This window comes from Acomys russatus, chromosome 3 (genome assembly GCF_903995435.1).
Source record: "Acomys russatus chromosome 3, mAcoRus1.1, whole genome shotgun sequence".
NCBI lineage: Eukaryota > Metazoa > Chordata > Mammalia > Rodentia > Muridae > Acomys > Acomys russatus.
Genome location: NC_067139.1, coordinates 38,998,991 through 39,069,992, shown reverse-complemented (window position 1 = coordinate 39,069,992; position 71,002 = coordinate 38,998,991). Strand labels below are relative to the sequence as shown.

Genomic DNA, 71,002 nt, shown 5'->3' with positions numbered 1-71,002 from the left:
GAAGACTGTCCTGGACTCCTTCCAAAGATGGTGTCACTAGCACCCATGTGCCATAGCACACTTGCGGAGATCAGAGGGAAACCCACAGATATTGGGTCTCTCCTGCTACTGCGTGGGTACCAGGGTTGACCTCAGGTCGTCAGACTCAGTGGCCTGTGCCCTTCTTGCTGAGCCATCTCACTAAGCATTTTTCTTACTCATATCATTAGCCATAACGTAGTCCTTTTTATTATTCCAATTTTACAGGGGGAATTGGGCTCAATAAGATTAGGAACCATGCTCAAAGTCCCACCAGGAAGCTGCGGAGCTCAGACCTCCCTGATACCAAAGCGAGGCTCTTAAAACAGTTGCCCTAGGAGCTTTGTGTGTGAGTATTACTCCAGGGGTAGTGGCTGATGGCAAGGACACCGATGTGTCAGCATCCTACACACACATGTACCTTCCTACTCATCCCTGTACCCAACACCTACAGATGCTCATTCAAGACCATTCCAGCTCCCAGGTTCACATTAGCATGCCTCTTTCCAAACTTGAAGCCTCTCACACCAGCTTTCACTATCTTAGAAACCCTGAGTTGCCTTCTTAGGAACAGATGGAAAGAAACTGTCTTCACTTGAGTTCCCCTGCCTCTGTCTCCCAGTGTTGGACCATAGGCTTGACTGGCTTGGATTAGAATCTGTCTGATGTGCAGTATTATCTATCTGGCTTGCACCAAGTGACATGAAAATGAAAAAGCAGTTCCTTCAGAAAAACAAGAAAGCATTGTCAGGGATTCCATTTTGCTTTGTTTTGTTGTTGTTGTTGTTTGTTTTGTTTTGTTTTTTGGTGGCATGCAGCATTTTGAAATGCATTGGCTTTCTAAAAAAAAAAAAAAAAAGGCAATCAGGTTTTGAAGTTTCTATGCCTTTGCGATGTAGCCAATGTCAGGCATGTACCTCAGAAGAAATGTTAGGCTGTCTGAGACCCAGAAAAGAAACACCCTCTTTCAAGATGGAGGGAGCTTCTGTTTCACTGGGAATAAGAGGGTCAGCCCTGTTAACCCATATGAGCTGTGGCCTCTCTGAGCACCAAAGATCATATTGTAAGCTCATCAGAAAGGTTAAATGCAGTGAAAGCCCTTAAGGAAAGTAAGTCCTGAATATAAACTCTAGTTATCATTATTTATCACTCTCACTAGGGTGTCAAACGGAATAAATCCATAAGTTTTCCTCAGGTGATTGGGGTAAACGGCCCAAGATGAAAACTATAAAGGGGGACATGATGTCTCGATGGCCCAAGATGCCCCCCTCCTGTCCCCTCCCACCCCCGGACACACACACAGAGGAAGAGGAGATCAAACAGACCACAGAGGATTAAGGACTCTGTCCTGTGAGAGGGGCTGAACCTCCCAACTGCTTTGCAGGGTCAGCACAAGCATCATAACTCTAAAAAGCGATTTACCTTAATTTTGTGAAGCTATTTAAGTTTAAAAAATTAATATACCCAAATCCATGTGTGATATGTATACACAGGGGTGTGTGTGTGTGTGTGTGTGTGTGTGTGAGAGAGAGATATCTATCTATCTATCTATCTATCTATCTATCTATCTATATATATATATAGAGAGAGAGAGAGAGAGAGAGAGAGAGTCATCCTGACAAACAGTTTTCTGAACTATTCTTCTAGGTTTTGCTCTTTCATCTTCACTCTTCCTTCCTTTCTCGCAGAGGCCAAGGTGCAATGTGTGAGCATGTGTTCTTAGGGGGGATGTTGACTGTGTGTGCTACCTGATGCAAGGCATTGGGAGGGAGCACCACTCATTTCCGGGTCACTTCCTTGTCCCACTTGTCTCCTGGGCAGATGTGTGGGTCTCCCAGCCCCGCTTCTCATTAAACAAAAGCAGAACAAATGGCTGGACTGGCTGGTCACCCAGTCGTTCACGGCAGCACCGACAGACGCCATGCTGTGTGTGAGCACAGCCCTTCCTTTAGACAAAGTCTGAGCCTCATGGCAAAGCCCTTGAAATCACATGAGTGTGAGTGAAGGGAGGGGAAGGGGCCTCTCATCCTAAAGAGAGTATTCTCCTGCTTCCCAGCCTCTGGCTGTCTGATGGTGGAGTGGGTGGAGGAGGAAATTCACTAGGAGCTACCATGTGAACACATCCTCCTCTCTCACCATCAAAGCGCTGACCACAGGCCTCTGAAGTGAGGCTCACGGTCTCCTATCCTGCCTGCCCTTGAACTCTGCCTGCCTCCTTTCTGGGAACTGCAGTCTACATGAAACATATGCTGGCAATAAGTAGGAAGTGACATCCCTCAGAGTACCTCAAAAACAAGTAAGTGAGCCCCCAAACCATCTCCTTCCTTCCCCAATATCAAAACCAGCCTGCTACGGCTCTGAAACAGCCTCATCTTAAAGCTGCTCTGGAATAGTCCAGAGTGCCGACCACTAAGGTTTGCTAAAAATTCTTTCAAGGGAGCAGGGACCTCCATAGCATGGGTAACAACATGGTGACAACAATTTCCTCTTGTAGTCTCAAATTCTGATTAGTATAGATTCGTTCCAAATTCAGTTGGTAGGCATTTTTCTATGCATTTTCAATCTTGAGCCTTTTCTGCACCTTCAGGAATGTTGGCAAGTCATCGGTCCTGAGAAAGCAGCGTGCAGATCACTCAGATTGCAAACTGCGGGCTCCCAGAAGCCCTCATGATTCAGCCAGAGCTAGTGGGGAGCACAGATGGCTCCTGCTGCGCTGGGAAAGTGTTGTGTTTATCTTTAAATTTCACACTTCACGTTTTAGAATTTGACAGTTCACAAGACTCTTATTTCTATCACTAGACTAAACACTGAGAAAGTATGCTGAGATCTTTTTACCAACAGGAGTCACCATGATCACAGCACCAGGGGGACAAAGCAGAGGCTTCTGTTCTGCAAGATTCTCACACTCAGTGTCTTACCCAGGAGGCATAGTGCCACCCCCTTCTTCCTCCTGACACTCTGGGCCCAGGAACCCCACCTCCCCGTAGGGTGCTCCCAGGGAGCATCCCCCTAGCCTTAGGCAAGCTCAGCCTGGCTCCTTCCTTGGAAGAGCTGAGAGCCAGGTGTGAGCACCCGTTTTTCCTAGGTTGCTGCAGTCATGATCTTGCCTTGGGATATTTTACTCAGTTCAGAGTCCTACAGAATCAGTATTTAGCTGACACATAACATAATTATTGGGGATGTAAAAGACCCCATTGTTCCCCCAATCCTTTATAGAGGGACACAGCTTTCCAAGGTCACATGGCTTGCAGATGGAGTTAGGATTACCAATAGCTTCACAAAGAATGGCTCTCTATTCCAGTCATGCTCAGGGTGGGGCTGAGAAAAATATGACAGGATATAGAATTCTTCAACTTAGGTCTTTCACGAAGAAAAATTTCTTTTAAAAATAATCTATATATTTTTATTTAATGTGCTTTGGTGTTTTGCCTGCATTTATGTCTGTGTGAGGGTGTCAGATCTGGGAGTTACAGACAGTTGTGAGCTGCCATGTGGGTGCTGGGAATTGAACCTGGGTCCTCTGGAAGAGCAGTGCTCTTAAACACTGAGCCATCTCTCCAGCTCCAAGAAAACATTCTGAAAGCCTTCATTAAGGTCTGCGAGCTTGACTTGGGATATTTTGATAATGTTCCTCTATATTCTTCCTCATCTTAGAATGTCCTAGAATAATTGCTAGGACAAGGATCCTTGGGGGAGGGGTGCAGAACAATCATACCAGGACGTCTGAATGCAGAGTCCAGGGGGGACCTAGAAGCATCTGTAAGCAAATAGCAAAAGGATGAAATTTCAAGAGAGGAAAAAGCCACTGAAGGGATTTTGTTCCAGGAAGAAACTCTGTGTGTGTGTGTGTGTGTGTGTGTGTGTATGTATGTGTGTGTGTAGTGTGTGTGTTTGTGTGTGTAGAATGTGTGTATATGTGTGTGGTGTGTGTGTATGTGTGTGTTTGTGTGTGTAGAATGTGTGTATATGTGTGTGGTGTGTGTGTATGTGTGTGGTGTATGTGTGTATATGTGTGTGTGTGTGGTGTATGTGGTGTGTATGTATGTGTGTATGTGTGTGGTGTGTGTGTATGTGTTGTGTGTGTGTATGTGTGTGTGTGTGTGTATATATGTATGTGTGTGTGTCTGTGTGTGTAGAATGTGTGTATATGTGTGTGTATGTGTGTGGTGTGTGTGTATATGTGTGTGTAGAATGTGTGTATATGTGTGTGTATGTGTGTGTATGTGTGTGGTGTATGTGTATGTGTGTGTGTGTGTGTGGTGTATGTTGTGTATATGTATGTGTGTATATGTGTATGTGTGGTGTGTGTGTATGTGTGTGTGTGTGTGTGTATGTGTGTATGTGTGTATGTGTGTATGTGTGGTGTGTGTGTATGTGTGTGTGTATGTGTGTGTGTGTGTGGTGTGTGTGTATGTGTGTATGTGTGTGTGTATGTGTGGTGTGTGTGTATGTGTGTGTGTATGTGTGTATGTGTGTGGGGTGTGTGTCTTGGTGTTGTGTTGTGGTGTGTGTGTCTACTGTGTCTGTGTGTGTGTCTGTGTGGTGTGTGTTGTTTGTGTGTGTGTATGTGTGTATGTGTGTGGTGTGTGTGTGTGTGTATGTGTGTATGTGTGTGGTATGTGTGTATGTGTGTGTGTGTATGTGGGGGTGTGTGGGGTGTTTATGACCTAGTGTAGTTTCTCCCCTCTAAAAGATTTTTGAATTTCATTTTATGTGTGTTAGTCTTCTGCCTGTGTGTGCGCACCAATGTATGCCTGATACCGGCAGAGGTCAAAGGACAGCATCAGATGCCCTAGAACTACAGTTACAGACTGTTGTGAGCCACTGTGTGGGTCCTGGAAATCAAACCGGGGTCCTTTGCAAGAGCAACAAGTGCTCTTAACTGCTGAGCTACCTCTCCAGCCTAACTAGCATGGTTGTACATTATAAAAAGCACACGCCTTTAATCCCAGCATTTGGGAGGCAGAGGCAGGTGGATCCCTGTGAGTTCGAGGCCAGCCTGGTCTACAAAGCATGTCCAGGGCAGCCAAGGCTACACAGAGACACCATACCTCAAAAAAAAAAAAAAAAAAAAAAAAAAAATGTTGATCTGGGCCTGGGATGTGGCTCAGCTGGTGGAGTAGTTGCCTAGCATGCTCAGAATCCTATGTTTGATCCTGGAACTTAGAAATTGACCAGTGATGCAGCCTCTAATTCTAGCACCCAGGAGGTGAGGACAGGAGGATCAGGAGTTCAAGGTCATATTTTATCTGAGATCCTGTCTTTAAAAAAATCACCCACAAGATAAACATTGAAACAATAGAGAAAGAAACAAGGTCAGGTAGAATCGTGACAGAAAACTATATATATACATTTATAAGCTCAAATTAGGTCCTTTAAGTAAAAGGAGGGCAAATACTTCCCAAGACATTAAAGTTTCATAAGATATTAAAAATGATAGAGAGTTTCCAATAGCTCTTCTTGTTTTTAAGGAATCCTCCTTTCTTGTTTTTAAAAACGCTTCCAGAAGAGTGGCTGCTTTTAAGGTAAAACCACACTCAAGGCAAAAGAACAGATGAAACATTTCAAAACAAGCTGAAAGTCAAGCGCATGTGTGAGGCCCTCTACTGGTAGTGGTGCATCTGCTGCTGAGACTACCGTTTTCTAGAAACTAGTGGCATTACTGTGAGCTGCACTGATAGATCTCTAAGTTTTTCCAAATTGGAATTCTAAAATAATTTTTGAGGTATGTGTTATGTATGTATGTATTCTGTTTGTTTGTTTTTAATTTTTTATTGTTGTTCTTTTTGCTTTTATTTTTGGTAATGACCAAAACAGCAATCCCGTCCCTATGTGTTTTCTTGGCTTGTGTGTGAGACCTGTAAGGCAAGCAGCTGAGAGTAAAAAGCTTGAACGGAGGAGGGTGTCAAAATAGCATCTACGTGTTGTCTGGGTTCCAAGAGGCATGTGTGCAAGAAGCCGGAAAGCCTTGGCCTTTATCCTTTTGTTCAAGCGGCCACTGCACCAGCTGCACTGTTGCTAGATACTTTGGTGACCCCGAGAGCTCAGGCGAGCGAGTGGGCAGAGGCAAGAGCAGTAGGCGGCCTCCAAGCCAGGAGTTTGGAGAGGACACAGATCACAAAGGCGGCTGTTGAGGCACTGTCCACTGGGGGCAGCTGGGGCTCAGTGCAGCTGGAGGACTTGGCCACAGTGTGGCTCCCACGAAGAGTCAGGCTGACTGTGGGAGGTGGAAGTGGAGGTCCGCTTGGGCCGTAGGGTCCTGAGCATATGTTTGTTGAGAACTGATTCTTGAGTACTACAGATCTGCTTCTGTCACTTGTCCAGGGCAGCCAACAGAGACTCCTGCAGCTGCCAAAGAGCCACAGTGCTGGGGGATAGACCGCAAGGAGTGAGCAGGGCCAGGGTCGAGGCTGCCTTAGCATCTTTCCTACAGAACTCCACATGACTGACTTAGTGGAGGAAATCAGAAATCTTCTTCTCTTACTTTCTGGCTGCTCAGAGCACGCATGTTTTTGGGAGAGAGTCCTTGGAGGGGAGTCCCTGTGACCAGCTTAGATGACTTATCACCCCAACTGCTGCACGAGACCAAGCCCTGGCTCATGAGCTTAGCAGGAATCATTGGCTCTTCACAGTCACCGGAGAGGAAGCCAGAGCTCAGCAGCAGCAGCGATGTGCACCTCTGCCCAGGAGGACCGTCAACAGCATCTTAAGCAGTCCTTAGATGTTCCTTCGTGAACAGCAAAGAGCAAAAGACAATATATTGCTGAGAGTGGTGCTACACACCCATGTTCCTGGCACTTGGGAGGTGGATGCAGCCAATTGGGGAGTTCAAGATCATCCTGTACTACACAGGCAGTGTGAGGTCAGGCTGAGCTACATGAGACTCTGTCTCTTAAACACACACGCACACACACATTCACACACACGTATACACCCACTCACAGATGCACACATCATACATATACTCTCTCTGTGTCACACACACATACACTGACACACTCACAGATATACCCATTCACAGATATACACACTCTCTGTCACACACATTCACACACTCATAGATGCACACACTCCTGTCACACACACACTCACTCACATATACACCCACTCACAGATACACTCATATACATACTCTGTCACACATACACTCACACACTTACATATACACACCCACTCATATTTACACACTCACACATTCACAGATACACACATTCTCTGTGTCACACACACATACACTCACACACTCACAGATACACCCACTCACAGATACACACATTCATGCATACACTTTCTGTGTCACATACACGCACACACACACATACACACACAGAGAGGAAGAAGCAATTTAATAAAACTGGCAGTGTTTCCAAGGAAAGTAATATCAGGGTGGCAGTCGTTAAGAAAACAAAATCTACTGATGAGGCATCATGGGAAGGGAGCTCTTATGTGCTCCTGCTGGAAATCTAAACTATGGAAATCTACATGGAGGCTCCTCCAAACCCTACAAAGAGGCGAACTGTGTGACCCAGCTCTATAATTGTATTTATCCAAGGACTCCAAGGCGGCATCACAGAGACATTAGCACATCAGTGTTCACTGTAGCAGTGAACTAAATTCGGGTACCTGCCTGGGTACTACCTGCTTGCTCCTCTGGGCTGACACATCGCCCACCCCCACCCCCCACCCCAGGCTGAAACTATTTCTGCCTCTGCTGACTAGAAGCATCCTGAAGCAGAAAGCAGTCTGGACCACAGATGTTTAGGCCCCATGGTGAACCATGGCCTCTCTGTACTTACTCTGATGGAGGATGCCTTCCTTGCCTAGGGCCCCTTTCCCTGGCCTTCTTCAGCACCAAATCCCCTCACCTGTGCTTCCCAGAGCAGTCCCTCTTCAGGGATCTGCCATCCCTCACTCACCGAAGGCTCCTGCTCGCTCTATCTTCTGTGACCTCAAGCACACCAAACATTGACCTTAGCTCAGGGGCCTCACCTAGGTCTTCCCACTGCCTGGACAGCCCTTTATCCCGCGTCCTCTCCTTTCTCCCTGCCGACTATTTCGTGTGTCAGCCTGGGCATTAGTCACACTGATTCCTCTTCCTGTGACCCTGACTCTCCCATCTAAAGCCTGACGTCATTCTGCTCTTTTCTGTAATTACACGTCTGATGCTGCTCTCTCTCTAGTCTGCAAAGGCCCTGGGCAGGGTCCGGTTTGGGTGGCCCCAGCCCTGGGCTCAGACATCAGCCGCTCCTACTGGATTGCTGAGGAGTGAGGTATCTGCAGCTGCCAGCCACTCATCCATGGGAAGGGCTCCTGGACACAGCGGCAGGATGCTATTTTTAGCAACAGAGCATCTTCTAGGATGCCTGCCAAGGAGATGCTGCAGAGAAGGATGGCCTCACTTGACTTCAGCACAACAAAGGAAGCAGAGACAGCAGGTGTCTAGGAAGCCTCTCCATGGGTCTGAAGAACAGGTGGACAGCCCAGACTGGCCACTGTGCCTTGTCGCAGCCTCACAGGCCTCACATACTCTATGGGGTGTTTTGGGCCACAGAAAATTAGCTAGGGCATCCAAGGCACAATCTAACTGACTTTCATGGCATGAGGCCAGTGCCCATGGAATTCAAGGGAGGTATTAAAATATTAGGCAGCAAAGCTGGAGGCATTCCAGAGGAAGGTGCCATGTGCCCAGAGCAGACAAGTGCACAAGCGAATGAATTAACGGTTTCCATCTTGGTTAGGATCTTATTGCTATGAAAACACCATGACCACGGCAACTTTTATAAAGGAAAACATTTGGTTTGGGCTGGCTTGCAGGTAAGAGGTTCAGTTCAGGGCAGGGAGCACGGCAGCACACAGCACGGCAGCACACAGCACGGCAGCACACAGGCAGGCATGGTGTTGGAGAAGGGGCTGGGGTTTCTATATCCAGTTAGACAGGCAGCAGAAAGAGGGAGTTACACAGGGCCTGGCTTGAACATGTGACATCTCAAAGCCCACCTCTAGGGACATACTTCCTCCAATAAGGCCACAGCTCCTCCAAGAAGGCCACATGTCCTAATTCTGTCAAATAAAGCCACTCTCTAGGGGCCTACGGGAGCCACTTTCACTCAAGCTACCACCGTTTCCAAGATAACTCTACAAGCATTTTCAAACCACACCCCACAGTGCAGAGTAACTTAAGAACAAGGGCTTTGGGGTCAGCAGGCCTGGGTCAGGGTCTGTCACTTCCTACTTGTGTTATGGTTCACATATGGATTGTCCGTCAAAAGCTCATGTGTTAAAAGATTGGCCCCTACTTGATACAGATGCCAAGAGATGATTGGGTTCTGAGAGCTCCAATCTGATCAGGAGATCAGTCTCTTGATAGTTTCCTAGTATGGTGGCGTTATGGGGTAAGGGGTACAGGTAGGGCCAACTTGGAGACATACCCTGTCTCTGTCCTTTCCCATCTCCCCACTCTCTGCTCTGCTTCCTGGCTGCTGTGAAATAAGAAGCCTCCTCCACACCCCCTACTCCCACCCCTACCTCCACCCTCACTCCCAGCAGCCAAGCCATCTGCCTCTCCTCAGCCCAAAGCAATGGATCTAGCCAACCATGGACTGGAACTCTGAAACCATGATACATAAAATAACTCTTTCTTCCTTTAAATTCTTTCTCTCAGGTATTGTCATTGAGACAAAAAAAAAAAAACAAAAACAAAAACAAAACCGAGCAAGCTGGGCATGGTGGCCCATGCCTGTAATCCCAGCAGTCAGAGGCAGAAGCAAGAGGATCGCTGTGAGTTCGAGGCCAGCCTGGTCTACAAAGTGAGTCCATCCAGGACAGCCAAGGCTAACACATAGAGAGACTCTGTCCTGAAAAAGAAAGAAAAAAAAAAAAAAAAAAAAAAAAAAAAAAAAAAAAAAAGACTAGCATATTGAACCCCTAGGGTTTTTTCTTTTGAAAATGAGACATGATCTTAAAAATTGACCACAGAGGGTTAATGCAGAATGAAGGGGCAGGTATTACATTTCATAGTCAGTATAAACACAGTACAACACCAGGTCCCTAATGAGCACCCAGCACTTGTCAGCTACTGCTGTTGGTGCAAAAAGCCATCTAGACTGATGCCTGGTATTTAACCAATATCAGGAGGTGGCTGCCACTCTCTTTGGGTGACAGTCCACTATTTCTAACTCTGACAATCAGCAAGTCAGAGGAAACTAAGAACTAAGTGCCTAGTGGTGGGGGCTTGGGGAGGTACTGGGGGAAGCTTGTGAGACAGGGGCTGTGTTTGGGAGTTGTCTGGCAGAGAAGGGCATTGGTTAGGTATAGTTAGCTACCAGTATCTGGCCCCTACGAAAAGTTGCTGACAGGAACTGAGCTACATCCTGTGCGGGTTCTAAACCATCAACTCTAGTGCTCCCTCCGTGGCAATTGGCTCTGAATGCTCACTGGCATGACCAGGGCCAACACCTGGCCTCTGCCTTCTTTTCTGGATCCTTGTAGGCTAACTTCCCATGAGAATCATCAACTTGCCCCATGCTGATTGTCCCCACGCTATCCCCACCGCCAGCCTCCCATTGCACAGTGCCCCTGCTATGCACCCCCTGGTCCTCTCTGAAATACATCCTTCCAGCCAGAGGGACTAGGCAGCAAGGTTCCTTTGAGGCCTCTCCTTGCCACACACATTCTTACAGGGGCACAGCTTTCGCTTCCTTATGTCATCACGTCATCACATCATCACGTCATCACGTCGCCTGCCATCCCCGCCTAGCCTGAGATGTCCAGTTTCTGCTCTCTGGCTGAGTGACTGTGGTTAGCACCCTTAGGGCTGGGTGCTCTTCCCTCTCAGCTAACGCCCACTCAGGAAATGGCCAGTCTCTATTTTGAGCAGAGCAAAGAGTTAGACCTTCCTGAGCCACGCAACCCCCACTGCCCCACACCACACACCAGCTATGCTTAGACAATGACCGCCAGCCCTCCCGCAAAGCCAGCAGAACCCCTGAACCTTCATCCAAGCTTGCTTATTTTTAGGCAGAATTCTGTCTGTAGCCAAAATGAGGGCATTTTTCCCAGTGGCCTGTTTGCCACATTTGAAACCATCTCCATAAGGAAGTTAGTTCTTTGATGCTCATCATGTTCTTTGAGGCAGGCTGGGTGTTACCTGGAGTTAACCTGTCTTATTGTCAAAGAATCCTTAAAAGAATAAAAGCATCTTTAAATGCCATATTCTGTAGGACTCTGAGGTTTTTGAAGACCTTATCTACTTTTCTTTACCTTATCTTTAGAATCATTATCTGTCTGTTACACCTAGGATTTAACTATATTGGTATAGAATTTTATATATTGATGCAAAATCAGTTTAATTTTGACACATTTATATAGAACTAAAATGTAAGATTATTTTTCATACACATTATAAATATTTCTACTCTAATATGAGGTATTATACCCATACAACTCAAGTAGAATACAAGGTTTACCTCCAATACTTTGAAAGTGCTATTGCGGGCTATTTAGAATAATAAATTATACACATTAATTGTTAGTTAATCAAATCATGGTCGTCAGCTCTGGTCATTTTAAGTCCCACATATCTAGGCTCCATCCTTTCCTTAATGTGTCCTTTGGACAGCGGACTTGACATTGCTGAGCCTCCCTCTGTTAAAATGCTAGGACACTGTTGTAAAAAATACGAGGGACACTGCATCTGTTTGTCAAAACTCTGATGAAAACTGTGGCAGTTCATAGACATTTGCTGTTCGTCACAGTATCTGATGGATTTTTGAAACCTGTAGATGTTTGGGTAACTGAGAAAGGTGCTGGTTCTCAGTCTTCTATGAACACACACACACACACACACACAGACATACACTCATGCACAAATGCTCACATACACATTTACACACATGCATACACAACACACACCCACACTAGAAACCCTTTTTGTTCCTCATCTCATTCAGAGGAATGTTTTATTGTTTTGAATTATATGTACCTGTCTGTGGGTATGTGCATACATGAGTGCAGGTCCCTGTGGAGGCCAGAGGATGCTGGATCCAGTGGAGCTTGTGGGAGTCAAGTGTCATGGGTGCTGGGAACTGAAGTAGGGGTCCTCTGGAAGAGCAGTAAGTGCTTTTAATATCTGAGCCATCTCTCCAGTCCCTCCACTCCTCAACCTAAAGCTCAGCTTTTCTCTGTCAAGTCCCCCAGTAAGTTCATCTCTACTCTCTGTGCAGCCCAAGGCTACTCGGGGAGTCCTGTGGGGGCAACAAGTCTTCTGAAGAATGTTGGCAGACAATGAACCGCACTCCATAGATTTTGATGGTCATAGAACAGTGATTCTCAACTTATGGGTCTGGACCTCTTTGCAGGGGGGGGGGGGGCGGTTCAATCAACCTTTTCACAGGAGTCGCCTAAGACCATCAGAAAACACAGATGTTTACATTACAATGAATAACAGTAGCAAAATGAAATAGCAATAAAAACGATCTTATGGCTGGGGGTCACCACAACATGAGAAACTGTATTGAAAGGTCTCAGCATTAGGAAGGCTGAGAAACACTGAGCTAAGCCCTTGCGAATATCATTATAGGAAACACCCCACAAGACTTCCTCTCTGCCCTTATCCGGTCTCCCACTTCTCACTCTGCCCGCACCAGTCCCAGGCACCTTTGCTCCTTTTACCTTCTAATAGAATGGACCAGTTTTAGAGCATCCTATGTCAATGCAACCAGACAACAGCACCGTTTTCGCTGGGCTTCTTCCTCTTCCTGTAATTACTTTGAGAGTCATTGATGTCAATGCAAGTCTCTGTTGCTAAAATTTACCTAAGGCCCTATGGCTTTGGGCATATAACCTCTTGTCTGTTGCTAAAATTCTTCCCCTAGGAGGGACAATGTTTACTCCACCAGCTAAGTAACCTGGATATGATCCCACCAAAGTTTACCCTGGGGAACTTGTGAATTTATCAAGCTTTCTTACAGAGTGGTGACTGGGCAGTCACCAGCAGGATTTGGGTAGCACCTGAAGGCTTGTACCCAGGGTGGATGACATTGGTCATGCATGTAGCCTTTCTCAGCCCTTCAAAGCTGATGTACTTCTAAGACCCCTTCTAAGACAGGCAGAATAGCATATTAAGCAACAGGAAGTGGGGTGCAGGGCAAAGAGAGGATAGCATTCCAGGCCAGGGCTCATGAGGTTGTAGAGAATGGAACTGGGTGGGGGGGGGGTGGGGATGGGAGGAAGCCTGCACAAGGATGCAGGGAAGCAGTGGGGTTGCATCAGAACAAGGGCAGAGAAGTGTGCCCCTCAGCATCGTGGGACACGCAGGCAGGCACCAGCTCTTGCAGCCAGTGGTATCTGGATTGGCTTGGAAGAGCAAAAGGCGGTCCTTCACAGTTGAGTACAGAGACCATGGGTTTCCAGTTCCCAAATAGGGAGGGATTTTTCTTTCGGTCCAGGGATATTTGCCCACCAGGGGGAGCACCTGGGACGCACAGTTGGTCTCTGCCTTCCTGCCAGCTCGTTCTTATTCCTAAACCCAGGCTTCACTCAGCCTCTTCCAGCGCAGAGGCCAGGACTAGATGAGACAAGTTGAGGAAGGGGATTGAGGATGGGGAACAGGAAAATGACAATACTCTCTGTGGCTGTTAACAAAACCCACAGTATGTCCGGCGACATTGCTAACAGTGCCATCTTCCTGTACCATTGGGGACCAGGTATAAAGGCTTCTGAATGCTGGATTCCCTGGTCAGCTTCCCCTCTGTTCATCCTGTCCTGGGCTTGAGACCTGCTGATATTTTCTGACCATCTGGTGTCCCTGAGCTCTGTATTCTCGTTTTGAAGACTGGCTGTGGGAGGGGTTCTTTCTTTCTTTGCTTAATCTAGTGCCTGCTAATATAATTCGGATGGTTGTGAGACCGGCTAAGGTCTGCACTGGTCTCTCCTCTCCCATGGAATCTATCTCGGTCCTGTACTGAACAGTCTCTGATGGCAGTTCCATATACCTGGGGACATAACAAACACTGTGAAGGCAGAGATGCTGGAGAAATCACAGCTGGGGCTTTCAAACTTGGTGTGTGTTTGTCTTAGGTAGGGTTTCTGTTGCTGTAAAGAGGCAACTCTTAGTAAAGAAAGCCTTGGAATGGCGCTTCCTTACATTCAGGGGGTTAGTCCTTTATCATGGCAGCAAGCATCATGGCACGCAGGCAGACATGGTGCTGGAGAGCAGCCGAGAGTTCTACATCTGGATCTGCAGGCAGCAGGATGAGCGTTTGAAACCTCAAAGCCCACCCCCAGCAACACACTTCCTTCAACAAGGCCACACCTACCCCAACAAGGACACACCTCCTAATTGTGCCACTCCATGGTGACCAAGCATTCAAACATATGGAGGCCATTCCTATACAAATCACCACAGGGTTGCTTAGTGATTTTCCTCCAAGTACTCCAGCAACCTCCACCCAGTGTGTGTGTGTGTGTGTGTGTGTATGTGTGTGTGTGTGTGTGTGTGTCTATCTGTCTGTCATAGCTCTTGTGTGGAGATCAGAAGGCAGCCCCAAGTGCAGGCCTCACTTTTCCCCTTGGTTAAGACAGGTTGTCATTTGCAGCCATGTTGTACACCATGCTAACCAGCCCCGCTTTGGGGGGCTTCCATCTCCCTGTGGGGGCATGATACAGACACTCAATCCTACCGCCGGATATGGATTCTCTGGAGATTCAAACTCAGGTCCCTGTGATTGTAAGACAAGTACTTTACCCATCAACCATACTCCCAACCTGCTGTCTACCATTTAGTTTGTACTAAGGACCTGCTTGGCAATCCCTGGCAGTGAGACCCTTCTTCCAATGCAGCCACCAGGATTTTTCTGTAGGTTAGAACCAAGTTCCTTCCTCCCTGTCTCTCGTCTGTGCTGACCACATGTGGGATGCTAAGAGTGGCCTCCCCACCCTCATTCCTAGCCTTACTCGATTCCTTTCTAGTGTTCTGCACACTCTCCAGGCACTCCATGAGATTTGCCTTCACTTGTGTAACATGGACATGTCATGCATGGGCAGGGACTTTCTACCCTCATGGTAGCTACATCATCTAGGACTCAGCAGGCAAGATTAAGTATTTGCTAAGATAATTGAGTTAATACATATAGATGCATTTGTTTATTATACTAAGTTCTTGTCCTGAACATGTCTAGCAGAACTTGCCTGTCTCCAGGATCTTGGGTCTGTATGACAAAAGCCAGGGTGCTGTTGCCGGGGGGTGGGTGGGGGGAGCAAGTCCCTGAAATCCCAGCGAGGTGGTGCAGAGTGGGGCAAGGGGGTATAGTGCAGGGAGGACCTCTTAGAGCTATCTGAAGTGCCACTTCCTCTCCATCTTAAATCCCTTGGCAAATGCTGGCGCACTATCCAACCTTGCTGCCAAGCCTTGATCAGGCTGGCCACTTGTCTGAGCACACTGCCTAGTCTCCAGGGTCACAGCACAGCCACATATGGTCATCCCAATTGTGAGTCTTTTGGCCTCTGCCCGTGTCCCGCTGTACCACACTTAGAGTCACCTGTGGGTCTACAGGGAAACGAGAGATGGTTCTCTACCCACTATCTGAGCAGACACACTACCATCAAACAGAACTGGGAGGAAAAGATGAACTGAGAGCAACACAAGTGTCTACTGAAGGAGGAAACCAATCTGGTGCAGAGCAAAGAGCACCCATTTCACCCTCACCCCCACCCACCCGACCTTGAACTTTGTAAAGGAGAGGACTAAACTACCAGAGACCCTTGGAGCAGATAGCCGGGCTGCCATTGCTGCCCCAGTGAGCAGGTAGGAGACTTCTGCTTGACATCTTGCTAGAGCCTTCTTTTCCAATTATTCTTGATGAACACTCAGGGCTGAGCAGAACAAAAGAGACCAGGGATCCTAACTGCCATGTGGAGGGGGCCCTGCACCAGGCAGCACTCAAGAACCGCCTACAAGCCAAGTTGACAACCAAGATGGATCATTACCCCTCCACACAAAAATGAAATGTAACACCCCCTCTCCCTCGCCCTCTCCCTGTCCCCCTCATCCGTGTCTCCTCTAGGCAGCAATCCAGCCCTCGGGTTCCCCTCATGACTAGGCACTGTCTTCCATTCTTCTCCGCCCACTCCTCCTTAAAGGGCTCTTCTTTCTCCACACATCACTAGATGACAACAACGTGACCTCAGGCCAAATCCAACTCTTCCTCACCGCTTGACATCTTAACAACCTCAGCCATACTTTGTCCTCCCAACAGCATTCTTTATCACAAATCTCTAGAGCGGGGAGATGGCTCAGGGGTTAAGAGTGTGAGCGCGTATATACTGCTCCTGCAGAGGACCTAAGTTCCATTCCCAGCCTCATCCAGAGGAGGATCAAGCTTCCTGTACCTCCAGCTCCGGGGCATCCAACACCCTTTTCTGCCTTCACAGGCACCTGTACTCAAGTGTATATTCTCTCACACAGACATACACATGTAAGCAAGCAAGCAAGCAAACAAACAAAACCCCCTTATAGCCTAGGTTTTTTTCTGGCCTTCAGAGTTTAGCATCCAATGCTCTACTTGAAGTGTTCCAGTGACATTTCAAATTGGAGAAACTAGAACTCCCACCCACTCCTCTTGGTCTTTCCTTAGCCTCCTGACTCAGGAAGTGGCAACCCTTGGTTGCTTATGTCAGAAGTTAAGACCCTATCTGTGGTGCTCCTCTTCCATTGCTCCTGCCCCCAGCCAATAGATTAACTGCTGCCTCTGTTTCTCTATGTGTCCTGAATGCAGTCACTTCTTGTTGCCAATGAACTCTGGCCTGCATGAGCTCAGATGCCACCCTGGTCACTGGGACCACTGGCAGCCTTGCAGCTGGGTTCCCTGCTTCCCTTTAGCACCCGCTAGCTCAGTGTTCAGCAGAATTATTCCCTTTCCACTTTCTGTTAGAGAAAAGGCGGGAGACCATTCAAAGCTCCCGTGTAACCACACGGCTTCCTATGTCCACTCTTGCTCTGAATAATGACACAGACCTTGTTTTTCCTCTCCTGCCCAACAACTGGCCAGTCAGCTCCTTGCTTAGCCAATTAGAAGGTGACAAGAAACAATATGTACAAAATACCGAGACAGGAGATGCTTTATAATAATCAAAGTCCAGCCTGTACTCAACTCTGTGGGTACAGAAATCAGCATTTGAATATACAAGGATAATCTTTACACAGTGCACAAAAACATCAGTCCAACAGCAAACATCACCCCATCACTCCTGGGATATAGGCACTAGCTGGCTTGGAGGGATATGGAGAGATGAACTGAACTAGTTTGAATGCTTAAATTGGATCCCCTGCCACATATATGACTGGGAACACACTGCATGCACATACTTTGGGCAGGAAACTGCTGGATCATGACAACCACATGTACTTGGTGGGGGATGAACTAGAGGTGGGTCTCCCTCTGCTCAGACACAGCTCCTACTGGCTGCCTTCAGTAGCCATTGGTGCACGGCTCTTCAAATCACCCCCATTTCAGACTTGAAACTGAAGCTTCATGCCTTCAGTGTTTCATGGAGAAGTCATGCTCTTAAGGGACCTGTGGGTGGGACTGTGTCCTGATACACAGTGGCTCCTCCTGTGACCTCTTAGGTCACAGGAGGTAGGAAGCTGGAGGGCAGGCCTTGCAGTCCAGGAAAACACAGGAAACCACTCCTTGTTGCCTCTACCCCTATGGCCCAAGGACCTTGCTGTCCTCTCCAGCTCTTTCCGCATCCCGCTATAACTGAGCACCCACCCCACATTCAGGGCGGAGCTCCAACTCAGAGAGGCATAGACCTTCTAGGCTCTGCATTTTAAGGATCATTAGTGGGACTGGGTTGAGAAATGGCCCAGTAGTTAAGATTATTTGTTACTTTGGCAGCAGAGGACCTGAGCTCAGGTGCCAGCATCACATTGCAGTTCATAACCATCTGTAACTCCAGTTCCAGGGACCCCAATGCCTTCTTCTGACTTCTGTGGGCAGCATGCATACATGTGGTAGGCATACATACACATATACATACATACATACATACATACATACATACATACATACATACATACCACTTATATACATAGGATAAAATAAAATGTTATTTAAAAGGAGATCCTTTGGAAACTATAAGCCTCTCCCTCCAGGTTATACCTAATGGCCTTGGCCAGGTTGGGATACTGACCTATGATCCCTGGGGGAGATGTGGTTGGTGAGAAGGGGTCTCTATGAGTGCCCACCAGTCTTGATATCTAGGCCAGAAAGTCAAAGCCACCTTCTCCATCCTTCTGTTTGTCTTACCTGTACTGTGCGCCCAGTGACAAGAACTGCGCTTGCAGTGGGGGCCAATGCAAAGATACTAGCTACTAAATAAATGAAGTACAGATTCTTTAACAACTAACACTTATCCTGGGTATAAGGCAGGGCAGAAAGATGGAAGTGGAAGGGGCTTGGGGAGGGAAGGACCTCTCACTACAGAGTCTGGTCAGAGCCTCTCTGCTGCTTCAGGTCAAGAATTTCAGCATAATTAGCACTAACTGCTGTGAAGCTTGTCTACACAGAGATACTATCATTTTTACAGAGCTCTTGCAAATAAAAATGTTAAAGTAACAATGAACCCTGCTGAAGGCCTCAGGCTGTGTGACCTTAAAAGTTTAACCTTATTCCTTCCGCCAGCTGACAATTTGCAAACGCCTTCTGAGACTCTCACAAGCAAGATTCTGAACTTTGTTCACAGTCAAGCATGGCTTGACCCCCCCTGCAAGAGGCTACAGTGAGTCTCACTTCAGCACTGTGGCCTGTAGGTTCCACCTTATCAGCGAATATGAAACAGCAGGGATTGGTCTGCAGAGGAAGCTGACACAGACAGTCGCTTCAGGGATGAGGTTTATTGCGTTGCTGGGCCCTCAAGGCCATGATGGGGCCTCATGGAGAAAAAGAGAGAGAAAGCATGAGGAAGAAGCCATACCACATAAGTAGATCTCAAAACATAAGAAAGCCTTGAAGAAAGGAGGGGCTTTCCTTTAAGGCTGAAGAGGAGCTTCATTAAGAATGAGGGAGGCTGGGCTAGAGAGATGGCTCAGAAGTTAAAAGCACTTGCTGTTCTTCCAAAGGTCCTGAGTTCAAGTCCCAGCAACCACATGGTGGCTCACAACCATCTATAGTGAGATCTGATGCCCTCTGCATACAGGTGTACATGCAGGCAGAGCACTGTACATATAATAATAAATAAATTAATTTTAAAAAAAGGAATGAGGGAGGGTGAGAGATAGAGATAGAGGGAGGGGAAAGGGAGAGAGGAGAGGAAGGGAGAGAGGGAGTGTTTTCCTTAGGGTTTCTATTGCTGTGAAGAAATTTAGCATGACCATGGCAATTCTTATAAAGAAAAACATTTAACTGGGGCTGGCTTACAGTTCAGAGGCACCCAGCCATGAGTATAGGGGCAGCACAAATTTGGAATCAGTTTGCCAAAAGTATAAAAGAAGGACATGGAGTTGGGGTCAGGGTGGATCTGGGAGGAAGTAGGGATGGATATGATCAAAATACATTATATGTACTTGTGAATGTATCAAAATTAATAAAAATATTAATTAATTTTTTAAAAATCCTGGTTTCACAGGCTCTTGGGTTCCAGCAGTGTGACACTGTATCTTCTGGGCTTGTTCCTGTGAGCTTCCTGGCAGGAATGAGGACTTGCAAGGACATATCTGTGCCTCTCTAACAGAGAGCTGAAGCAATGCATCCTAAGAAATTGGAATTTCCTCAGGAATATTGTGATGAGATTAGAAAAAAACTTGGAGTCTGGTGCCAGCCAGGCATAGAGATGGCATCTGAGAGAGATGTGTAATTTATCAAACAACCTTGAAAGAGGCTCAGAACCAAGAGAAGAAGGATGGGTCCAACACAACTCTCCCAGAGTGCTCCTCTGTGAACCTCCTGCCCTCCATTTAAACTTAAACTCCGTGCTGAAGAACCTTGAAGATGGGCTTCGGAGGGGGCAGTCGCTTGAGCTTCATAGTTCTTCTTGCCAATGTAGTCACATTGCATAAGTCCCCTTTTCCTGCTTGTCACTATTAGCTCATCGAGCATAGGTGACAACCTAGCCTGTTTGCTCTGCCAGGGCGCAGGCTCTGACATAACAATTTTGGCAATATTTCTGCTGCTGCTGACAGGAGGACACTTAGAGGCCCAAAGTTCTTCCCTTTCTTTAGCCCTCATTCCCCCTCCCCCCAACATACACCCGCCTCCATGGACACATTCAATTGGGGGACACATGGAGTCAGCATGGTAAGATTTCAAAGACACTGGCTAATGCCTCATGTGACCAGGAAGGGCAAAGCAAGGTCAACTGCACACTGTTATCCATAGCAGGCTCAGGAATTCTTTTCAGAGACCCCCATTCAGGTAAAACTGGGTCTTTGACATTGCTTCAGCAAGCACTATCAGGACAAACCAGTGTGACTCCAAGCTGGACTTCATTAAAAGACACTTTGAAGACATTTAAGAAGCAGGTGAATAAAGATACGGCTGCTCGGGGGGTCTGGAGAGATGGCTCAGAGGTTAAGGGCACTGACTACTCCTTCAGAGGTCCTGAGTTCAATTCCCAGCAACCACAATGTGGCTCACAACCATCTATAATGTGATCTAATGCCTTCTTCTGGCACGCAAGTGTACATGCAGGCAGAGCACCGTATACATGATAATAAATAAATAATAAATCTTTAAAAAAAAGATACAGCTGCTCACAGGAAGGGTGTGTGTGTGTGTGTGTGTGTGTGTGTGTGGTGGGGCAGTTACAGTGACATCTGCAGAGCTCTCGGTTACTAGGGTGCAGGACAGTAGTTATCTTGACTGTAAGTGAGGCTAACCATCCTGTTTGTGAGATGCCCACAAAAATCACCAGGAGAGGAGTGAGGCCCTGCCTGAAGTCAGATGCAGGACCCAAGCCTAGCTTATGGTTCCTGAGCGTTCTTATTTTAAGTATTTCTACATAAAAGATATACTATCTCTATGTTGGTAACTTCCATGGTATCCTAGTTATGGTTACCATTACTGTGATGAAACACCGTGACCAAAATCAAGTTGGGGAGGAGAGGGTTCCTTGGCCTTACACCTCCACAGCACTGTTCATCATTGAAGGAAGTCAGGGCAGGAGCTCACAGGGCAGGAGCTAAAGCAGAGGCCATGGAGAGGTGTGGCATACTGCCTTGCTCCTCATGGCTTATACTGCTTTCTTTCTTATGGAGGCCGGAACCACCAGCCCAGGGATGGCACCACCCACAATGGGCTGGGGCTCCCCTATCAACCACTAATTAGGAAAATGCCCTGCTAGTTCGCCTATAGCCTGAGCTTATGGATGCATTTCCTCAATTGAGGCTTTCTCTTCTCAGATGACTCTAGCTTGTGTCAAGTTGACATACAATTAGCCAGCACACACAGTAAATGTAAGTATACTAGAATCCTTGACTCTTAGCTGGGGCGGGACTGCAGCCAGACTCCAGAGTTAGGGCTTCTTTTCCCTCCATGCGTCCCAATACTTTTTCATCCTGCTTCAGCATCATAAGTACTCACTCACTTGAGTAGCTCATTTAAATATTTTAGGAACATAGAATAAAGCATCCCTGTTCTTTACCTTTCTGACTACCCCCAAAGGACTCCCCACCTGGCTGACCATGTCATCTGACCACGCAATCATTTCTTGAGCTTCGGTTTACTAATCTGAAAAACTGAAGGGAGATTGATACTGTGACTTACACCATAGAGGTGATGTTACCAGTATTACTAGGTCAGAGCCTGGGCCATGACAGCCCCAATCAGCCACACTTGGCTGCCAGTGCTTAATACACCAATTAAAACAGTGATAGTAACAGAAAAGCACACAGGGCTGGAGAGATGGTTCAGTGGCTTAGAGGACTGGTGATTCTTCTAGAGGACTCAGGTTCAGTTCCTAGAACCCACATGGTGGCTCACAACCATCCATGGCTCTAGTTGGAGGGATCCAGTGTCCTTTTCTGACCTATGTGGGCACCAGGCACACATGTGGTACGTGTGTATACATACATACTACATACATACACACACACACACACATACATACATACCTGCAGGCAGAACACCCACACATGGATCCAAGATGGCGGCGCTGACCATGCATGCTATCTGATCCGAAGGATGAAGACTAGGGACCCGGCTGGGAGCTACAGACTCCAAGACCTGGAAAGCCCTAGGTGAGAGGGGTCTGCACAGTGAAGAGCACAAGTGGGTCTAGCCTTGGGCCATCCAACTGGCCCATGGAGGACTGGTGTTGAGTCCCCAGAGTCTGGACCCAAACCTACCTGCAAGCTGCAGCCATGCTCTTTATCATGGACTTGGTATCTGGGACTGAACTGTGGGCAGCTAAGCACCAGAGTCTGGATCTGCTGGCCTGGGGAGAACCCAGGAAAACAGGCTGATCTGACCTGAGATCACCCCATAAATCAACCATACAGGCACATGTGGGCTACAGAGAAATTGTGTCAATGTGGGCTGGCCTAGGGGGAGCCCAGAGTGTGGATCTCAGGTAGCTTTGACCTCAGATCATCCTGCCTGTCCACAGAGGGACCCAGGGCCCATTCAGGGGCCCAGGCGGCTGTGGACATGTTCTCCAGCTACAGTGCCATAGCTGCACCCCTGCCTGAGTTATGTAAGGCCCAGAAACCTAGCCAGCTACTTCAACCCAGCAGGCTATTCCCTCATTCTCTCAGGAGGCACTAAACCAGCCTGAGTGGATCTGAGCGGGAGCCTAACCAACTTCCACAGCAGGAGGGTGGTCTCTACTCTCTCCATTGGGACTGAACTTAGGCCCCACAGCCTGGACAGATCAGGAGGAAGCCTAGTCAGCTGCCCCAACCCAGCAGGCTGATCCCTCACTCTCAGGTGGGGCTGAACCTAGGCCCCAAAGCTCCAGTGGCTGAGGGCAGGCTTTCTAAAGCCCAGACAAAGGCACGGTAACTGGCTGTACCTACACTACCTCAAACTGAACCTTGGGCTGCAGAGCACTAGCACCAGCTTCTGCTGGCCCAGTGGGGAGCCTAACGTGTGGAGCAAAGTCCCTGGAACTTGCCTGATCCAGGGAGGTGGGTCTCCACAGGTGATCCCCACAGGTGAGGGTTCTCGACCTATAGACACTCACCAATGAATGGCTCTCAATGACCAGTGAAGGACACCAAAAACTACCTCCCAGTGTCAGAGACAGCAAAATAACTAAAGGCCAGTGTAAAAACATGAACAACAAAACCAAAACAATATGGCATCCCCAGGAACCCAGTTATCCCAAAGAATTCAACCCTGAGAACTCAAACGCAACTGAAGCACAAGAAAATGACCTCAAACCCCTAATAATGAAGATGATAATAGAGGAAATTAATAAAATCCATAAACAAATACAGGAAGATGCAGCCAAACAGATTGAGGACATTAGAAAGGCCATGACAGAAGCCTATAGAGAGGAAATGAAGAAATTCAGGAAAATACAAGCAATTAGATGAAGGAAATCAATAAAATGGTTCAAGATCTGAAGATGAAAATAGAAACAATGATAAAAGCAGAAATAGAAGAAATCTGGGAACGAGAGAACTTAGAGAAGAAAACAGGAAATGCAGAGACAAGGTTCTCTAACAGAATTCAGGTGAAAGAGGAAAGAATCTTGGGGGGTAAAAGATACAATAGAAGAACTTGATGTAAGCATCAAAGAAAATGTTAAATCTAAAAAATTCCTGACACAAAACATCCAATAAATCAAGGACACTATGAAAAGACAAACCTAAGGATAATAGGAATTAAGGAAAGAGAAGGTGCCAGGCTCCAAGGCCCAGAATATATTTTCAACAAAATCATAGAAGAAAATTTCCCCAATTTAAAGAAAGAGATGCATATAAACATACAAGAGGCCTGCAGAACACCAAACAGAATAGACCAGAAAAGAAAATCCTCCCACCACATAATAATCAAAACATAAAATGTACAGAACAAAGAAAAAATATTAAAAGAGGCAAGGGGAAAAGGCCAAGTAATATATAATGGGAAAGCTATCAGAATTACACCCAACTTCTCACCAGAGGCCATAAAAACCAGAAGGCCCGGGCAGAGGTCCTGCAAACCTTAAGAGACCAAGATGCCAGTTCAGACTAGTATACCCAGCAAAACTTTCACTAACCATTAATGGAGAAAACAAAATATTCCATGACCAAAAAAAAAAAAAAAAAAATTTTTTTTCCAAACAGCATCTATCCACAAATCCGGCCCTATAGAAGTTACTAGAAGGAAAACTCCAACCCAAATGACAAACTACAACAAAGATAACACAGGAAATAGATAACTTCACTGTTCCAAAACATAACCACACAAACATTACTGCAACCAACATCAAAATCAAGGGATTTAATGGTTATTGGTCATTAATATCTCTCAACATCAATGGTCTCAATTCTCCAGTAAAAAGACACAGATTAAGTGAATGGATGCATAAACAAGACCTAACATTCTTCTGCATTCAAAAAACACATCTCAGCCACAATGATAGACATTACCTCAGGGTAAAAGCCTGGAAAAACATATTCCAAGCAAATGGACACAAGAAACAAGCTGGTGTAGCCATTTTAACATCTAATAAAATAGACTTTCAACCAAAATTAATCAAAAGAGATGAGGAAGGACATTTTATACTCATCAAAGGAAAACTCAACCAAGATGACATAACAATTCTGAACATCTATGCCTCCAATACAAGGGCACCCACTCATGGCGACCCCAGGCCTGGGGCTGCTCTTGGTGTTTGGCCTGCTGATGGTCCCCGCTGGCTTGAGCCAAGCAATACTGGACCCTTTCACAACAGACCCTTTCACAAATAACTCGACTCTAACCCCAGACTCCAGTTCCAATGGGGGCACCTACCAGCCCAGCAGTGAGAAGCGGGTGGGTGCCTGTGCTCCACCACCTGCCAACCTCAAGCTGCTACCTAGAGGAGCGGCTCATCTGAATGCTGGGGTGTCGGCCACAGGCCATCACCACCACCACCATCCAGGACTGCCTCAGCACACCCTGGCACACAACAGCCACCTGGGAGACTGGTCAGCCTCTCATAGCTCAGGAGGACTTGGGGTGGGGAAACTTGGGCCACTTGGCTAGTGAGCTATGCAGCATTCTGCCTCTGCTTGGCTCTGCATGAAGCTGGGGGTGCTGGGGCTGGGGGCCCTCATCTCCTCATCATTTACCTCATATGATCTTGCCTTTGCTGTGTCTTCTTCCGTGACTGTAGGCCCAACAAACCTCTTGTCCTTTCTTTCAGTTTTCCCACTCAGCAGCTGAGGCCCTGGCCCCCCAGGACTCCAAGGAGCCAGTGCAGGGTTGCCTGCCCATCTAGCTCCTCCTCTTCCTTCTTGTCACCCATATTCCCTTATGTGCTGTGTGAGCTTGGGGGAAGGCAGTGCCCTCTCTGGGCAGTCAGACTTATCCAGTGCTTAAGAATAGAAGGGAAGAAAGTTCTTCAAAGACTTTGACTTTGAGGCCAAGGGAGGATGGGGGCTGCTCACTTTTTATATATTTATATGAAATTGAGAGTAAGATGGGGTTTTTTTCCTAATTCGGGGACAGAGGTAAACAGAGAATTCTCAACAAAGGAATATCCAATGACCGAGAAACATTTAAAGAAATGCTCAAAGTCCTTAGTTATCAGGGAAATGCAAACCAAAACGACCCTGAGATTCCTTCTTACACCTATCAGAATGGCTAAGATCAAAAACTAAAGTGGCAGCACATGCTGGGCAGGACGTGGAGAAAGGGGAACACTCCTCCATTGCTGGTGGTAGTGCAAACTTGTACAATCACTTTGGAAATCAATCTGGTGCTTTCTCAGAAAATTGGGAATCATGCTACCTCAAGAGCCCCCCCTAAAGATGCTTCACCATACAACAAGGACACTTGCTCAGCTATGTTCATAGCAGCTTTATTTGTAATAGCCAGAATCTCGAAACAACCTAGATGTCCCTCAAGCAAAGAATGGACAAAGAAACTATGGTACATTTACACAGAGTAATACTACTCAGCTATTAAAAACAAGGAAATCTTGAAATTTGCAGGCAAATGGATGGAACTAGAAAAGATCATCCCAAGTCAGGTATCCCAGACCCAGAAAGACAGGCATGGTATATACTCATTTATAAGTGGATATTATCCCAACGTAGATGTCCTTTGAGAAACTCTAACCATCAGGGGATTGGGACAAATGCTGGGACTCAAAGCCAGACTCTGGGCAGAGCAATGAGAGTCATATGGAAGAATTGGAAGATGAAAGACCCAGAAGGTCAGGATCTCCACAAGAAGACCATCAAGGCCAGCTGATATGGACCCAGGGGGCCTGCACAAACTGATGCACCAACCAAGGGAAATGCATGCAAAGAACCTAGACCCCTGTTCAGATAAAGCCAAAAGACAGCTCATTCTCCAAGGTTGGCATGTGGGGTGTCAGGACTGCCTCTGACATGAACTCTGGTGCCTGAGATTTGACCACTTTCCCTTGGCGGGGAGGCCCTGTGGCCACACAGAAGAAGAGGATGCAAGCTATCCTGATGAGACCTGAGAGGCTATCATCAGACAGTGGGTATGGAGGGGCACCTCCATCAGAGGTCTAGGGAAGGGGAATAGGGTGGAAGAGCAGGAATGGGAAGATAGAAGCAAGGGGAATAACAATTGGGATGTAATGTGAATAAATTATATGTGAGAAAGACTATAAGCCTTGTCACAGGTGAAAGCAGTTTTGGCAGGCTTTATGCTTGGACACCTCACGGATACCTTGAGATAGACTGGATGGAGCCATCCTAGGCCTGGAATTCAGGAAACAGACCTAGGGACTCCACCTGGACTATTGTTTTTCTAATCAACCCTCAATGGGAGAAGGATACTGCCCTTCTCAACCGTGACACAAACAGGCAGAGAGGAGAGAGCAGCAGCAGGTTCAGACCAGGCTTGAGCGCATGTGGATCAGTGAACAGGCTGGGCCAACACACAGGCCAGAGTAACACCTAGGGACCCATCCCGTGGAATGGATACCGGAAGGTTCACTCTTTTTTCCCTTTAACCTTTTTTCCCTCTTGTGTAAGCCAGTTGGGTTGTATAATAAAGTTTAATTCTTAAGAAACAGAGCCTACAATTATAATAAATTTAAAAAATGAAAAAATACTCTGGTGTTGTAGGAGATTTGATCTCATTGTGAACCCCAAGATTGTAAACTGTAAAAACCTATTTCTTGTTTGATGTGGCTCAGCCCTAACACACACCTTTAAGCCAAGAACTTTCTGTTTATTGTAAGCAGGTGGTTATGGCTTGGCTCAGCCCTAGCCCACACCTTTAATCCAAGAGCTATCTGTACACAGGATTAAATAAAGTTAACCCTAGGTGAAGATTCAAAGCAAGAAACTAGCTGGCAGGGATATAACAGAAAGGAGGGACATCGAGAGAAAGGTATTTAAGACAGCGTGGAGAAGAAGAAAGGGTTTTTGGCTTTTTCCTTCTGGGACATCAGCTGAGCAGGAAGGTCAGCTGGGTGCTTTCTCTGCTTCTCTGAGCTAGCAGGTTTTCACCCCAACATCTGGCTCCTGCGTCTTTATTGCTAAAATTGAACAATTGGGATTTTCTTTCTTTAAAACAACACTCTGGCCAAAAGCAACTTACACCTCTAGGTGACATCTATCACTGGGGGAAGTCAGGACAAGAACTCAAGGCAGGAGCCTGGAGACAGAAACCAGGGAGAGATGCCTCTCACATGCTCGTTCACTGCCTCATGATCAGCTAGCTTTACCTACACAGCCCAGATCCAAGGATGGCTGCACACAGTGGGATGAGCCTTTCTCCATCAACCATCAATCAAGATGATCTCTTATAGACATGACCACTCTGATCAAGGCAGTTCTTCAACTGAGGTTCCCTCTGCCCAGGCGGCTCTAGGTTCTGTCAACTTGACAGTAAAACTAACCAAGACATCCATCTCCAGGATCCTGCTATAAGGTTTAAAGGGTTTAAAGTTATGTATGTATGCATGCATGCATGTGTATGTATGTATTGTGTATGTGGTGTGTAAGTGTGTATGTATGTGTGGCGTTTGTAGTGTGTGTGGTATGTAGTATATTGTGGTGTGTATAGTGTGTGTATGTATGTGTGGTATGTGCAGTGTGTATACGGTGTGTATAATGTGTGTGTGTGTGTGTGTACACGCCCGCGCCTGCGCAACTGGCAGGATTGGTTCTCTCCTATCATCTGGGTTCCATGGATGAAATTCAAGGTTGACGGACATAGTAGTACATGTCCCTACCAGCTGAGCCATCTCTGGTCCAGGCTCAGGTTCAAACAGAGGGCAAGAGGTGTGCATAACTAAGCAGCCATCCTGTTCAAGGCGTGGTTCTGTCCATCACTGCCCCATGCTTACCTCCAGAATCTCCCACAAGGTGGCATGATGTGCTATAGTCTCTTTCTGGAAGACAAGCTTCCCTCTTCTGGCTGGCACCAGATTTTAGGCTTTTTGCTTTTTCTCTGCCAACAAGAAATTCCTGGGGGTAATTCCAATTTCTTGGGGTCCATCCATTCAAACTGACGAATACAACTGTTTCCCCTGAGAATCTTCCTTCTGGCCAGGAAAGCTGGTTACCATGAGACAGTAACCGTAAAGGCATCATGTCCTCTCACGGTACACTGGCCTGGCCCTGGGTTCTTAGCACAGAGGCTGCCACTCTGCAGGCATTCTGCGCCTTGCAGGGGAGAAGAAGGTTGCATGTGGGTTCGGGATGAGAATACTGCCCCTTCGTTTCAGAGACATGCCTTCCTGTTTCCGAAGCCCGGGGAAATCCCATAGTGTTCCAGAAATGAGTGTTTAGACTCTAGAAACGGATACATTAGATTGAGAGAAAACCAAACAAATCAGATGTGTTTTTATCTCCCTGGCAGCTGTTGGTGGAATAAACATCTGGGGCTTGGCCTGAGCGGCAGCTCATTAAAATCACAGCGTGAAGGATTTCCCTCCCAGAATAGAGCTTTTTGCATATTTACATAATGATGCCCACGCAGTTGCCCCTGACCTTGCCAGGAAGCAGAATTCCCCATGGCTTTCCAGATGGCTGCCAGACCTTAGTCTGCTTCCTCCTCCTTGGGACTAGGCTCCTGGGGAACAAGGGCTAGAAAGAGCCAAGCATGGCCTCTCTGCAGGCCTTGCTGCACTCCCAGCAAATGTGGTTTTCCAATCCTGGTAGTGGTTCCTAGGTTTCCTGTATATAGCTCTTTGTGGTTTTCCTGAAACTGTGGGGAATTTCTGATCCAAGATGGCTGAACTTGAGCCTCCAAAGTTTGCTTCTAACAAGTCCTGGGGAATGCTGTCAGTCCCATGACTGCACTCGAGGCTGCCTAACTGTTCTAGGGCAGACCTTCTGAACCCAGTGGGACTTTGACCCTCAACTGTGGCTCCAGGGACCAGTGGCATCAATGTCACCTGTTAAGCTGTGTGAGATACAAGAGTCTGTGGTTCTATCCAAAAGTGGTGGCGTCAGAATCTTGTCACAGCTTTTAAGAGGCATCGGGCTCAGCTAAGTATGCTGAGCTAGGCATTGCAGTGCTGAGAACAGAAGATAGAAACTGGTGAGGTAGCTTCAGGGACAGGACCTCCATTCTTTGGCTATAAGCCAGAAATGTTTGAGGACTCTGGTTTCTTGTCCCATTCCTTCTTCTTTTACACAGCTGCCTGGAAGTGAGAAAGTTTGACTGAAACTTCTATCCATGAGCTTGGGGTGGAGAGACACGAAGACCTCTAGAGTTTGAGTCAACTGGACTGATAGGGTCACCCCCCCCCCCCAGCCCCATCCATGCCTCAAGCTAGAAAGTCCTTATTAACTCCAACAGTGGCTCTGGGTAGCAACCCATCTTTGGAACACATGTATACTCTATAACCAAAGCGCTGACCCCTGAACCTACAAAACACTTGCAACAAAGCTTCCGGTTCCAGTTTGCTTTTCCCTAACTATGTCAAACACCATGCCCAAAACCAACTTGGAGAGGACAGGGTTTTGTTTCAGCTTACACTTCTAGGTTAGCCAGTCACTGAGAGAAGTCAGGGCAGGAGCTCAAGTCAAGAACTAGGAGGCAGGAACTGAAGCAGAGACCATGGAGGAACCCTGCTTTTGCCTTGCTCTCCTATGATCCATGCTCAGCTAGCTTTCATATACAGCCCAGGCACAGGTACCTAGGGATGGCAGCACACATAGTGAGCTGGCCCCTCCCACATCAGTGTCAGACAAGACAAGTCTCATCGATAGGCAGAGGTGGTTGAGGCAATTCTTCAGTTGAGGGTCTGTCTTCCAAGACGACTCTAGGTATGTCAACATGACAGTATAAACTACGTAGCACGCTCACCCTTTGTGAAATGCATTCTTCATATTAGTGAGGAAAAGGACCCTGCAGCCTTCTGTGGCTTCAGCAGCCATCATCGCTTTTCTCGGACTCTAGAGCCTAAGCTATTATACAACAGGAGCCAGAAAGCTTCTGTTTCTCTTTAGGATCCTCTCTTTCCTCCCCTCCTTGGTCAGTGGCACATGCCTATAATTCCAGAATGTAAAATAGAGATGGGGGTGATCAAAGGAAGTTCAAGGCCAGCTTGGCCAGTTTACATGAAACACAAGGCCCTGTTTTTTTTTTTTTTTTTTTTTTTAAAGGTTTTATCTATTTATCATTATGTATACAGAGCTCTGCCTGCTTATACCCCTGCAGGCCAGAGGAGGGCATCAGATCACATTATAGATGGCTGTGAGCCACCATGTGGTTGCTGGGAATTGAACTCATGACCTTTGGAAGAGCAGTCAGTGCTCTTAACAGCTGAGCCATCTCTCCAGCCTCTAAGGCCCTGGTTTTATTGTTTTTGTTTTGGCTTGCTTTTTGTTTGTTTGGGTTTTTTTTTTTTTTCCAAGACAAAGTTTCTCTGTGTAGCTGGCCTGGAACTCGCTCTGTAGACCAGGCTGGCCTCGAACTCATAGAGATCTGCCTGCCTCTGCCTCCCAGAGTGCTGGAATTAAAGGCGTGCACCATCACCACCAGGTTTTTCCTCCCCTAATTCCTAGGTTTCTCCACACCAGGGGAGAGTTGTACTAGTTGCTTTACCGACCGCCCGCTCCTTATCTGGCTCCTCTGTAAAGTGGCAATTCCCACAGAGTGGGTGGGTGGCTTCTCTCCTTAAGGTCCATCTCTCCGATAGACCCCGACATCAACAGGGCTCGGAGATTGAACAGTTCCTGGGAAAGATCACTGGCCTTGGTGGTAGAACTAATTCCTTTAGCTGTAGGTCAGAGAGGTCAGTGTTCTCAATGGCTGTCAGCTATGGGCTGCTTACTGTCACTCTAGGCTGCCTGTGTCTCTTCTCTCTTGGTCCCGCACCTATGTATAGCCAAAGCAGCAGCTTGGCATGGAGCCTTTTTCAGAGTTCTGATGCTCAGCTCTGCCACCAACGGGAGCAGATGTCCATCCGTGGATTTGCTATCTAGCCCAGCTGACGCCATCAGGGGGACATCACTAGCAGCCCAGAGTCACCAAAGCTGCCTTCAAGTTCTTCCTGCTCTGATGACTTTTATTTTTATTTTGAAGCATAGTTGAGCACAATAACAGAGGATGACAGCTGGGGACACAGTTGGTGGTAGTTGGGTTTTTGTTGTTGCTGTTGAGCACAGGGACCTGGGTTTGATTTCTATCATGGGGGCACACGCAGTATGGGGTAAATATATTTTTTCTCAAACTCAAATTTAGAAGGAGATCCTAACATCATTTAACAATGGCTGCCACTGGTAGAATAATAGATAACTTTACTTTTTCTTTCTGCTTCGTATATTTTCTAACACTTTTACAAGAAGAAAGTGTAAATTTGGTGAAAAAGAGAGAAAAAAAAAAAACCCAACTCATCTTCAAAAAGAAAGAGCTCCAGTGAGATCTAACTGTATAAGATGCTTTTAAAAATACAAAATTAACACCAATTTGAGTGGTGTGCTATAGATGTAGCCACAGTTACGCAGATCAAATAGATGAGGAGACAGGCTGCTAGTGAGAGGTGAGACAGCAGAGGGGCCGGCGACCGACTTTATGGTGAAGGAAAACAATTCAGAGGTGGAATTAACTCCCTGAGACTCTAAGCCCCCCATAGCAGAAAAAACTCAAGTCAAAGTCAAATTAACAAGCAAACAGTGCGCACGTTATTTTATATATTTCCATAACTAAAAGTCTCTCTCCCTTTCTCTCTCTCTCTCTCTCTCTCTCTCTCTCTCTCTCTCTCTCTCTCTTTCTCTCTCTCTCTCTCTTATACAGACATGATGTGTATGCATGTTTGAGCACACATTCCTATTTGAATGTGGCACATGGACCACGGTGCATGGGTTAAGGGGTCAGTGTACAGCCTTGGGGGTCGGTTCTCACTCTCCATCTTCTTGGAGACAGGGCTTCTGTGTTGTTGTTGTTTAGTTGTTTTTTTCTGTCTGTGTATGCCAGGTTAACTAGCATGCAAGATTGTTTTCACCCTCTGTCTGCCCGTAGGAGCACTGTGACACTGTAACACTGACACAGACATCTATATCACAACTTTAATGTGGGTTCTGGGGATTTAAACTCAGGTCCTCATAATTGGAGAACAAATATTTTGCTCACTGAGCTATTGTAAAAAACCAACTCGTTACTATTCATTTTCAGTCTGAGGGGCATTTACAGCTCAGCGATGAATTACAGATGAGCAGGAGGCACTGGGCTCCTGTCTTTGTTAGCTGGCAGCTGGTGCTTGCTAGCTGGGACACTCTTTAGTTTATTTTAGGGTTGAAAAGTTATAGACCAGCCGGGTGTGGTGGCACACACCTTTAATCCCAGCACTCTGGAGGCAGAGGCAAGTGGAGTGCTGTGAGTTTGAGGCCAGCCTAGTCCACAAAGAGAGTTCCAGACTCTCTAAAAACCAAAACCAAAACCAAAAAAAAAAAAAAAAAAAAAAAAAAAAAGTTACAGACCATCAGCTACGTGACTCAACTCTGGAACCAGAAAAGGGGAAGGGAGCTTGAGGCAATAGCACCGAGAATTTGGCATGGGGACTAGCTAGATAAGAGGGAAAGATCATACCCCCTTGAAGAAGTTAGCCGATGAAGAATTTGAGGGACAGGAAAAACGCAATTAGGAATATATAAAAACCTCTGTTTTGCACCAAATCATGGTAATGAGCATTTTTGCCTCTTGTCTTCTGCAGAAATGACAATAGGTCTGCCCCGCTTCCACTATGCGAAGCCTCCAACACTCTTATTATTGTTTTTCACGCCATTTTCCCAGCCCCCAAAGTATTTTTCTGAAGTTAAACACCTAGTTTAGAAAGATGACAAATGGGATGTTACTTTAAATCATTCACTGGTATAAATTCTGTGATCTCCACGAACGGCTATTGATAAACGAACTCTCTGGCGGGAAAATAATAGATAAACACCACGTGACCTCACATCATCTATCGCTCAGAAGTTCCTATCGCTGTATGATCTTCAAGGTCGCATTAGTCCTGAGTTTCCAGTCAAGGTCTTCTACGTTGCTGGCATCAGCGCCAAGGGAATTTACCCAGCATCCACCAGGGCAGTAGCCCGGCCAAGCCTCTGCTCAGCTGGAAACAGTAGGCTTTGCCCCCACCCTACACCCCGAAGGTCCTGAAAGCTCAGGGGCGCTGCGCGCACACTTGAACTTCAATTAATTCAGCACAGCTCTCAAGAAGCCTTGAGGGCCCACAGGTGCCCTTGACAGGGAGGAAGACTAGTTTCCCATCTGCTCACGCAAAATCTCATTTTTGCTCAAATGACGGCATTTATTCAGAAGTCTCCCCCCCCCCCCCGCCCACTCGCAAATCTCAGAACTTCCGGAAAATAAAACTCAGAGGGGTGGAGGGGATGCGGGGGTGGGATACAACAGGGAGATTTCTGGGAATGTGTGAAAACCCTTTAAGTAGGTAGCCACTTCCTCCAAAGGGTTAGAAAGTCAGATCACCTCAGGCCAGCAGGGTGGGTGTTCGAATTACTTACAAGAGGTGAAGGGGGCGGGGTAGAATAAAACCACAGTGGTTTCTCTGAGCAGTGCGCGTGGAGTCCCGCTTTTAGTTCGCCTTGCGCCTCTTCTATACACAGGCACCTCTCAAGAGCATCTGCAGCTGCAGCTGAGGCAGGAGGCCAGAACGCCAGGTGAAGGTCCTGGGAACTTCTCTCTTCCTTCTATGGAGTGTTAATAGGTTCATTACCATAGAGCTGCGGTCAGGTCTTTGTTTTGTTCATTTCTTCTTCACAATGGTCGCTGGATGGTCATTTACTCCACCAAAGAGAAATGCAGTTGTTCATGTCTGAAGTTCTGTCTCAGGCCTCTTGGGCCCTAGTGTGGTGTGGGTGTGAGAGGAGAGTGAGTGTGCGTGCATGCACGCGTGCGTGCGTGCATGCATGCTTGCTTGCTTGCGTGCATGCATGCTTGCTTGCTTGCGTGTGTAGGGGATCCCAGGGCCCTATCCTGTCCCCTCCCAATTTGATCTTCCATATTGGCTCTCTGGAGTGAGCAACTTTCTGTCCTTGCCAGGCGCGGATGGTCTGAAGTGGCCCCATTTGACTTCTGCGGGTGGGGCACTGGGCCCACCCTTCATTCCAGGGCCTTCTTTCCTGGCTTTGACACAGTTCTGAGCGCAATGTTCCATGCAGCTCTTCAAAGCCCAGTGCTGAATTATGTTCCAGCACAGAGGTGTCTCCCAGTCTTTCATGGATTTGGTTTGTTTCTGCGCCCCAGCAGCAGCTATGGCTGCTCCTTCCTTGGTGTGGTAGCAAATTGTAGTCAAGAGTGTGCAGCAGAGACCCCCGCCTTCTGGGGAAGGGTGCTCTCAGGAGAATGGGGTCACTTTGGCCTGTGCCCTGCTTGCTCAGGGCTGACTCCCATGCTTCTCTTGGCCCTCGTACAGTAGGCAAAGAGAGCAGAGAGGTCCAGAGCCAGACCGTGCGCTTTGGAGCCAGCTCCTGCCTGGGGTGACGTGCACATTGCTTTCCCTTTCTCCTTCACCCCCCCCCCATTTCTGTAGCAGTGAGTGAAAATTCCCATGGCAGCGCCCTATACACAGCATGGGGGAAAAAAGCTAGTTCACACTGGCTGCTCCGCACCTCAGCGCTGTGACCCTGTTCGACTTGCTCTCCTTTGGCCAATGAGGGTTAGGTGGTCCCTGACCATTGGAGGGTTTCTGGCCCCCCCTCCCCCCGGATGCTGAGAGCCTTTGCATCCCTTTCTGTAATTCCAGAAGGCCCTGTTCTCCTAGAAGACAGCATCCTTTATCCTAGGGCTCCCCAGAAGCTGGAACTCAGGGGAGGCCTGGGCAACCTTTATCCTGTTTGGGCTGCTCTTGCCCTTGGATGGGACACAAGCCCAGGAAAGACCCAGAGGTGGATTTCTCAGCCTTAGGAGGCTGGCCTCCAGATGGCAGCACATGTTTAAACCTTGGCCTGAGCCTTTAGGGGAACCATGGCTGAAAGGGCACCATCTAAGACTCCCACAGCAGGTAGGAGCCTGTGGTTTTTAGCTTGGGGAGGCTCCAGGGAAAGCTAGAGAAGACTGGGATCCATTGTTGGAAGGGTTGAGGCAAGGATGTGGAAAGGACAAATGGAGAAAAGGCGGCAGAGGACTGAAGCCCAGGTTGGCATTTGGCATTTTCAAGGAATCCTGTGGGAGGTTTTATTTTTACGTATTTTTAAAAAGATTTGTTTTGTTATTGTATGTGTTTTTGCCTGCATGTATGTATGTGTACCATACATCTTCCTGGTGCCCATGGAGGACATCAGAGCTCCATGGAACTGGAGTTACAGAGGGTCGTGAGCCACCACATAGGAGCTGGAAACCAAAACTAGGTCTTCTATGAGAGCACCACGGCTCTTCACTGTTGAGCCATCTCTTCAGTACAGACTTTTATTTACAATGTAAGGATTTTTTAAGAGTTAGGCTTGCCATCCCTGTGGGTTCTCTGGAGTCTTGAGTATTGTGTGTACTCAAAAGAAGCACAACTGCAGGACACCCAACACGTGCACACCAGTACCACAGCCACATAGTAGTGACCATAGAGTGCTGAGCAGGCTAGATGGCAAAGGTTGAGGCAGGAGGACAGAGCCTGGGAAACGTGGACTAACTCTCTTGTCGGGGATTGAGTCTCTGGGTCTGGGAGATGGCTCCATCCCGGTTTGGCTTTTTTTTTTTTTTTTTTTTGTTACCAATATTGTCCCTTCCTTAAGTATAAGATTAACCTGTATGATGGTCTGTGTTGGCAAAACTACATTGTCAAAATCCCAACACAGCTGGAGTGGTAATACACGCCCTTAATCCCAACACTCAGAAGGCAGAGGCAGGCAGATCTCTGAGTTTGAGGCCATCCTGGTCTACAGAGTGATTTCCAGGACAGCCAGGGCTACACAGAGAAACTCTTGTCTCAAAAGAAAACAAAAGCCCAACACAAAGATGGTATCTCACCCCTGGAAGGGTGAAGTTTCAGAGTAATAAGAGGGTATAGTGCTGGGTGATATGAAAACGGAGGACGCAGGAAGAGGTAAAAACAAGCCCAGCCAAGGCTTATGCTCACATGCTGAAAAGCTATGTGGACAGCCAAGGGCCAGTTGCTGGAACTGTTCCAGATTACCACCCTTAGGGTTCCTTGCTGAACAGCTCTTGGGAAGACTTCATGGCCGAAGCAGCTTGCAAACTCCAAGGAACAGAACCTCACCTCACACCCAGCCAGCACACAGGCAAATATATTTTTTGGTTTTATTATTACAAATATACATGGCTCCATCACACTCAGGAAATCTGGATTCTACGTGTTCTACATACCCTTTCTTTTTACCTGGGCAGGGACATAAAGAAGCGTCCAAGCCATGTGGAGATATAAGACATATTTGACAGAAACAGTTCAACTCATAGCTTATAGTGATGCCATTTCTCCAGCTGCCCAAGAGCTTTACAGAACCAAGCCAGGGCTTTCCAGAATGCTTGATTCACATTGTGAGCTCCGAAATGCTGCAGCTCCCATTCCCAGGCCCTTGGCACAGCCAGGAAATTCCATGCTTTGGAGAGGTCCCTTCTGGAAGTCAGCACCAGGTAATTACTGCCAGATCTGTGCACTTGTGGGTCAACAACCATGATTAGAGGGATCCAAAACTAAAAAGAAACCTGTCTCTCCTTTACCCCTTCCCTACCCGTCCAAGGCAGGCTCGGGTCTTAATATGGTGCAGCCCATGTATGTTGAAGTGTGATATTTGGTTTCAAAAACATTCAATGGTCTCTTTGGCAAACTGAGAGAAACTGGCAGGAAGCTGCTGCAGCATACTCTTCCTTGGTCCTTCCTGCTAGTGCTTCATTCGCTCCAGTAACCGCTGATAGACAGGGGCTGAAAACAAGAACGAAAGCCAGTAAGATGCAGGCGGTCCACTGTCTGGGTGGGAATGAGCCTAGAGCGCATGCGTGCTGGGTCAATGCACCTAGAGCGCATGCGTGCTGAGCCAATGACCATAGAGCGTATGTGTGTTGATCCAATGACAATAGAGCACGTGCGTGCCTGGCTAATGACCATAGACTGCATGCGTGCCGGGCCAATACACTATCCATGTCCTCTTTTCACTTGTTATATTTTGAGACAAAGTCTTACTAGATTGATCAGACAGCTTTAACTCATTCTGAAGTCTATCTCCTTAAGCGTGCAATCCGCCTGCTTCAGATTACCAGGAAATTGGGACAATGTACCATCAGGCCCAGCTTCAGAATCTCACGAGCAAAAGCCATGTGACCTCTTTCTGTTCATGTACATTGCAGGGGCTTTGGGGTTTGTGGAACATCATGTCTTGTTCAATATTTGATGTTTTTAGGTTTTTCCTTCATCTATCAGCTTGGAATGATATCCTCAGTGTGGGAGCCTGCCAAGCCCTGTGCAGTTTTCCCAGGCTCCCTGAGCCCAAAGTCTCATCCACCCCATGGGCTGTTACTCTAGTCTTTTCATGTTACAGAGAGAAGAAACTAGATTATCTGTGTTTGACCCAAGCTCACCCTGCTACTCTGACCCTGGAGGCCAGGCTTGCGGCTATCTGTACACAACAGATTGCAGGCTTGGGTCTGTTAGGGACTAATTGGTTCACTACCCCAGTTGGGACCGCAAACCCAGACACTTACCGAGCCGCACAGACCTCTGGGCAGCCTGCAAGAACAAAACCCATAAAAACAGGTCAGGCTTTCTTTTGTTTTGCTTTGTATTTTTTTTTCTTCCCTTCTCTGTCTCTCTTTCCCTCCTTCCCTTCCCCAGCTAGTCTGGAACTTGACAGGTAGACCAAGCTTTCCTGGACCATGTGGCAAGCATCCGGAGTAGGGCTGTAGTTGTGTGCCTTGAGGTATCAGGCTTCCAGGACATATTGTCACTTTGTCACCCTCATTTAAAATAAATCTTGAGATGGGAAAGTGGAGGGGAAAGTTGAGCCCATGGACCCCAAAGAGGCCCCCCTGGTTAGCCTTGGTGGCCCTTGCCTGTACAAGCCCCTTACACAGAAGGTAGACATTCCCGGGGGACCCCGAGCTAGGCTTCTCTACTGAGGCCAGAGCATAGAGCCAGGGAGTCAGCTGAAGGGTATGAGTTCAGCCCTTCTGGGGGAGATCTTTGCTCAAAAGTGGGGGGCCATGTAACAGCTCCGGCCTCCAGGGTCGGGACTCCACCGTTGAAAGCCTTTCTCTTGAAATCAAAGCTTTAGTAAGTTGTAAAGGGCTTCACCTGACTCAGAGGGACACCTCATCATGCCCTGAGCTGGCTGGGGACCCAGCAAGGGAGCTCAGGAGGGGAGCGACTCTGAGGGGGCAGCAGGCAGGGCTAAGGCCAGCTCCCCACACACTGCAGAGGATAGGTAAGCCTTGGAAAACAGAAGACAGGTTCAGACAGCCCGGCTGCTACAGCATGAAGTCAGGGTGGGCTGTCCCTTTAGGCAAGGCGGTTTCCAGGGCTGCTGTCCTCATCCATGGCTTACTGGCGGGGAGAACACGAACACGTACCCTGGAAAATGCTGATGCCTGTTTGAAGATTTCAAGCGCAGAATCCGCCAGTTCATCTCCTCGTTCTTGGGGTCGGTTAGCTAGAGAGGAAGGAATAGCCAACTGTCTTCCACCAACATTTCAATGGACACACAGCCAGGCTGTGCCTGCCACCAGTGTCCCCATGCACACACACAGCTGGGCCCCCTCTGCCACCCATGTCCCCTTGTACACACATAACATCTGGGCCTTGTCTGCCACCAGCCTCTGCATAAATAGCCATACTGGGTAATGCCAGAGTTTGGGTAAGATAGCAGCAACCCAGTAAGAAACACGCCCTGAAAGTTCTGTAGCGCATCATCTTGAAGCCATAGTGTCTATGGCTTCACATTTTAGTCAGTGACAGGGAGACATACTCATAGACACCATTAAGTTAGGACCACATATCAGGACCTCACCTGGTGGTTGCAGAATACTGTTGATAGCATAGACCACACCATTTGTGGCCATGATGTCAGCTTCAGCAACAGGTTCCTTATTGACGCTCACTACGTTGTCTTTCTAAGAGAAGAGACCACAGGTGTTAAATGCGGAGCCCGTTGGCTCTGTTTGTTCCACAGGCATCCGATGACTACACACCCACTCTGTGCATAAGTGGCAGAACTTCCCTGGGTTGCCCCTGGCCTCTGCAGACTTCCACTGCCTAATGTAGCCTCAGCACGGGGCAATCAGCAAAATTCTTGGACTCACTGTAATGAGGGTCAAGGAGGGGGGACTGCTTCTTAAAAGACATGGGAGCTGAGGTACAAAAAAAAAAAAAAAAAAAAAAAAAAAGGCTTTCTTGCACAGCCCATGTGCCTATGACAGACAGCATCCCAACACCTGAACCTCAGTCCTGAGAAACGCTCAATGACCGAACTGATCTCTCCCAGCCTTCTTCCCATGCTCCCCAGGGAACTGGCGAGCAAGGGATGCCGAAGATCCCGAGAAAGGAACAGAGAGCCATGGCAGGGTGGGAGCTGAACCAGGCTGGCTCTTTCCAGGGTAGGGACACTGTGAACATAGCTCCAAAGCTGAGCTGCACCATCAACACACAGTGAGAGATGCTCCCCAGCCAGGGCAGCATCAGAAAGGAAGGGACTCTTCCTAAGATGCAGCTCATGGACCAGCCAATGAGTGCCTGGGTTTAGGGGCTGGAGCTGAGGGAGAAGATAGGGGCCAATCTCTTCAGATGAGCGACTACTTCTCACTTTCTAAAGGGCTTCTTCGCAACCCACATCAGATGTCCTATTGCTCTGAAGAGCTGGAAGTTCCTATTTGCGTCTAACTATAATCTCTCTTGGTATTCCTTGGGCAGGTACCTTTTCTCTTTTCTCTCTTTCTTTGGACAGACCATACTCAAAGGGTCTATTAGCATCTTAAAAGTGGGGTGCATGGGGAGGTGTGCCTTAGGCCCTTCACAGCTGCACATAGCCAAACCCGTTGACACACTCACTCACCGAGCTGACTTCCAGCTTGTCCCCTTGGAGAGACTTCAGCCGCACCAGGGCCCCAATGCCTCCACTAACCAGGATTTCATCACCAATGTGATATTTCAGGATATTGGTAAGTTCCTTGGCATTTGCTGTAAGATTGTAGAAGGAGGGGACACTGATGAGGTTAAGGAACAAGAGAAGATACCGTGGTTTCTCCAGAGCAGGACAATTCACTGAACAAACAGAAGTGCTCACCCAGTACCCACTGTGTGTACAACCCACTGTGTGCATAACACAGCCCACTACGTGCACAGCCCACCGTGTGCACAGCCCACTGTGTGCACAGCCCATGACCCACCATTGTGGCTGTGGCCTGGCCCTGTAGCCCGCAGGCAGCCGGGCTAAGCAGGGCTCCATGGCGGCTAAGAAGGAGTTAATCCCTACTCGTGTATGGGCATGACTCATGTTTCCATGAGCTAAATATTTGCCCGGAAAGCCAGGGACCTTTCTAGCATCGGCATCTGGGATGCTTCATCATTTGACGTGGCCCCTGCTGACTATAACACAGTAGTGAAATATTTACACATTATGCCCTCAAGTGCATTTTCTGCTGGAGATAGCTATTTCCTGTAGGGAGAACTGGAAGATTGAACAGCTATGCTGTGGAGGAGCCATGGAGCTGATGAGGTCAGGCCAAGACAGTTGTTTCCTCCACAGCGTCCTTCTTCGGCACACCTTCAGCACAGCACATCGTTCCTTCCAGCCCACATCCTTTCTCTGCCAACTGGGGCAGGCATCTGATGCCTGTGGCCAGTTAGGTTCTGTGAGAGGTGGCACCTAAACCTGCCAGCCACCCTTGTTCTCTGGCCCTCCTTCCCACCGCCAGCCAGTGGCTTATTTCCCCATGGCTTATGAGTGGCAATTCCCAGGACCACAAAAGTCAGAGGAAATTTTAAAGCATTTGAGAGAGTTCCGTTGGTTAATCAGCACATCTATATAGTGCTAGGGGACAGAGCCACCTGTACCAAGGGACTCCCAGGCATCTACAGTGAAGCTGGTAAGGGTCCTCCCACAAAAATATGGCCCAGATGTGCAAAATCAAGCCAATCCCCGGGAGCCAGAGCCTTCTGTCCAGGTCTTCAACCCCAGGGCCACCCTTTTTCCCCCAGGTGCCATTTACTCTACCCACAGGACTTGGGGACCTTTTGGGAAACTCAATCTACACCCCTCCCCCATTCTGTCATTTCAACTGAATTGGTTTTTATTTTCTCCCTCCCCCACTCTCAAACAACTGAAAATGAGGGCCTTTGAGCAGGCACAGGCCACCTGGGGACTATCACATTCTTTAGGGCAGAGAGAGGACAGGAAATTTATGATCTGGGTAAGCGTCTCCCTCTTCACAAGAGCCTGCGTCAGCACAGACACAGGCATTTGCTTGGCAATAAAGAGAATTAAACAGGACACAAATTTAGCTCCTTGCTGACCGCAACCTGAGCCTTCTGTTCTCCTGCAGGAAGAGGCCCATAAACCATGTTAGTTCCCCCGCTGGCTAAGCTGCTTCCTTGCTGGCTGGCTCTTTTCCTCCTGTCCTGCCTCACCTTGCTGGGAGGGTGGCCATGCATCAGAGCTAAGCCCATCTCTCCATCCCACTTGTCTTGCGTGCCACACTCAGTCTGCCTCATAGGGAGCCAGGGACTCTTGCCAACCTCAATTTTCTAATGGGGAAACTGAGGCTCAGAGAGGCCCAACAGATCAACCAGAGTTCCCCCAGAGTCTTAGCCACCACCCTCAGCTAAGCTCCCCAGGGAAAGCTTTTTGTTTCTGAGGACGTTTAATGCAGGTGACTGGTTTCATGTATAACAGATCCCCAGTGGCAAGCACCCCCTCAGCGACTGGACCGATTTCCATCGGCCTAATTTCCTTTTGTCTGGCACTGTGCCCAAGGAAGCTGAGTGGTGTCACCTCTGCCCTCTTATAACCAACTGGCCCCAGGCAGGGAAGGAAGGTGCAATAATTAGGGTTCCCCTTTGCCATGGCCCTACTATGACTGTAAATGGTTCTGGCTGTTTTCTGTGTCCTTTGTCCAAAGTCTTCCTGGTGCCTGCCCTCACTCTACCCCATTTTCCACCACCGTCACCGTCACCGTTTGGTATCTCCTTAATCCTGCCCACATGTCTACAGTATGCCTGCATCATTGAATCTCTTTGGAAGCATCACTTGTTTGGTGGATGGCTTGGATAGACTGCTATGTCAGAAAAGTAGGAATATCTGCTTTCAGCTGTTCCTTACCCAAGAGTTTGTTCAGTTCTTCTGGAGGCATGGCTTGGAAAGCTTCATTTGTGGGAGCAAAAACAGTGTAGACCCCTTCCCGGTTGAGGGTCTCCATCAGTCCTGCAGACTGGATGGCAGCCACCAGCATGCTGTGGACAAACACAGAGAAAATGATATTTGTTTTTCATGCCTCCTCTTCACAGGAAGAGGATTGTTGTAATTTACATCTTTTCAGTGAGCACAAATGTCCATATGTAGGAAAATGGCCAGAGGGGATGAAGGGAGAAGAAAGGTAAGAATTGGTATGGCCAACCCAGAGACTGGCTGAGCCAACATCTACTGAGTGTGGTCCTGGGAGGCAGAGGTCCAGTCTTCCAGTCTGTGCGCAGCTGGCTAAAGTCGGTGCCAGGGGAACACTTGGCTTGACAACACTTACTGGAGAAGCAGCAAGTCAGAAACAGAGGGATCAGGGCAAGAGAGCAAAGTGACATGGTGGCTTCAGTTGCCTATAAATAGAATGCAGAAAGAGAAAGATGGGACAGGCCCTTAAAGCACCTTAGCTCACTGGAGACTTCCTGGTGTGAATGATATCCTTGTTTTAGTAATAAAGATGCCCCCTCCCCTTTGCCATGGGTATGAGGGTTACACCACTAGCAGGAGCCCTGCTTCCCAACCCAAGGTTTCAAGGAGGCCCTTAATCTTTGTGTGTCACACTATATGTCACACCATGGATGTCAACCATGGATGTCACACCAGTGTGTCATTAGCATTAGGTCACCCCCTGGGAGTTGAGGTCCAGCATGCCCACTTGGCAGAAGTTTGACTCTGGCATGAAACTGGTTACCTAAAACGATTGTCTCCCTTCAGGACATCCATAACGGTCCCCATTGGGGGTGTCAGCATCCGGTCCATGGTGAACAGGGTCCCATACCGTCCCTTCTTGTCATGGGCAGCGATGCAGCTGTTTTCAATGCAGAGGCTCTGCACAGAAGAGGAGCAAAGAGAGGGAGATGGCTATCCTCTCCGGCAGGGGCCTCGAGATTTGTTCAAAGCCAGTGGTGATGACATCACACAGAGGTGTTCCTCAAAGATGCGCATGGGGGTTCTAATAAGATCGCACACAGGGACTCCATGACAATGTCAGTCTCACAAGAGGCCCATTGACAAAGGTCAAATAGATAGGCTAGAGGCAGTTGACTGGTTGGTTGATTTCACCAGCTAGTGGACATCTTTGGCGAAGTGATTCTGTTTAATCCCAGGCTAGGAACAACACCATGTTGAGCTCCCTATTTGATCTGGGAAGGTCTTGGACCAAGAAGAGCTGAGCTTCCCTGGGCTTCTCTTCACATAAGCCTGTGAAGACTCCCAGTCTCCACTCCTCCCCCCTGCTTAGTCCCTCCCAGGTAGCCTCACTGCTCAGCAATTCAGTTAGGTCTGAGCCTTATTCTCCAAGCCTGCAGGACAGGAAGTGCCATCAAGCAGCATGCATACTTTCCAGAAACTGCTTCCCCTTTGTTAGAAGCCAGCTCTTACATAAGCTCCTGGCTGCTGAGGGCTTTTTAAAAACACATTTTGTTGAGCTAAAGCCAAAGAAGGGGGTGTGAGGTTAGGACCTAGAACTCACATTTCGATAAACAAAAACTCGCAGTTTTTTGCCTCCCAGTGTGTCCAGTGTCTGTCCGTGGTACAAATACTTGGAGGCCAGCTGTTCTTTGACCATGTGGTTCAGAAGCAAAGTCTTCATTTGGGAATCGATGTGAGGGGCACCATCTGCAAGCAATGGGGTGGTCAGACCCAGAGAGATGGACCTCTGAGATGAAGGAGATGACAGGGAGACGCATACACCAGAAAGCCCAGCCCTCCTTCATTTGGAAATGAAGACAGACCGTACAGGTGGCTGCCAAAATCCCTTAACATTCACATCTATTATATTAAAAAAAAAAAAAAAATAGGTGCAACTATTGAGGATGTTTGTCATTTTGCCCTCAGAGGGAGGAGAGGGTCTTTTTCGCCGTCCCCGCGACAGCGGCTCAGCTGACCTCTGCCCATGTACACTGGTGTTGACCCTGCAGACGAAAACCTTAGACCTGCTCCGCTCTCCCGACAGATGTGAAGTATTGAGTTCTGAGGGAAAAAAGCCCCAATACATTCTTGGCTGTTTCAGATAAACAAGGGGCAGTCCAAAGTTTCTGATACAGTCACATCTGCTTTGGACTCTGGTGAGTGGAAGGCTCCAAGGCTGTTGTAAATCAGGGCAGCACCGCAGGGATGGGGCAGCTATCCCCGAGACAACAGAGCAGTGGAGCGCTTCCCCATGTTACCTTTGAAAACAGAATTCAGAGGGGCCAGGAAGGTCAACTGCTCTTTTCCAGAGAGATGTGAGCTGAGGCCAGCTTGTCTGAGGAGGTCGATGGCTGTGGAGACGTCAGATTCTGCAGCCAGCTCAAGCAATGTCTTGGCTACGAGAAGAAGAATGGAGATGAAAAGGTACCAGGGCCATGTGTATAGACCATGGTCCACCCCAGAGTGGGACAAACATGGGCAGGAACCTCGTCTGGTGAGTCACCAGCCTTCTAAACACAGCAGGGCCGAGCATGCTTGTGTCATCAGAAAAACCTAACTTACAGGGAAATAAGGTGGGAGTCATCTGGCAGCAGGCAGCACTGTCCCAGGCCCCAGGGTAGCTTGGCCAGGACCTGTTTGACTCTGAGGAGGAGGCAGCCTGGCCTGTGTGGCTGCTTCTGAGGATACTCCCATAGGAAGAGACTGCTTTCTTTCCTGGGAGCTTCCTACTCTCAGGCTGGATGGAAACCAAAGTCCATCCTGGCATCTTCCCTGGGTCAGTGGCCTCCACTTCTCTGCGGAGAGCAGATGCCGATGTCAGCAAACGGCCCTTGGTGCCCAACCACAGCATGCGGGCCAGAAAGGGCCCCAAGATGGTGGCTCCCTCCCTCCTTAGGTACCTTAAAATGGTCCCTATTGCCTCAAGACGGTGTCTAGACCTCTATATGGGTGGGGAGCAGGAGATTTCACATTTCCCATAGGCCTCAGGTTCACAGAAGGTACAGGGCTGTATGCTGCACCAAGGGTGGGAAGTGGCCTGAAAGATTGCTGAGTACCCCGGCCCTGTCACCAGGAGTGTCAGAAGGGAGAGGAAGCTGGGAAGGACAGACACCCCTGAGGCCTACCTACCTGAATCTGGAATGAGCAGCTCATCGATGAAATGGATGACACCGTTGGTAGCCAGGACATCTTTGTTGGAGATGACAGCCTTCCCGTTGACGGTGAGCATGTCCCCACTGCAGCCCACCTCCAGTGTGGTGCCCTCCAGGGTCTCCATGGACAGTCCAGCAACAATGGCCTCAGCACACATGGCTGACTTCAGGATGTGGTTGTTTAGCAGGTCTGTGGCCGAACAAGACACAGGTCTAGAGCCTGCTGTGGCCTGTCTGCAGGGGCCAGCACCCACTGTGCCCATGGCTGAGGATTTTGCTGGAGTACCACAGGGCCCACATCCCATCTCTTGCCTACCACTAGGTAAAACCACTGGGACTTTGCAGTCAGACCGCCTGAGTTTGAATCTCCTGGCTCCTGACCAGCTATGGGATCCTGGGCCAGCCACTTAGGCTCCTCATGAGTAAACAGATGGAACTAGCATTGTCTCCTGGACCTGAAATGCAAACCTCTCCTCAACAGAGAAACACCAGCCATTTACTCATGAGCACTGGGCTTCAGGGTGAATACTCCTGATGCGCCCACTTCCAGTAGGCCCATCATGGGCCTTTTAAGTCTTGGGCCTTTATTAGACACAGGATGAAGCAGAAAATGATGCACACTGCCCCCAAAGGATAGCTATGCAATAGCAAGTCTGTTCAAAGCAGGGGTTTGCCCTCTGCTGCTATAGCTACAGACCTGAAGGAAGAAGGTTGGGGTCTAAATCAACAGATTCAGATGTTTTGTCAGGTCTATCTTAGAGGATGTGGGTCGCCCACACATCTGTCTGGGTGCTACTTTGGAGGCATGTGTTGGGCCACTTCGAAGCCCAAGCCTCCCCACCCACACCCAAGCAGGTTCTCAGGCATTCACGACCCTTGTGCAGAGGAAGCAGCAAGGTCCAGTCCAGGACATGCCCCACCCTCACACCTACCTCAGGTTCCCAGACTGCTGCTCTCCAATGACACCAAATCCCTTTGTCTCAGCATCACCATATTTGAGTGTGGGAACCAAAACTGTCCTGTCACAGCTAGGGGGGAAGCTCTGAGTTTGGCCTCAGGATGCTGGAAATAGACTCTGAAAGCCAGTCCTGACCCAACTCATTAAAGAAGGGACAAGACTGTGTAGGGCCAAGCATGGTGGTATGCTAGTAATCCTAGCACTCAGAGGCAAGATTCCCTTGAATTCGAGGCTAGCCTCAGTTACATAGTGGGCCCAGTCTTAAAACAACAAAAAGACCCCATAGGAATGAGGCCTTTGGGGGATCTCAATTCTTAGAGAAGTAATATGAACTCCTGGGGTGACAAGGCCAGAAACAGAAGCCAGGCTTCAAGCGAGATATGGCAGCCCAGGGCAGCTTCCTGTCTGCCTGCCAACTGCCTAGAGACAAAACAGGACACTTTTGATGTTGACCCCAACCCGCTTCCTTCAGGTCTGTAGTTATAGCATCAGAGGGCAGGACCCTGCTGTGAGCAAACTGGTCATTGCTTAGAAGAAGCAGATAAGCAAAAGGGGTCTAAAATGAGTTCTGATATCAATGAATAAAAAAAAAGTGCTCTGTACAAATGTTCTTTTAATGCATGTTATAGTCTGGACACTGAATGCTCCTCCGCAAAGGCTGTATGTTAAAGGTTTGGCCCCAGGGTGGTACTATAGGGACAACTTTAAAGAGTAGATCAAGTGTGGGGCCTTAGGTCACTTAGTGGCCACCCCCAAAGCCACAGGTTTGTCAGCCATGGGGCCAAGTGATTATGAAATAACATACCCAAGACCGTGAGCCAAAGGAAATCTTTTCTCTTTGTAATCTGGTTATCTCAGGTATGTGTGCTGAGATGTAACTCACCCTCCTCCAGGAAGACCCCCCCCCTCCAGCCCCTGAGACTACAGGCTCTAGCCCTGCTCTTCCCCTCACAGAATCCACCAGACCATCTCAACAGCCTGTTTTGAGGCCTGCTACTTTTACTTCCTGGAAGACATACTTTGGACTGTATTCACTGTGGGGCCCCAGTTCCCAGCCCAGAACAGGTATTTTGGAGAACCACACCCATCTAGTCATAGAGTCATCTGTGTTTTCTCAAGTGTCCCTTTCCTCCCATGTCTGGCCTAAAGAGTTTAAATTTACTGGGTGTCCGTAATGCATCAGGCATCTTACGTGGTACACCGCCAAGGCAGGTTTAAATGAAGCCATGCCTAGCGGCATTTGGGGCAAAGAACGTAAGCGGGGTGCATTTTTACAGGGTCTAAGGGTTCATTCGGCAGCTTAGTACCAGTGATCCTTCAGAGGTCCTAGAATTAAAGGGATCAGGAGAAAGGAGAGTGGGCCCCCTCCCAATCTATTTCCCATGCCTAACTTAGGAGCTGAAAGATGGAACCAGCAATATAAATCAGCTGACTGCTGAGTCCTAACTATTATTTTTGGCTACCCATAACACCTCTGGACAGACATAGGAAGACATAAAAGGTCACTATAATGATTCCACTTGAAGGATTCCATCACCACCCACCACACACTTGAATCCTCTAAGCTTTTAAAGTTTCACATGTCCACCTGACAGTTTGGCCACTCCAGTTGTTCCCTTTACTTGGCCAGGGTCAGCTGGGCCCTCCCTGAACTGCCTCTGCTTGGCTTCCACAGAGACATACAGCCACCAAGAGCAACACAAACCAGGGTTGCAGTGGTCATCATCCTGAGAGTTGTTTCATTAACATAGGCCTGTGCTCAGGTGGGCTGCTCCAAGGAGGCAGCAGTGAGCTGAAGGTGCTCACCTCGCAGGGCCTCTGGGTCCCCCAGGATCCGGTTCAAGGTCTCAGCAGGGATCTTCTCAAAGGCCTCATTGGTTGGTGCTAAGAGTGTGAACTGGCCTTCACCCTCCAGCAGGGTGTTGAGTCCTGATGCAGCCACAGCGGCCTGTTTTGGGGAGGGAGGATAGTGCTTCTTAGACTCACCTGGCAAGATGCACACACCCTGGCTATGCCTCTCCTGAGGACCAGAGACATTTAGGGCAGTGCCAAGTGAGAGAGAAGCCTGGCTGAAGTTCTGTCGTACCATGGACCCCACAGGCCCTGGCCTGTGCTCCAGCTGTGTTGGCCATCTAGCAAGTGTTGATAATTTTATTCCTTCCCAGCCCTGGGCCTTTATCCTCATAGTTCCCCCTGTCTCTCTTCCTCTTTCTCTGCTTCTTGAATTCCATTCCTTCAAAATTTGACCAAAATGCCATTCCTCTTGGCACAGGTCCCCAGATGAAAGTCAGCCTGGTTGTCATGTCCCAGGTTAGTAGGGATCCCTTATCATATCAGTGATTACGCAGTGCAAAGATCACATGGCTCAGGGTAACACAGCATCCAGAATAGCATCCTAATAGCCCCAAGTGCTTCTCACTGCTCCCTGATAAAGGACCTCCTCCTGGACAGCGAGGCCCACAGGATCTTCAGCCCACAGGCCCCCTCCATGCTTCCCTGCCAAAGTAGAGCTTCTGAGTGGGGCTGAGCAGCGTGGGCTGTTCTCATCTTTCAGGCTTTACTACTCAAAACATCTCTCCAAAGAAGCTTCTCCTGTCCATCCCTCCCGGGCTACACAGGCCACCTCTCCTGGGCTACACTGGCCATCCCTCCCCAATTACACTGACCACCTTTCCTGGGCTACACTGGCCACCACTCCTGGGCTACACTGGCCATCCCTCCTGGGCTACCCTGGGTATCCCTCCTGGGCTACACTGGCCACCTCTCCTGGGCTACCCTGGCCATCCCTCCTGGGCTACACTGGCCATCCCTCCTGGGCTACACTGGCCATCCCTCCTGGGCTACACTGGCCACCATTCATTTGTTGACTCTCCCAAGCTGGTCAAGCTTGTTCTAGTCTCATCTGTCTCCCTAGAAAGAATGCTAGCCACTTTGTTAACTCTGGCCCATGGCATCTAGATCTGAGGAGTGACAGGGTTTAAGAAGCATTTGCTGGAAAGAAAAATGGGTACGGTGCTGTGGGGGCGGGGGCACAAAGGGGACTAAGAAAGAGGAAATTTTTTTTCTGTCAATTTCAACAGCAAGGGGAAGCAACTCAACAGGACTCAGTGCTGATAATGAAAGTTTGTGTTGTCAACATAGGGTTTGCAATCCCTTATAGACGCAGTAGAAAGGCAGGGAGACACCCTTCTTCTGCCCAGACTCCTTAGGGTTCCCTGAACCAGCTAAGACTGCTCCCCAAATGCCAAATCCCCTCGGTGCCCATGCTGGAGTGTGTTCTTCTGTTTTGGAGATCCCCAGGGAGGAGCTGCCTCACTTCCGGATGTGTAATTTGGGACTAGGAAGTTCTTGAATTAGGCAAAACCCCTGACGGGGCAGCCTGTGCTCGCTTCCTCCTGTATGGCCAGTACCAAGGGGAACCGCCTGCCTTTCCAGTTGTTAGCCATATGCTTTGGCCTGAGGACAGCCAGGATCTAGCCCTGGAATCAGAGCCTACACTCCTGAGTCCATACATGAGACACCAAGCTGGGCTCTCTGGTCAAGAAGCAGCACATTGGCCGACCAGCCATTTGTAATGGTGCCCTGTGCGGGAAGGAACATGAGGAAGGAGGGCCCTCACACTTCTGGACTTTACAGTTCGACCCCAAGGCTCAGAAGACTCTGCTACTGAAACAGACCTCTGGATTATCCTGAAGAGCCAAGGAAAGGAAAACTCTACAACAGGAGCATTTTTCAGAGTGACGCAGGCCCAGTGTCTCCATGTGGCCACACGTGGAACATCCTTAGTTCCTCCCGCAGAAGACACCATGACAGGCACCTTTGGGGAAGCCATGTGTCCCCAGCCTGGGCCTCTACTCAAAGCAGTCCCTTACCCGAAGGGTCTCAAAGGTGTCTTCAATCTCGATGATCTGCTGGATGTTGTTGGTAACGGTGGAGATGACCTTATCAATGAGATGCACCACGCCGTTGGTCGCATGGTGGTCAGCTTTCAGCAGCCGGGCGCAGTTAACCGTTACAATCTGCCAGAGAAGAAATGGGGATGAGTGGGTAACACAAGAGGTTCCCAGGAAGGGAAAACGGGGCATCCCCAGCTAGAAGTAGAATGTGTGTGGTGGTGGTAGTGTGTGTGTGTGTGGGGGGGGCAGCTGATTTGCTCTGTAGAGAAGACCCAGGAAGCAAGGGCTTGTCTCACACCACAGGACAGAACCCTGGAAAGCAGCACCCCAGCTGGGCTAGAGGTAGGCTCGCTGTGGACAGAGGACAGCCCTGGTAACTGCGGATGCCCCTACCCCGTTGGGATAGTGATGGATCTGGATGTTGGAATTCTGGTACATGGAGGTGAGGGCCGTGCCATGCTTCAGCTCGTCTGTCAGGACCCGCCTGTCCACCATGTGGTATCGGAGGGCATTGAGCAGTTCGATGTTGACGTTGCTCACTAGGGAGTCCAGCACTTCCTAGAAAGAAAGAGCACGGCAGTTAAGAAGCGGCAGCCCTGTGCTCAAGGGAGAAGGCCCTGCTCTCAGTGGACCCAGATGCCCCCTTCTACCAAGGAGCCTCCTTTACTGAGCATCCGTGGGAAGGTGAGAGCACTGGGAGGCACTTGGGCAGGCCTGCTTTAGCTTTCCCTGGGGGGTGGGGGTGGAGTTAAGGGAAAGGATGTCTGACACAGAGGAGGGCACTACAGAATCCTGCTGTGTGCCCAGGCTCAGGAGAGAGGAATTCCCTGGGCAGAAGGCTCCTCTCACCGCAGGCAAGGAAGCCCAGGCCTCGTTGCTAGGGGCAAAGATGGTGAAGCTGCCGGGTCCCTCCATCTCGGGCCGCAGCTTCTCTGTGCGGTCCGTGTAGAGCTGTGTGGTGGTCGATCCCACAACTCCCATGGTGTCGTATAGGTTCGAGAGTGGAAGAGCTGCAGAGGGCAGAGGGCAGAGGGACAGGCGTGAGTCCATCCTGGGCACACACCTGCCCTTGCTTCTTTGTCAGTAAGGACAGTGGGCACAACTGCAGAAGTGGGTGGAGAAGCCAGCTGATGGAGGTCTTCAAAGCTCACCTGTTTCTCAGAACCACTCAGCAAGTCAACCAGCCCCCTGTGTGGAGCAGCCTAATGGGTGATTTCTAAATTTCTGATTGTTTTGAGCATAGCAGAGTAAAGCTTTTGCTCCTATGCATTTGGATAAAGCAGGTGGAAACAGATGGGGGGGGGGAATTAAAGCCTGTTTTAAGATTTCCCTAGTTATTGTCACTTGTTTTCTAACAGCTTTGTGAGAGTGAGAGAGAACTATTAATCTTCCAGGTCTCTGGCATAGTTTTCAGAACTGCCTGCAGTTGCAAAGGGCCCTCATAGATGGCAACTGGATGTTTAGTTATTGGCTTTCCAAGACAGATCCACTATGTAGCCCCAGGCTGGCCTTCAACTCATGGCGATCCTCCTGACTCAGCTCCCTGAGAGCTGGGGTGACAGATGTGTGCCACCATTCATAGACAGATGTTCGTATTTCAATGGCCTGAAGCCTGAAACCATCACCTTGAAGTTAAGTCACCTCCCCCACCCCATGCATAGGCCAACAGCTTCATCCCATCTTATTTCTTCAACCGCTCTTCTCCTTGGGTCATCAACGTGATGGCCATGGCAATAGTAACTACATCACTGTAATGTTGACACTAAGTCAAATTGCTTTCTCTTTTAAATCTCTGTTCATACCTTGATTGTAAACCTGCCTCGGATTTCAAAGCTAGAACAATACACAAACCCTACATGATTGCACTAAAGGTGCCGATAAAATTCACAGGCATCAGACTGGCTTTGGCCCAATGTGGCCATTTGGGGGGCTCTTTGCTGCCTATAGGCAAGGCCACATAGCCTGCTGCTCTTCTTCTGCTGTACTGCAGAGGCCAGGGACCATGCTATCCTGTCTTATCCCCAGTAGGGCTCATGACAACTGGATGGACTAATAGGCCAGCCTTGTTGGATGCTCTGAGAACACTGCCAGCACTGATGACAAGGCCAGAGCCTGATACCACTGGGAAGAGTCCGGGCAGACTAGAGCGGGCTTTTCTCCACTTGCTGGGTGAGTCAGGAGTAGCATCAGAGAGGTGCTGTTCTCACCTTCCACCGAGGCCCCAGTGAGCACACGGAAAAGATAACTCAAAGTCATGTTCCCCACCCGCTGTGACTCTATTGCTTTTTGCATGGTACATCTTCCTCATGTCTTGCCCTTCTGCCCTAGCCACCCCCAGGCAGCGCCCGGCTCATTCACCTGCTGGGCAGCCTTTCTCTCCTGGGACCTTCTCATATCCAGGGCAGCACTCGTAGCTGATGACTCTGTAAAGAGAGAAACGAGCACGTCAGGCTGCACAGCACTCTTTCCTTCGGATGCTCTCCAGGCAGATGCCACACGGACGACGGAATGTTGGCAACAGGTATAGCGTCTTTCCCCAAGACAGAGAGTGCTCTGCTGCGATTGTACTGCTCACTGGTCAGGACCTTCACACTTCTCAGCCTTGTAGAATGTTTCTGATGGTTGCCAGTACCTTAGCCAAACAACCGGGAAACCCTGTGAAGGAGCCAGGAGCACTAGGCAATCTGGTGTTGCTTCTAGCTCTGAACTTACCTCACCCCTGTGGTCCCATCTCTTCTCTGGGTCTCTGCAATGTCATGTGTGAAATGCATGTGTGCAGGGGGGAGTCTCACTTGTCTTCGCTCCTGTTACTTCAGTGCTTGGTTTAATAACCCCAAAGTCAGGGCATGAGTGATCGTTGTGTTCTCTCAGGTTTTACAAATCAGATTTCAAATGAAAACAGAGGGCCTCCTAATAGAGACACCTGTTTTGCTATTTATTTACATTAAAATCTTATTTAATGCATGTTTATGGTTTCACATTGAAAATATCTCAGTGGTTATTTAAAAACTACCCCCCACCTGCACACTCATCTTCAACCTTCCCAATGTCAACAATTTGCAAGATCCTGTGTATTTGGATGGGGACAAGGTGTGCAGGGCACTTTAAAATCATTTGTTCAGAAAATTACAGATGTCTGCTCTCCTTGTCCCAAGAATCTCATCATGGGACACTGTCTGGACCTCACAAAACAAGCTTCGGTCAACCTGGTGCTCTGTGGAAGCCTCTCTAATAGCATTGCCAGGAAAGGAGCTGGAAGCCCTGTGCTGAACCCACAGGGGCTCAGGCTCCAACTGTCTCCCCTCCCCCATCCCTTTCCCCCAAGGCCTGGAGCCAAATGCAAACAACTCAGTCCCCCGCCCCCCACTTTCTTTTCCATACAAGAGATTTGTCAATCTTGTTCTTGCTGGGATGACATCATCAGAAAAGAGTCAAGCAGCTGGGGAAGAAAAGTGGTGCTGGGGTAGGGCTGCGTGCTGAGGAGGCCTCTGGTTCTACTGTGCCAACTGGAGGCAGCATCTGGCTCTTGTGAATTCATTTGGAATCGGTTCAGGAAAGACTTAGTTAAGTGAAGATGAAGGCTGGCTCCTCTGTTACTTGGGGAATGTTTCAGGTTCTCAGACTGCCAGGGAACTACAGGTGTCACTTGGCTAGACATGCCCTCCCACCAAAGGCTGATGAAGGACAAGCTATACATTTTCCTGTGCCCTGCTCTCTTCACCCTCCAGCTTTCTCTTCCACAGCCAACTCCCATCTGTTCCTTCTTACCTTGAATCCTGTACTTAAAGAACTAAATAGGCTGTGACATCAGGGCCGACACTGACCAACCCACAGTGCTAACCTCTGCACATGCGTGCCTGTGTCACCTCTGCTGCTGAAGGACTTGCAGGGGCAAGAGTGCTCAGGAGAAGCCATCTATCCAAGGAGGCTCCCCTTAGGATCCCTCAGTGGCTACTGGGGTAACCTTGGGAACCCACCTCTTTCTGGGGCTGGTCTGTTTTCTGGCCCACAGAGTAAAACATAATTAAACCAGCTGATCTAAGTTCCTTCAGCCCCAATGTAATCATCTCAATAAGCTGAGGGACATCTCAAGGCATTTAAGAAATGTGTTCAAAGGAAAGCAGTGACTGTCAACTTCCCAGCTCAACCCAGAGCTATAGCACCAGGACCCTGCCCACCACCTGCACCCAGGATGCTAGGTTTCTCGGATAAATACGAAGGCTTTATGGCAAGATGGCTCAGCAGGCGTATGCTGCCAAGCCTGACAACCTGAGTTCAATCCTTAGAGCCTACATGGAAGAAAGAGCAGATGCCTGGGGGCTGTCCTCTGACCTCTGAATGAGCACCTACACACACACACACACACACACACACACACACACACACACACACACACACCAAACAAACAAACAAACACATGTAAAAACAATACCAGGGTTCTATGACTGGAGTTGGGGAGGTGGAATTAGGTGTTGTCTCTGGAGTGCTCAAGGCAAAGTGTTTCTGGTAGGCTTCCTGCACCTGGCCCTCACAGCACCTGGACAGTACCCTGCTGTCACGCAGAGAAGGCTTCTGTACCACAGGCCTTAGCAGAGATTTGTTCTCCAAGGCTGTAAAGCAGCTTATGGGGCAATCTTGCCTGGGACTCTTTGAGCTGGCAATCTCCACATTGGGCTGCCCTACCTTTCCCGTGCCAGGCTCCGTTATACTTAGGCTCCTCCTGGAGAACATGCAGGCTTTGTAAGCACGGAGCTTAAGTCTGGTACCACCTCCCTAGGGCCCAGCAGGGAAGGATGGAATCTATGGGTGCCTCTCCTGGCATGTCCCCAGTTCCCAGATGCCCCTTCACAGAAAGGACCAGAACACTGGCCTCTGCATCTTGTCTCATCAGCTAGATTCTGATTAAAGGCGTCCAGCCGGCTTTGGTTTGACTACACACAGTGCAGTACGTAAAAACCTCAGGCGGGAACAAGCACACACTCCAAAGCAGTGAGTTACTAATTACCTTGTTCCAGCTTCTCGGGATAGGATGAAAATGAGGGCGGTGTCTCGTTTTCATTTTAGATGAAGGAGGGATGTAAAAAGATAATGTCAGCACAAGGTCAAGGTGTGGGGGTGCTGGGATGCTCTTCCCCACGCATATCTGGTGTTTTCATTTGGATCGAGATGGGGAGAAGTCTATTTCCCTCCAGATGTATTTTCCTCTATAGTTAATATAAACGGAAAACATTTGCTCACTCTCCCAGATGTGCAGCATGGTCCAGATGCTGTTCTAGCTGCAAGAGGCGGAGACTAACAAGGCTGTGGAGTAAGGAGTGGACATGGAGCTGATCTCCTGTGATGGAGGACTCTCAAAACGCCACTCTGCCTGAGGTGAACCACATCCAGTGGCTCATTTTCTGCATATGGGGGCAAAGGTGGTTCTGGAAGTTTCCAATCAGAAATCAGGGATTTTCCTAGCCGACTCTGCCACTGAAGCCTCCAGAGCCTATTGAGGCATGAGTTGAGGTAAGAACATGAGGTAACGGCATTTTCCATATGGATGGGACTGCATTCTGGTGGCTGCTGGATGCGGACTGTGTGTCCCAGATCCTGGGTCCATTGTCTGATGACAGGTTTTGGTGCTTACCCTCACACCAGTCGTCACAATGTCCACCAGACATGAAGGAAGCCACCAGGAGGTGACTGGTGACACTGGACCCAAGGGTGTCTCTGATTCCAAGAGGATTTTTCCTGGGACCCTGGCTACAGATCTGGACTGTAAAGAGAGACCTGGGACAATCTACCTGCTCCCTTGGGCACCTGTGGCATTGCTGACCCTACCTGCCAGGCTTGGTTCTTCCTGGGGATGGCACAGAGTGGCCAGGCCTCCCATTTCTCAATAGACAACTCTCAGTGGGATATGTAGGTTTTTGGAGCTTCAACATTCCCATTTGTAAAGGAGAGGTTTTATTTATTATTTGATAATCTCACATGCTGCTTGGTCAGGGAATGACTTTGGGGACTGAACTGGCAAACATACACATAGCACTTCAGTGTGAGCTGTATTCTAAGCACTCAGTATGGAGCTTTTAAAGCAAACAGGTGAGAACAAAAACACGCCATCCCCAAGAAAGGTTGGAATTGAAGCTCACTTATAATCTAGTATAACAAACAAAGCCTCCTCAAAAGTAAAACCCTCCATGAGGCTGCTGATCAGATCCCATTGTGACAACTATAAACACAGCAGCAAGGGCTGTTCTTAGCTTCCCAGAGCTTGCTGTGACGAAGTGCCACAAACTCGATGGCTTAAAATACTACAAATTTATTGTGTTACAATCCCAAAGGTTAGAATCAGAAATCAGCCTCGAGAGCCTAATATCAAAGGCCGTGATTCTTTTAGAAGCTGTAAAGATAATCTTCTCCCTGCCCTCTAGCTTCTGGAGGCTGCTGTCTTCTTCCTCAGCCTGTGATGGCATCAATCTAGCTTTGGATTTCAGCAGCACGCCCTCTTTTTCTCTGACTCTGCTGCCCCCCCCCTTTTACAGGGACCCACCTCAGGTTGGCACCCCAGTCACATCTGTGATGTTGCCTTTCCCATGTAAGGGGATGTATTTACAGGTTCCAGATTAGGATGTGGGCATCTTTGGGAGGGGCATTACCCCACACTGTACAACAGAGCAAAACTCCACACCAGCTAAGCTGACCACCCTCTTCTGGGACCAAGGTGAAGGGACGCATGGGAGGGAGAAAAAAGGGTGGATTCCACTTTTGGGCCAGAATGGCATTGACAAAAAGTCGACCTAGCTGACGGGACAGTGCTGGCATGCCCCTGTTGGCTTCCAATGTCTGATCTGTGCAAATGCAACACTGAAGGGCAAACAATACCAGCTGCCGGAGACATGGAAGTGCCCTGCTAGTTCATCTCGGCTCCAGGAAATGGCTTCGTGCTGCCAGGGGAATAACTTAAAGACTTTGGGATAGCCTACTATCGCCCCATCTGCTAGCTGCCACACTGGCCCTCTGTACCACCTTGAGGATGCTGTAGCTCCAGCCATGGCTGTGACATCCCACTGATGTCAGCTTCAATCTGTCTGTTGAGCAGACCTCCACTTCCCCTCCACCCCATCCTCACATAAGAGGCCTGCAGAGAAGTAGCCAGGCTTCTCTCTAGAGTCACACATAAAAACTTTATGGTTCCCTGTCAAACCAGGCCTTGAAATCACAAGAGTAGGCTGCTGTCTGTCACCTACAAGTCTCTTTGATGAGCTATTGTGCCACTCGGGTATTCTACAGCTGTAAAGTAAAAGCTGACCTGAATGTCTAAGTAACAGAATCCACTCAGACCGTCACCCAGGTACCTTCTGCCAACTATGTTCCACAGTAAATCTGCAAGACACATTTTGGTGCTTTGATACACAGCACCAGAGTCTCAGGTTCTTTTCTCCCTGGAAACACAGACAGCGACTGTTAGGAGACCCAGTGCCTTCATTGCTGAGAACCATGCTGAGTGTGTTAGGGTCATCCCTACCCTCCAGAACAGCATCCAGAGCCTCACACACAAAGACAAGAAGCTCCAGGCTCCCTACACACTAGGCCTGTTCCCATATCTCTGGTGACCTCACATGACAAGATCTTTACCTCCATACTTGGCGCTCATCACCCATTTCCAGAGGCAACATTTCCTTCTGGCCTCAGGCCCCTTGAGGACCTGGACATCTCATCTCAGAACGCACTTCTGATGCAGCCCCGTGACCTCGTGCTGAGGAAATGCCAGTACCCATGCTGGCTGGTCAAGACAGATCTCTGCTCCTACCACCCCACTTCTAGCTCCCAGTCAACATCCAAGGCCCCCTAGGGACCCATTCTCCCAGGATGACATCAATTTCAGCCAGTATGGCCCCCACCTAGCTCTTAATTATGGTCCTATGATGGTGAGAAGGCAGGTCTCCTGGAGGCTTCCCTCCTGTGCACACAGCTGTCCTGTGAAGCTCTCAGTCCTTAAGGACAACGCAGATGCGTTCCATCTCTCCCTCTTCCCCTCTCTCTGTCCCCTGGGTCTCTTCCAAGCCAGCTCCACCTTCCTGAGGCCAAGGCCGCACGTGATGTTCCATCTGGGATCGTAAAGTTTTTTTTTTATCAGCTCATGTTTTCTTCTACTCACTTCCTCTTTTTCTGAGGCTTTCCCGAAGCAGCAGCACACCCAGGAGTTGGAGGTGAATATCTTTTTCCTCTTAGCTTCGTGAGCTACATCAAAGTCTGGCTGGTCTTGGGCCTTGACTGAGGCCACTGCAAACATCATTCTCCCATCCACAGCCCCACACATCTTCCTCTACCTGGAGCTGGTGGTCACTCTGCCTCCCTGCACTCTCTGGGGTGAGAGGGCTATCCCACTCTCAAGCTCAGGCTAAAAGACAGCACTTTATCAGGAGCGATCTGTTGGCACACACCCTGTGGCTTGTGCCTCATCCTGGCACACAGAAAAAAGTCACAGGTAGGAGGAGTCAATAAGCCAACACAACTCACTGTGTGTCAGGGAACTCTCGAGTTACCGTGAATTCCTCAGTGAAATGCTGTCACACAGGGTCATCTGAAACAGCACGGTAATGCCACCCCAGGGGCCAGCTTGCTTACAGCAGCTCTGTAAAACCTGAGGCTCTGACATGAAGATTTGTTGCTTAGCACCAGCACATTGGTCACCTTCCAAGAAACAATTACATAGGGCCCGACTTCAAGTTTAATTAAGCAATTAGCGTTTGAGTAGATCACACATATATGAGAGTACTGGTCCGTGCAAAAGGTATTGGTTTTTAAAACCTGGGTGTCCAGCAAGGAAGCTCCATAGAATTTACACAATCAGCTTTTGTTCTAAAGAGCAAAAATTTCTGGTAAGTATCTGTTCACTGAACCAGTCATGAAACTCTCAGAGGCTAAATTGTCCATTGGGTGGGAGCTGCAGCCGTGGACTGTGCAGAGTCTCCCAGAGAGCGCTGGTCTTGCTCCTGTTCTGCCCTGTGAGACCAGGATCCGTAACTACATTACACAGTGGGAGCCTCACATGCTGTGGTGTCTAGGGAAGAGCAGTCTCCTCCTCCCGGCTGCAGACACTTGCTTGAAAGCACGCAGAACACATTTTAGACAACCTCTCACACGGGGGTAAGTTCAGGGAAACCTTCCCATTTCACAGAAAAAATGAGGGTCAGGCCCCCATGAGTGACTCAGGAGGTCTTGCCTGGCACATCTTCTCTTCTCAGCTCTGAGATGTGTTGACTGTCAGTGCCAACGTCAATTAGGTTTCTCGGAGCTCTGTCAGAACATGCATTCAACTGCTTCCACCAGGCAGCCAGGCAGTGAGGGCAAAGGCCACTCCCATCAACAAAGAGAGGCGCCCACAAGGCCTACTGTGACTACCACACTCTGTGGGTTTGCCCTTCCTTCCCTACGTGTGGTCTGCATTTGCATATTCTGGGGTTGTAGTTCCGATAAGCAGGCACCGTATTCCTCCCCTTGTGTGTGTTACTCAACTCAACACTCATTAGAATAGCGGGTCCTTCTGCTGTGTCCATTTTGCACACAAGGCAACTGAGGATACAAAAGATGAACCATCCCCAGGGAAGTAAGTGGCAGAGTCAGGATCTGAGCTGCCATCCGAGCCTGTGTCTTAATTTGTTATGGTGTTTCCTGGTATGAAAATTTCTAGCCACTCAGACTTTTTGAGGTGCTTACCTTGGCACTTGTTGAGCAAGGTTGACCTTTGGGATAAATTCACCAACAGCTTTTCATTCCCAGAGTCACATAGCTCCTTTGAATAATTGTATCATTAAGTGAAGACTGAAACACTCACATGCCAAGCCCGCACACACACTCAACCCATTCACGCTTCTTGAAACCCCAAACTGCCCTAATAACCATTACTACTACGTCTTGTCAGCAGCCCTAAAAACCTAAAATACAGTTCATCAGCTTCTCAAAATGTTAAGGCCCGCATACATTCCCTGACATATCTGTCCTTGTGTCTTCTCATCTTCTTAGTCAGTCTGGCCTTTTCTGGAGCTAGCCAGACCAGGGCACCTGAGACTGACTCACACACACACACACACACACACACACACACACACACACACACACACACACACACAGTAGCCTCCTTGGTCTTGCATGGCTTCAGATACTCACGTTGACTTGCCACAGATCTTTCTCTGATACCACTGCTTGCAGTTGGTGAAATATTTCTTGTTGGTACCAATGACTTTCTGTACAGCACACACATTGGGGCTGGAAACAAAAGCAATCGTGTCAGTGAGATGGTCAGAAAGTCAGCCCACACCAAGGTCTAGAGAGACAGCCATTTTGGTGGTTTGGAGTTAACTTAGGCACAGGCTTTGTACATCCTCCCTCCTCCCTCCGCATAAAATCTTTTCCTCAAATAAATTCTTCAAGTCTTATTAAGTGTCAATGAAAGCACCTTAGAGGATTAGGTTACAGGTTACAGACTGAGAAAATGAGCAAAATCCAAGCGCTATTGCTGAGACATGCCAGCCTTCCTCTCTCTGTACCTGCCCTGAGCACAGACTTGGCATCCCAGTGTGTGTCACGGGTCCTCTTGTCAAGAAGGGAAGGCTCCTAGTGCTTCTCAGCCAGCCCCAAGGACATGCTCTGCGTGTCTAGACCAGCTGCCTGGCTCTTGGGACAACACACTGTGAGTATCCACCCTGTAAACTAGGGTGCAGGGCCAGCTGCTGTCAGAGCTGACAAGGAGTGCTCTGCCACTTAACTCTCCATTGCCCATTGCTCAGAGCTGCTCCCCCACTGCCCCCCAAAACTTCCTTCCTTATTCTAACCTGGAGTGCAGGTCTTATTTTGTGCTGGGTACCAAGAAGACCTGTGACTGATACATCACGGATGTTCCCTCTCTCCAGCTACCCTCAAAAGAACCATAAAGAGTTCTTGGTCTGGATAGAATCAATGGTGAAATAGGCTCATTGGAAACGGTCCATAACAATTTGGTTTAAAAACATCTTCAATAACTTGGGAAAAGCAGAAGCAAACGCCCTCCATTTCTGCTGAGAAGGCTTTTCTGGAGTTGGAGAATGCTGTTTGAATCTATTTCCTTCTCCTGAGCAACCAGAATGGCCCTCAGGCCAGGTGATGGTGGTGTCTTCTTTGGAGCTCCTGGGGCAAGGGAGCAGGCATGTTGTGAGGTGACGATGGTGAGGCTCTTCCTGAGCAGGCAGCAGGAGACATCTGACTGAATCATAAGTCAGAAGAACAGAGAAAACAGACTGAGTGTGTTTACAAGATTTCCATGCTCACGCAGCTTCAGGTGCATTCAGATGTGGGCAGCTTCTTCAATAGCAATTCTCAACACTTTAAAAAGGCAATGCAGAGGCAGGGGAATTGCTCTGAGGTCAAGTCGAACCTGGGCTACACAGTGAGTTTGAGGATAGTCTCAACTTTGTTTCAACTAACTAACTAACTAACTAACTAACTAACTAACTAACTAACGATTCCATAGCATCCTTTGATGAGCACGGTATTTGGGGGTCCGTGGCGACCACCTCATCATTTGGACAGTGTCCGCAGTTGGGGGCTTGGATGGTTGTTCCCTTACTTCTCCCTGTTTCTTTTACATATGAAGAATACACCTGCTTTCTATAGTTGTACAACAGACAACAGTAAGTGAGCAGAGCAGGCGTGAGATCAGGGAAGTGATATGGATGAGAAGGGCCAAACTTGACAGATGACAGATGTCAGCTGACTGTAGCTGGGTCTCACTAGGTGCTTAGAGGCTGTGCAGCCATTGATCCATGCACTTCACTGTCCTTGAATACAACACTCCCCACCGACACACACATATACCATGGGCCACACTCCAGCCCCAAATCATCCTTACTGCTGCTGTACAATCCCAGAAGTTCTCGTGTCCAACTGAGTAGGAAATAATTACTGTGGATGAATTCCCCGCAGCTCTCCACAGGCAGCCAGCAGCTCTTCAGTGAGTCTCTGTGGATTTGGCTCTAACAGCCCTCTCCCGTGCAGAGTGAGTTTCCACTGTTCCTGCCCCTGTGTCAGGAGCAGCATCTGGGGGTAGGGATAAGCTGTGTCCACAGAAAATCTATGCTGAAATGTAATCAAAACGAGCAGGCCATTTCTGGGCTTCTGTCTTAAGACCAGCGACTCTGCTGTTTGACTTGAGTCTGAAAACAAAGGGCTTTCGAAACGTCCATCCAGTTTCTCTTAATGCTGTTCAAAACTGTGGCTTCGCTTTTACTTTTTTTGCACTGGTACTCCCCCCTCCAATAGTAACACAGATCCAGCTGGAAGCCAACAGACCACTCAGCAACCCCTATTCTCTCCTACCAGTTTTCCTGGTTTTCAACCTTAAGCATCAGCTTCACATCCCCCCACCCCACCCCACCCCCATAAAACAGGAACTTTGCAGAGGCTTTCACTGTGCTGGGGGTGGGGGGGAGGTGAGTGCAGCAGGGTGGTGGGTGACTGCACTGCTGCCCAAGGGCTAGATACAGTGTCATTTCCCTCCCTTGTGGGACACCCTGCACTTCCTTAAACTTCCCCTTTCTCCAGCTCTCACTTTGAATAAGAAGGCTGGAGCTGGAACAAGGTTATCCATCTGCACAGGGTGCCACACCCATGCGTGCAAGGCCAGGCAGTCCCGTGTTTTGTTTTTGGTTTTTTTTTCAAGGACAGTTAGATCAGAGTAAATGCAACTATGCCTGTAGCCATTTGCCATGGCTTGTGTGTTTGGGCATCCAGAGTTCCCTTGGGGAGGGGTGCTGTTGTGGTCTTTCTTATACGTGATTTTTGAGATAGGGTCTCCTTAAGTTTGCCCACCTCTTGCCCCTAGCCTCAGGAGTAGCTGGGATTAAAGATATGCATGACCCTGCTCAGCCTATTGTAGATGACTTACTGCAGGTTTTCCAACGCAGTGTGAGAAGCACAGGGGACACCTCTAAATCATTTGCTCGTTTTTGTGCTTGGCTGGGAATACATGCCACAGTGAGTTGTGCGATGACTTTTTGGAGACTGGTTCTCTTATTTCATGTGGGTCATCAGGCTTGTCAGCAAGGGCCTTAGCTGAGCCACCTCACCGGTTCATATCTGAGGTTTTTAAAGGCTCCTGTTTTTCTGATAATCAATCTGGACTCTGAAGGGAAGGAGGTTGGCATCAGAGATAGATCTTACATGGTATTCTTTAGAGACCTTTCACTGTTGCTGTGGCATTGCTGCTCTGGGTGACAACACTTCAGTGTGAGCTCTGGAGACCTTTTTAATGGTTGAGAGGCAGGATGGACGGAACATTCGAAACTAAATTCAATAGGCAAAAAAGGCATCAGGACCAAAGGTGACCCAGGTAGGGATGGTAGAAGCTCCAGGGGTCACTGCTTGGCTTTGAGGCATCAAATCTGCCCTCTCAACCTTCCATGCACACAGCCTAAGTAAAAAAACAAAAACAAAAACAAAAACAAAAGACCCCAGGACGTTTCCATCGCTTTCCCTTTGCAGGAGGATATGTTGTTGAGGCATGGCCTGGTCCCATTCTGCCTGTGGCCAGTCCTGCACCCAGCAGCTTGTTTCCCCCAAGCACTGAGCACCTGGGAGGCTATAAGAGACCTGAAAGCCACATGCAGAAAAAAAAGGGTAACTGTTTCCTAAAAGTGACAGCCTTTACCCAAGTTCAGAGCATACCCAGTATTGGCGGCTGCAGTTTTGTCTGGGTCTACAGAGACAACTCTCACTAACCACGTGGTTTGTTTTATCTTTAGATCTGAAAGTCGAGTACAGCCTGGGGTGTGAATGACTGAGCACAGAGGCATCCTGGCCTCCCCTCGAGTCATTACTCCACTCTTTCCATAGTTTCCCCTAGTACAGACACGATGCTGGTGCATACCCCCCCCCCCCCCCCCCCCGGAGACGCAGGAAAGCCGGGCTGTGTTTGAAGCCCGCATGACCTGGTTTTGTGTAGAAGAAACATTGTGTAGACTGTCTGTGCCAGTCTCTTCAGCGGGGCAAACCCTCGGCCAGAGTGTGTCTCCTAAAGCCTACACATCTTCAGTGTCTCGGAGGAATACCCGAAGCACCACTGGCGCATGGTTTACAAAGCTGGCTGTTGCTTTAAGACAGATTCCACTCTTGACTCCAGGGCATACTGCACGGCAGGCAGGCTGGTATCTTCTTAGGACTCTGTTTCCCTGATCTGTCCAACATGTATAAAGGACGGTGATTTCTGCTCTTCATTTGTTGCCAGAAAGCACTGTTGGTGGTTAGTGTTTAGGTGCAGAGCAATGCCATGTGCACAGAAACTGTTGGCACCTAGGGTCCTGCCACCTGGTAAGTCCAGTCTCATTCCTGGAATCACTGGACAGTGACCTGCCTGGGCTCCCCCTCTACAGTGGACACCTCAGAGTGATGGTGATTCTATGCTGAGCTGCCAACGCCCCCTTCTACTAGAGTCAGGAGAGGAGGCTGAAACCCCCCTAGGCTGTTTCGTGTACTTTGGTCCGGCTCTGTCTGCAGCCACTGGCCAGTGCCCCCAACCCTTTCACCACAAAGCATTCCATTGGATCCCAGCATCTCATTATCCTACAGTCCTTCCCTCCATGCAAGGTTGGTCTCTTTGTGCACTGGCTGATTTTCCCTCAGACTTTGTTCCCCTGAACCCCGGGCCGGCTACGATGACATCCCCAGCGGAGTGCACTGGCAGCTCAGAGACCTGTCCTTGCACCATTCACCACAGAATGCCTGGGACTTACCCGTGTTGGCGGCCCCGTAGCCGGCTGTGCTGCAGCACCAACTGGTAGGGGGACTTGGAGGGGCCCGCCAGGGTCCTGGTGGGGCCCAGAGCTAGTGCCAGAGCCAGGGTCAGCAGCTGCACAAGGAGCGCCATGGAGCTGGAGCACCCGCAGACCCACGAAGGAAGCACTTGGCGAAGTGAGAGGCACAGGGTAGCGAGCGCTGGGTTTAGTAGTGAGAGGGAGGGAGCGGCCGTGGGAGGGGAAGGGCTGCCTGCAGCGCCTCCTAGCCAAGCCACTACTAAGCACCCGCGCCCTCCTGCACAGCCCAGCCCGATCAAGTACCCTCCCACTTCGCACAAAGTGCATGCCTGAAGGAAAGCGCCCTCAAGTTTCACTCTTTCTTTAGGTTTTCAGTGCCTAGAGCCCAAAGATACCGCTATACCAGACTGCAGAAAGCCAGAGAGGGTCTGTGCGGACTCCCACAAACTTTGACCTGTCACACTGGCCTCTGCAGCCCAGCCCAGCAGCATCAGCCATGCCTATACACTACTGAAGAGCAAATCTTCCTGTTGACAGACATAGATACAGGGGTAGGGTGGGGCTCACACCTTAGCATTAAGGAATCCCTCACCTATGAATGCCAGATAGATGGCTGCAAAGAGATAGATGAGCTCAAAGCAAGCACCTATTAGTCACCCTCCACTTAACTGGAACTACTAGCTCCAGGGATGAGCTCCCAGTTGTGAGAGAACATGGACCTAGCAAAGAAGATGCCTTGGGGAGTCCGGAGTAGGCACCTGGCCCAGGCAAAGCCTGACAGCATCTGCTTTTAGATCTGAAGTCTGAACTGCATTTAGCTAGGCAAAAAGAGGATGGATTAAGGGGATGCAAGCTATCCAGTTGACCAAAACATGCTGGGTAGAGAGACAAGAGTAGGGCAGAAGACAGGAGTGCAGCAAGAATCCAAGCTAAGAAGCCGGCCAGTGTTAGGGGCAAGCAAATGGCACAGTCAGTGTCAGGAGCAGGCTTTGAGAAGACCAGATAAAAATAAGGCAAAATAGGAGGCAGGAGGGTCAGGTGAGCAGGAGGGGACCACACAGGAGCTTGAGCTACTGTGATAAAGGTGGAGATGGAGGGAGAAGTGATGGAGGCATGTCTAGGAGATAATAGTCTCCAGGGAGCATAAAAGCTACAGGGTTAGCCTTGATTACCCACTGACGTGGACTGACAAATGCCCAGGGGCATCATGTGTCTACAATGTTCTTTCCAAAGAAGAGTAGCCAAAGGTAAAGGCCTGTTTTATATAGGGGTGCCATCATACCATGGGATGGGGTCCTGGGTTCCATGCTATGCCTCATGCTCCACAACAATGTGAGCAAGCAGCAGCCTCCTGCTACCTGCCTTCCCAGCCACAGTGGTTTGCACCCTCAGAACTGTGAGCCAAAAACAAACCCTTTTCTCATAAACTGCTTCTTGTTAAGTATTTGGTGCCAGCAGTGAGCAAAGTAACTAACATACCATGTACTGGGGGCCAAGAGGCATCAGGGATGAGTAAGGTGTTTGAGGTCTGGGCATCATGGTGGCTGTTGCCGCTGCTTTTCATATGATGGGCACGGAGATGGGTACACTTTGCCAGGGAAGGATGAGTAGCTTGGGACCGGAGGAGCTTAAGGTTCATATGATTCATCTTAGAGGAATGTCCACAAACAGTCCAAACAAGGGCTTGAGGGAGGGGTAAAAGGTAGAGATTTGGACTTGGAAGCCATTCTGCAGTGAGTGGACATGGAACAAGGGCATTCAGTGATTTGCCAGAGGGGAGGCACAAGCAGAGAGTGGTCCATAAAAGGATGCTAATCACTGAGTGGGTGGAGTGCAGCAGGAGGATGGTGGCCTTGACGGAGGCACTCTTGACAGAGAGAACAGCTGCAGATCCAAACATCTGCTCTGCTAGACTTCACAATGCCTCTCTGAATTCAGTGGCTACCTGGTCTAGGCTGCTGGAAGACACCCGCTGAGAGTCAAGTGCAAGCCCTGATCCTCGCCTGAGGCTAGGAAAAGCGGCTGTGTTAACTTGAGCCCAGCACCCCCCCCCCGCCCTCCCCCCCCACCCATCTCCAGAGAGATGGAGGGGGTCTGAGCAAGGCTAGTGATCTCACCCATCCCCGCTCCCCTCGCTATAAAACTAACATTAGATGACTTGAATTTTTCCATGAGCTCACTGAGGAGATCACAGTAATGCTTCAGTTACTGTTTAGATATTTTTAAAAATTCTACCACAAGCTCCACACCGCCCCAAGCCATAAAAGGCGGTAATGTAAACATATCCCCCATAGTAGTGACTGCTGCTTCAAAGTGGGTGATGGTGCTGGGTGGGGAGGCCCTCCGGGCCCATGACCTGGTGCTGCCAGGGCAGAACACAGGCCTTTCATTTGAGAAACTTTTTTCCCCCTCCCTTTTCCATATTAGAAAATCTAAACAAGAGAAAATGAGGCTTGTTTGGAACTATAATTACTAGAGTTTTTCCAGGTACTTTAAGAAAAATGACTGCTTTTGTGTTTGGGGGCCCACACAAACTCACCAAAAGCTATTTGAAAACAACTTCAGATGGTGTAGCAGTGGACCTTCAGCAGCAGAAGGCAAACCAGTGTTTCCAGTGAGCTTTTTGGCATGGGCTCCTGTGTCTGTGAGCGATAGGAGGGCAGCAGGCCAGCTCAGCCTGTGCTCCCCCCACCCCTGACTTCCTGGTGATGCTGGAGCATCAAGGGAAATGGTCACAGCTTTTCCAGAGGAACTAAACTCCTCCAGCCTGCCCCATGGACAACCTGGGAGGAATAGGTAGGCATACTTTGCACCAGATGTCCATGTCACATGAGCCTGTTTCTTGTGTCACACAGTGCAGTGTTTTTATTCACGTGAGGACCATAGACAAGAAACAGCCCTGTTTACTACAGTTACAGGCTGACTGCGGTGCAGGGTGGGAGCTGACTTTCCAGAGCTCCCCCACAGTTTTGCCACTCTAGGTGTGGTGTACAGGAAGTGGCATCCACATTGTGGGAGAATTTATTAGAAATGCAAAATCTAAGGCCCTCTGCATACCTACAGAGCCGGACTTCACATTTTGACAGAGTCCCTCTGGGGTGCTGTCTAGAAGCCCCTCCCTGTGGGGTCATGTTAGATAGGTAACATTCAGGTTAGCATAAAGTAGGAGTCAAATGATTTGATCCAAGAGGAATATAGTGGAATATTTGCCCCAGGAAATCTCAGCTCATGCTGAGGTTAGCTCCCATTGTAGATGACCATCAAGGTGTGACCACCAAGTGGCTTTTCCTCTGAGTCTCCGTGTTGGCAGTCAGTGTCCCCTACACGCTAAACAGGGCCAGGAAATTGGGCTCCAAGGCATCCGCTGTTGCCCTTCCACCCCCCCCCCCCCCCCACCCCGCCCCAAGGCTTCGAGGGAAGCTAGGACAGACCAGGGTTTGTGACAGTTAGATCTTAAACAAAGCCATGGCTTTGGACTTCCCAGCTGATGGAACCAACAGCTGTCACAGCTCCGAAATGGCACCAGGCTCCCAGGTTTGCTCTGCTCAATGGCTTGCTGTTTTCCTCGCTTCTCCAAACACTGGCTTCCTTCATGAGAGTTTGCCAAATGCTACTTGCTGGTCAGAACCCAAATTTGTTTTCCAGGGAAACTGATTTTTTCATAAGAGAGCTTCATTGATTTGGCACAGTTGAAACCTCTGAAAAGCACCCAGAGGCGTTCTTGGGTTTGCTTTAATTGCCTAACCTCAAATACTTTTGCAGAGGGATGCCCAAGGATGGTGGTTGGCTGGCATATGGGACCAAGCCTAACCACAGCGTTCTGCTGCCTCCCTGGATATGTTTCTTTTTCTCCAAGGCAGGCAGAGGCCCAGAGAGCTAGGGAGCACCAGGTGGCTATGCATTCTCAAGTCCAGGAACCCACACAGCTCTCTGGGCCCACGCATCATTTTGAGACTCTCGCTGATGACACCATTCAAGGCTGGAAACCCTGCCATGTGGCTTTGCCTCTCCTCTCTTTCTGATCCCCGTATGTCTTCCATTACCAAGACAAACGTTCTTTCCACATCTCCCTTCAAAGTTTCTGAGCCTTCTCCAACCCTTGAACAGCAGGCTCCAGTTGCCCGACCCACAGCCAGCTCCTGAACACCATCTCCTACCCTACTCCCTCATCCACCTTTCCAGGCACCTCTATCTATACCTACCCAGAAAACACCACTCTCCTAGACACATGACAGCTACTATTTATGGAAGAAAATTCAGACTGCTCTGTTGATTTTTTTCCTTCAATGTACAAAGAAAGGAACAAGGTTTATTACAGAAAACTTGGGAAATGTGGAGGAAAGATTAGATGGGCGGAGAATCCATCCATATGACCTATAGAAAAAGACCTCATGGCATATTTCTGTCCTACGCACCTGACACCCAAGTCCCCTTCAGAATTACTCCTCTTGATTCTCCTTGTAGGCTTGTCCATGTGCACCATGGTCAGGCAACTCCTGCTGGGCACACCTTCCCCTCCCCTCACACAGCTCCGTAGCCCCGTCAGCTTCCCCATGCCACTCTTCGCCTTGTACACACATATCAACACTTTCAATACCAATCTGACCATTAAAAAGTTTTACTCAGACAAATTATTTAATTTTTCTGCACTGGGTCATTTCATCTAGCTTCAGTTGAAGAAGCCTCTCATTGTGAGGGTGAAAGTCGGTCTTGACAGGCAGCTTGTGTGTTTGCCCCATGGTCCTTTTCTATATCCCATAATAAGACAGCATGGAAATAACTTGGTATTAGTGGTCCATTCTTGCTTTTTCCAGTTGAGAGGTCTGGATTAGAGAGAACCTTCTGTGGGACTGCTTTAGGAGGCCACACCTGGCATATCTAGGACTACACTAGTAGTTTGCTCTAACAATCCGGTAAGCTCTAGGCCCAGCTAGGAAGACAGGATCCAAAGCTGTGTTAAGTAGAGACAGGAAGAACCAGAAAAGGAACTTCAGGAACGAGCATGCATGTGCACAAACAGAATGCTGACCTGTCAATGGGTTGCCAAAGTCACGCATTCAGACGTCCGCCCCATCCGTGAGCGAATCCTAGGTGTTGAGCACTGTCCTCCTCACTACTCCACAGACAAACAAGTCAAGGCTGGGAGAGTCAAAGGAATCCATCGGAGTGGCCACAAAGCTAGTAAAGCAGAGTCAACATATGAAGAGAGCAGCCCCCCACCCCCGGCCTGTTGCCTCCCCCAAACCACCATGCATGCTGTGCCCTGTAGGGAGTAGAGGAAACCCCAAGGGTGGGAAACCTTGAGTGGATTATGACAA

The 71,002-nt window shown here is 48.8% G+C and overlaps 2 protein-coding genes across 2 annotated transcripts; one reads left to right on the top strand and one right to left on the bottom strand.

Annotated features, from left to right (window-relative positions):
• The first annotated feature begins 24,800 nt into the window (after positions 1-24,800).
• LOC127212320 (protein crumbs homolog 3-like) lies at positions 24,801-25,422 on the top strand. The gene is made up of 2 exons (XM_051172407.1): positions 24,801-24,974; positions 25,348-25,422. The coding sequence occupies exons 1-2, from the start codon at positions 24,801-24,803 to the stop codon at positions 25,420-25,422; spliced, it is 249 nt and encodes an 82-aa protein (XP_051028364.1).
• An 11,421-nt stretch (positions 25,423-36,843) lies between these two features.
• On the bottom strand, positions 36,844-65,826 carry Tgfbi (transforming growth factor beta induced). The gene is made up of 17 exons (XM_051172059.1): positions 65,664-65,826; positions 61,069-61,167; positions 53,272-53,336; positions 51,763-51,923; positions 51,307-51,471; positions 50,890-51,036; positions 48,824-48,965; positions 46,037-46,249; positions 45,166-45,303; positions 44,469-44,614; positions 43,689-43,825; positions 42,863-42,993; positions 40,598-40,722; positions 39,557-39,659; positions 39,120-39,199; positions 38,256-38,280; positions 36,844-37,479 (listed from the first exon to the last, which is right to left on the bottom strand). Exons 1-17 carry the CDS (start codon positions 65,795-65,797, stop codon positions 37,439-37,441), a joined length of 2,052 nt encoding a protein of 683 aa, XP_051028016.1. The 5' UTR covers positions 65,798-65,826; the 3' UTR covers positions 36,844-37,438.
• Between the last annotated feature and the right edge of the window lie 5,176 nt (positions 65,827-71,002).

Excerpts from the sequence above, each read along its gene's own strand:
- LOC127212320 (XM_051172407.1), top strand. The coding sequence starts at position 24,801 with ATGGCGACCCCAGGCCTGGGGCTGCTCTTGGTGTTTGGCCTGCTGATG. Across the intron at positions 24,975-25,347 it reads AGCCCAGCAGTGAGAAGCGG|TTTTCCCACTCAGCAGCTGA; the intron begins GTGGGTGCCTGT and ends CCTTTCTTTCAG.
- Tgfbi (XM_051172059.1), bottom strand. The coding sequence starts at position 65,797 with ATGGCGCTCCTTGTGCAGCTGCTGACCCTGGCTCTGGCACTAGCTCTG. Across the intron at positions 43,826-44,468 it reads GAGTTTTTGTTTATCGAAAT|AGCCTCTGCATTGAAAACAG; the intron begins GTGAGTTCTAGG and ends TCTTCTGTGCAG. Across the intron at positions 38,281-39,119 it reads AGGCATCAGCATTTTCCAGG|GCTGCCCAGAGGTCTGTGCG; the intron begins GTACGTGTTCGT and ends TTGTTCTTGCAG.